The 72,089-nt window shown below is 38.1% G+C and overlaps 1 protein-coding gene across 2 annotated transcripts; it reads right to left on the reverse strand.

Annotated features, from left to right (window-relative positions):
• Window positions 1-1,263: 1,263 nt before the first annotated feature.
• DNAJC5B (DnaJ heat shock protein family (Hsp40) member C5 beta) lies at window positions 1,264-51,861 on the reverse strand. 2 transcript variants are annotated; one of them, XM_081266651.1, is made up of 5 exons: window positions 51,740-51,861; window positions 42,826-42,953; window positions 14,025-14,238; window positions 12,329-12,500; window positions 1,264-2,557 (listed from the first exon to the last, which is right to left on the reverse strand). In XM_081266651.1, exons 2-5 carry the CDS (start codon window positions 42,942-42,944, stop codon window positions 2,463-2,465), a joined length of 600 nt encoding a protein of 199 aa, XP_081122777.1. In that variant the 5' UTR covers window positions 42,945-42,953; window positions 51,740-51,861; the 3' UTR covers window positions 1,264-2,462. The 2 variants fall into 2 exon arrangements, with proteins under 2 accessions (XP_081122777.1, XP_081122776.1); XM_081266650.1 differs by having other exon boundaries at window positions 51,622-51,755.
• Between the last annotated feature and the right edge of the window lie 20,228 nt (window positions 51,862-72,089).

Below are 72,089 nucleotides of genomic sequence, written 5' to 3' on the forward strand. Positions count from 1 at the left end.
AACCCTCTCTGTTAATCAAAGTATCAGGCAGTGCAGTTTCGGGGAGCCCAATTCCAATCTAGACCATGTTGAATGCGTCTTAGCCTACATACCATTTGAAATGTAGAAATAGATGTAGTTCCCAAAAAGTATATTCATTTTGATAAGAATAAATGCATATGCCTTTTTTATTATATCCTAATGTATAATGGCAGGAAAATCAATGGATGACTTTGAAACCTTAAATAAAATCTCCTACTCTGGTAGCATGGTGCCCAGGATTAGGTAGGAGCCACTGAAGTGGTGTCTTTGTCTGACTCTGTGTGGCCATTGCTGAGGCTCATGGTCAGCATATCTTTTCTATCCTTGACTCTTCTCTGATAAGATGCTTGTAGATTCAGAATGACTACAGGTGATTCCAGATGGCAGCTCCTGCTAATTCCCAAAAAATGCTTAAGCAGGCCCACCTCAGATGAAGAACCTATCCTACTTTCTCTGTGGCAGAGAGGAGTTCTGTGGAATTCACTTCCTCCTTCACAAGTGTTCATGTGCTTGTATTTGCCACACATCATTGTAACAAGAAACTGGCCTTCTATGGAGAATATTGGCTGGAACCTTCTGGAATTTGATTCCATAATCTGATTTTGATTCTGGTTCATGCCCTGTTCTCTTCTTAACAACACTTGGATCAGCTTCCTGGGCAAGCTGAAAGTGAAAGTTAAAAAATTCCATGTGAGCATGAAAAAGGAAGTCTGGAAGGAAATGAGAAGGTGAGCTTTGTAACTGGCTATTCAAAAATAAAGTCTGATCTTTACTTAGAAGAAGAAAGGAAGGAAATGTAGTGACTCAAATTATCTACAATTTGGGCTATTTTGCCTATTGTTTCCTCCAAACACAAAGTAGCATTTGTTGAATTCCAAGCACTTGCTGGTTATTGGGGCTAATAATACTGAGTATTTTTATAGGTCTTATTGTGTGAGAGAGTTTGTATACATTATGTTTGTCTGTATCAACATATTCAAATCATGTAAAATTTTATGTTTGTTAAATTGCTGCCTGACTTTTTAGAAGTTCTTTCACATCACTACTTTATCTGGTCTCATAGCAATTCAGAAAGTGTCCAGTACAGATATGAAATCAGAGTCATAAAGAAATTAATCATCTTATTCTCACCTTACTTGGTCCCAGGGCTAAGGAGTGTTAGGTTACAATCAAGTTTCTTAACTTTAAAATCAATACTCTTTCTATTTAATTCTGTACGAAAAAAAAATCCATAACTTAAGAGTTTGAGCAGAGTTTTAATGATTTCAGAACTATCAGAGCTATAACACTAATTTTCATTTACAACATATATTTAACAGCAATTGACCATAATTTGGTGCTGAGGGGAATATTAAACAATGAAAAAAGATAGCGTTTCATGCAATATTATATAAAAATATAACAAGATCTTGAAAATGTAATATTATATAAAGAACTAAGAGACTCAGAAAAAAGGTTTGTTGCTGAACTATTTTAAAATAGTACACAGTTTCTATCACATGATGAATGTAAGAATCAAACAAGAAAATACAGAGACAACTTCTGAGTTCAAATTGCCCCACACGCACAAAGCTAAGCATTTTCTGCACAGTATAATTAATTCCACCAAAAAAGAGGAAGATAATATCTTTTAATTGATTAAACTATAAATTTAGAATTTTACCCCATTACCCTCATGTGTTTCTTTTCCTTAGTATAACTAATCTGAGCCAGTTATACAAAAATTATTTTACTGAAAAATGGTCAACACACTGGTACCGGTTCAGATTCAGAAAGATTTTCTGGATTATTTATAAGATTCAAACAGATTGAATTTTTTGTTTTGTTTTTAAAGTCAACCTAAAAGTACACACAAAATCTGTTTCTTCCTGGTTTTACTTGTTGGTTTTCAATAAATGTTCATTTTTAACCTTCCAAAAAATGTACTCTAAAACAATGTGATTTGTCTTTTAGAATTTAATCATCTTTTCCTGACTCTTGAAATATTTCTCTAGCCATGTCAAATATTAACAAAGAGCTCCACATACAAAAAAATTCCCCTTAATTCTTCTGTCTTTTGCTGATATTGTGGCAGATATGAACATTGCATTTGATTAAGTAGATGGAATCTACTTAATCCTACTTTTGTCTGTGCATATGATGTCTAGCTCAGTTAAGGGACAGGCTCATATAGACTGTCTAATACCACTGTCTTACTGCATTTAAGGAGCATAAAGTGAGTCTTCAGGTCTTTATTCATCAAAATTGAATGTGTTTCATTAGGAATTCTACTCAAAGAGAAAGTCTGCCTACTGAGAAAACTATGTAGCAACCATTTTCCCTTAGCCTAAAAACAAAATACAAGTGTCTAAAAGTTCACAGCATTTCATGTCTCAACCTCCCTAATCATGTGGAGACATGGCTGAACCAAGAGGAGGTGTTTTGGACCCTCAGGCTCAACATCAAGAGTCTGTGCAATAACTTCGAGGTCCTTCTCTGATCAGTTGTGTTTTCTCATTTGCATTTGTAGGCTGGAGAACAACAGGAAAGTCCACATCTAAAAGTAAACAGAGAAAAGCAACAAATACTCTTTATCAAATTATAGTTCCTTTAATGGGGGGCAAGAGGTAGGTATTTTTCTTGAAATGATGAGCAAACCAATTGAATTCATGAAATATTATTACTATTAAAATGCCTACCCCTTTAAGCACTACAAAAGGGAAGAGACACTGTGTATTCCTTGCTCAAGTTCTGTTAATTTCAAAATTATAAAACTGAAGCTGTAAGCCCAACTTTCCCTTGAGAGAGAGGCTTGCTGAACCTACTGAACTTGAACTTAAGTTTTCTCTACCTTGTGAAGATGGATCCTGGGCCACCAATATGGTTGTGCAGGTTGGACACTCCAAAGCATGGTGGGCACCTTCATAAAGACTACAATGTGTATCTATATGAAAAGTCTAGTTTATGTGGCACATGACCCCTAAAAAAATTTATAGTGCATAATTTCATGCAGGTTCCCCTCTGAGATAGGAGTCGAAACCCAGAGCTTGCTTAGGTGGAGAGTTTAATAGGAAGTTCTCCGCATAAAGGAAGTGCCCCAAATGGTTATGTCTTCTGTAAATCACGATACCCTTAAATCTGCAGGGAGACTTGTTAGACTTGAGTTTTGGCATTGAGTTGAAGGAACTTCTCTTAAAATGTTTAATGGCAGGCCAAGGAGTACTCAGGTTGACAGATCAAGTTTTCATCACCTGTGTGTTCTAAGCAAGATGACAATTTCATTTAAAGTGGTCCAGTGCAAGATTACTCCCAGGCACCTAGCAGAAGTGAATGACTTCACATTCAACATAGTTCTAAAGAATCCCTATAACATTGCAAGAAATGTGATTTCATAGTAAAAACAAAGAGATAAGATAGAAGGGAAGATTACATTACACATAGAAACAATGCACATTGACAATTTTTCTTTATATTGTATATTAAAATTATACATAATAGTGTCTTTCATTGTTATATATTCATATATACATAAAATGTAACACTATGATTTGATCAGTTTCATTCCCTAGCACCTCTTTTCCTCCCTCCCCTGGTCCCCCCCCTTCCTCTACTCTACCATTCTTCTGAAGAGAATATTAATGTAGTACAATACAGATCCTAAGGAGATTATCTGGGAAAACATGAAAGATGGCAAAAGAGATGAATAGGGTGATAAAATCTAACATATCTAATGCAACTTCCAAAGGGAGGAAAAAAGAGGAAAGGCAGTATTTGAGGATTTTATGACTGAGAATTTTCTAGAATTGATGAGACACCAATTCCACAGATTCAACAGAAATTAAAGAGAAGCCCATATTTAGAACATCTTAGTTTTAATGAAGATCATCAGAGACAGTGGCTTTAAAATCACTCTCAATAGGAAGTATGATACTATGCAATTACATCTTCAGTATGTCAAAAGAAGAACTCTGTCAACTTCACTTTGATGATTAACTCTCTAAGTTCTTTTTTTTATTAAAGCATGAAATAAATGTATATCCAGACAACTTAAAAACAGAAAATTTGCCACCAGAAGACCAAATTTAAACATATAACAAGTAGAAAGGAAGTGTTATCTGATGGAAGATTTCTGCTGTAAAAAGGAACGATTAGCAAAAAACCACACACACACACACACACACACACACACACACACACTAGGGTAATACTCCAGCATACTGGCACAAGCACTGATTTACTTAATAAGACTCCTAAAGCTCAAGAAATAAAACTAAATATCAATAAGTGCGATGACTTCAAATTAAAAAGCTTTTTTAGGGCTGGGGTTGTGGATCAGCAGTAGAGCGTTTGCCTGGCATGTGTGAGGCCCTGGGTTCAAATCTCAGCACCACATATAAATAAATAAAATAAAGGTCCATCAACAACTTAAAAAAATTCTTAAAAAAAAAAAGCTTTTGCACCACCCAAGAAACAATGAAGAATGTGAAGAGAGAGCCTATAGAATGAGAGATTATTACCAGCCATTTTTCCTACAGGAGATTAATATCCAGAATATAAGAAGAAAACAAACAAATAAAACCTAAAAAAACAACCCCCAAATAACCCATGGACAAATGAACTAAATAGACATTTCTCAAAAAAGCAAATACAAATGGCCAACAAATATATGAAAAAGTGTTCAACACTCTTAGCAATCAAGGAGATGCAAAAATCCAGACTACACTAAAATTTCATCTTACTCAAGTCACAATGGCAATCACCAATAAATGCTGATGAGGATGTGGGGGAAAAGGTACACTCATTCATTGTTGGTGGGAATTCAAATTAGGACAACAACTTTGGAAAAGAGTGTAGACATTCCTCAAAAATTAGGAGTGGAACCACCATATGACCCAGCTATCCTACTCCTCTGTATTTATCCAAAAGATCTAAAATCATCACACTACAGTGCCATGTACATATCAATGTTTATAGTAGCACAATTCACAATAGCCAAGTTATGGAATCAGCTTAGGTGCCGGTCAATAGAGAAATAGATAAAGAAAGTGGTATATAGAGACAACAGAATTCTATTAAGCTGTAAAGAAGAATGGCATTATGTCATTTGCTGGTAAATGGATGGAACTGGAGAATATCATGCCAAATGAAATAAGCCAGACTGACAAAGTTAAGGGTCAAATGTCTTTTCTGATATGTGGAAGCTTAAAGAAAATAGGAATTTTAAATGGGGATCTTATGAAACTAGAAGGGAGATCAGTAGTGTAGAAGCAGGAGACCTAAGAGGAGGGGAGAGAAAGAGAAAGAACTAGGGAATTAAGTTGACAAAATTATTTCATGTGCATGTATGAGTATATCACAATGCATTCCAATTTTATACATAATGATTATAATGCATAAATTTAAAAAATAAATGGGGTAAGACTAACTGAATCATACATTTTTAGATCCAAGGTCAATACTGTAAGATCTACCTCTTCCTCTACTTCAGGAGAGGGAGGAGGAGAGGGAAAGGAAATGTACTGGGAATTGAAATGGAGAAGCTATGCTATATCAAAATGAACCCTGAAATTATGTAAAACTATAATGCACTAATACATAAATAAAAAAGATAATAGTAAATATGTGAGTATAACCAAAGTATTATTGCTAGATTATAAGATTAAAGGTAACAGGAACCAAGTCTTTCTTTTTCCTAGCCTCTAACATATTGTCAAGAAAATGTTAAGTTCTCAAATAAATATTTGCTGTTGAAAGTTTATCAATAAACCAGGCTGGTAAATTACTCAACTTTGGCAGCCAAAAATTAAGAAAGCTTAGGTCCGCTTTGCTTTATAATCTTCCTGTGTTCCTAGGATCTCACTGGTACCATTTTGATGAGCTGATTCACTGTCCTACTGCTCTGGCCTGGGGCCTTGATGCTTGTTTGACATTTTCATATAAAAAAGCACAAATTTATGGACTATTTGCAAGCATTATTTTTCATGCATCATTTTCGAAATTGTTCTTCTTGATTGTGGGAAGGAAGCTGAGTGGAGGAAGGTGGCAAAAAGAGGAAGGGTGAATTTATTTCTTCCTTGATACCCTTTTCCTGAGCAGTCAGATGTGCTGAATACTGAACAGCAAGTATAATAAATGAATCAATATCTTGGCCAAGAGCAAGAGCCATATGGCTTCTTCTTCACAGTGGTTGTGAATTTATTTGGGTTTGATCCAGGTGAGTGGCAAGAACAGTTAAGCAAACAACATATTTTTCTGTGCACTGAATCATACATTTTTAGATCCAAGGTCAATACTGTAAGATCTACTTCTCCTTTAGATACTTTATTCCCTCTCCTTAAAAAAGAAAAGAAAAGAAAGAGGAAAAATCATGGCTCCACAAGAATTTTGGGGGATTTAGCTGGAAGTTTTGGTTAGGTTTCATTTCATTGGCTTCAGCTTAGAAGAAACAAACTCAATTTAGCTCCTGTATTTTTTATTTGCTTTTCCAGGATGTTCAGAAATGACTGGTGTACTTTAGGCTTTTGTTTTGATACCTTGTTACATTGTCACACATACATTCATGGCTCTTGTTTGGAGATGGTCTCGAAAATCCTCTTAGCTAGTGGGGTTCTGATTTCACTGATTTCAGAAACCTGAAGACTATAGAGGCTAAATGAAATTGTTTTAAATATGCCAATCAAAATTTCACAATGTGAAGCTTCTAATTTGGGATCCTGAAAAGTAAGGGAAATAACCTAGTATCTACTACTTTTTACCTTTCAGGTTTTAACTTTTCAAAGATGAAAAAATAAAAAGAAGAAGTGTTCTCCTTTACCCTGCCAAAGACACACTCTCTCTTCCATTTGACTTTGATTAATGCATAGGAGCAATATAATCTTCCTGTGCTCCTAGGATCTCACTGGGAGTATATTTTTTATTTTGATAAGGAGATGTAATCATTTATAGGTTCTCTAGTTGATTATTGGAGATGCACTGTTTGAACTTTGTTTCCTTTATTTCTTAAAGGTAGAAGCTGGGTTATATCCTTTGACATAGTTGAAAGAAATAAAATAATCAAGATACATCCCCCCTTTTACCAAATTTCACCCTATACCACCTCTCCTGAACAGAGATTTTTACCATGTTACACTATATTAAGAGTATCCTCGCCTTTAGCCAGGGTCAAGGAGTAGATATGATTGAAATATGCACACAGGAAAAAAGCCTTAGAAAACAGTCTAATTTTATAATTATCTCAAGGTAGGTGAAAAACATTTCTAATGTGTTTTATAAGTCAACAGATAAAAAGGATTTGATATTTCAAATTTGGACTTTTATAAATTAAAAATATATTTATAAGATCCTATAACATCTTCTTAAAAGTAAAATTTGAGGTGATTGGCCAATGAATTGAAATCAGAAATGTGTTTTTCTAATAAACCCCTACTTTTTCTTCTTTATGGGTAGTCTAGTAAGGCTCAGAAGAAAGTTGCCAGTGATTACTGTTAGTTTGTTCTAGAGAAAGGATTATCTCATATTAGTTCTATTACATTTATGTCTTGGCATTTCTGGATAAGAGACAATAGAAGAAATGCTACTTCATTAAAATCAGTTTTCATGTATTAAAAATAAATTTCCAGTTGTAATATTCATATCATGGTCAAATATCCAAGCACAGTATAACTTGAAGTATGACATTTAGTCTGACAATTAATATAAATCCCTAGATCTACCCATTCCTCCCCACCCTACTATATCTCACCTCAATTTGTTTCCCCTTCCACTTTCCAGGAAAATGGAAATTTAGCACTGGCTAGATAATTTCCAAAACCCAGTGCAATGAAAATATATTTTATTTGAAAATTAAGAATTTCAAAACAACAACAATGGAGCAGTAAATTCAGTGCTCAGAATCCTTGCCAATGTAATAAGGCAAGAAAAAGAAACAAAAGGCATCCCATCTAGAATGAAGTGGCCCCCATGGATTGCTCCCAATTCTAGAACCCTAGGATTTTATCATTATCTAGAACACAAGGATTAAAAATCCTATAAGTGAGACAAGGTTTGCCACTTTTTATTTAATTTAATTAAAGTAAAATTATGAAAGCCCAATGTCACACCCATTGCCTTCCAATCTCCCCCTATTTTCTTCTGATGCTTTTACATTTAAGTTTTGCAACTAATCTTGATGCATATTTATACATTGCTTCTCATTAATTATGAGAACAGAACTTTGATATTTGAGTAAATGGTAACCCTCTTTGGTTACTAACTTTAAGTGGGATCCCTTCTTTCACAGAACAGATTAGACATTAGTTTATTTATCAGAAGACCACAGTTCAGAAAGCACAATCTGCTTTTGAGGTCTGCTTTTTCATCCTTACCAGCCTTAATTTGCATTAATTTCACCTGTGAAGTACAAGTCTCTGAGTTAGTGAAGTATAAATCTGAAATTAATGCAACAAACTGCAAATGAAGAATAGATTCTCATAATAAAATGTTAGACTGGAGAGAATTGAGGGATTTACTGCAGAGTTGATGGTACTTAACGCTTCAGGGCCCTCACCTTCAGAGACCCTTCCAAGAGTCTGTGTTTATAGATCAGAAAAAGGAAGATATTTATAGACTATAGTTAGCCAAAAATTGCCTCTTTCTATGCTGACTTTCCCTTCTCTCTGACAAATGAAAACAGAGAGCTTTTGGGGGATTTGCTTAAGGGAGAATAGAGCTGGAGATAGGTTTCATTTGAGTTTAATGGATTATATTTTTTTGTGGTTTGCAGCAACTCCATCTACTATTAATTATTGCTAGCCATGTGGGTGTAGGAATGCCTTTAGGAATGCTCCTACAGCTCATTATGTCAATTCACTTACTGAGAGGACATGGAGACCTAAGACAAAGGTCACGTCATATAATATGAATGTGTCTAGTGGGCTCTGGCCTGGGGAGTATTAGATGCTAAAAACAAGGTTTGAAATGTACAGAGGTGGTCTATGGGAATTTCTTCCAAATCTTACATCTTTTATATAAAATAAGCTAAATAGTTTCCCCAAATTTGACAAACCCTAAACAACACTATCAATAATGAGTTGCAGAGTTGACAGAACACGTTCTAATTCACCAATAATAAAAAAGAAAAAAAATTGGGCCAAACACACTAGAGAAGAGGCAGAATTAGTTTTATATATTTTTTTCCTATAGAAAATTGTGTTACAAAAAAATGAAGAGACAAGAATATGCATCCATACAGCATTAGAGGGAAATATCAGGGCTGTGCTAGGCTGTTAACTACACGACTGCTGCTTTTATAGATTTTGTAATATATGTGGTATTTTTCAGAGCTCTACAACTTTCTCATTTCAAATGAATATTCACTAATTTTGTGTTCTTTTTCTTAAAGAGGGCTGAAAAAATTACATTTCAGGTCCCACAAAACCCAGATCATCCCTGCATAAGAGTTTTTAAGTATTTAGAAATAAAAAAAAAAAGTTTTCCTTTTGGTTAAGGATTCTTAATGATACAGTCAAACAAGACTCCAGAATCTGACCTCTGAAACAGAATTGGTACCTCTATGGTGTCAGAGAAACTGAGAACAGTGACAGGCACACAGATTCATCGCCAAGCCCTCAGCAGGGAGGAAATCTGGGTGGAATCTGGCACCTAGTCTGGATTTCTGTTTCCGAAAAGAAATCTTCCACAAAGATCTACTGAAATGACCTGGTGGAGCTTTTATCTAATTTAAAAGAGCAAAGACTCTGAAGCTTTTCAGAGAAGTGTGAAATACTGAATTTGGGGTATCTAGGTTTAGTTCATCTAGTTTGGGTTTTCCCAAATATAAAGGAAAAGTTAAGACAAGGTCGAGACTGTGGATGATGATGAAGATGATACTCTCCTGTCTTTCTGTCCCTCCCTGTCCTCTGTCAGTGAGTGGATATTGGGCTGGAACAAGAGATGTTTTGGAGAGATCCTATATGGTCAATGCAGCCAGTGACCCCTTATGTGATCTTTAAAAAAAAAATTTTTTTTTAGTTGTAGATGGACACAATATTTTTATTTATTTATTTTTATATGGTGCTGAGAATGGAACCCAGTGCCTCACACATGCACTCTACCACTGAGCTACAGCCACAGCCCCAACCCCTGCACACATGATTTTATAACAGTTTATCTCCCTTTAAAACAGCAGAAAAGATTAAAAAAAATTTTTTTTTAGTTGTAGATGGACACAATATTTTTATTTATTTATTTTTATATGGTGCTGAGAATGGAACCCAGTGCCTCACACATGCACTCTACCACTGAGCTACAGCCACAGCCCCAACCCCTGCACACATGATTTTATAACAGTTTATCTCCCTTTAAAACAGCAGAAAAGATTAAAAAAAATTTTTTTTTAGTTGTAGATGGACACAATATTTTTATTTATTTATTTTTATATGGTGCTGAGAATGGAACCCAGTGCCTCACACATGCACTCTACCACTGAGCTACAGCCACAGCCCCAACCCCTGCACACATGATTTTATAACAGTTTATCTCCCTTTAAAACAGCAGAAAAGATTAAAAAAATTTTTTTTTAGTTGTAGATGGACACAATATTTTTATTTATTTATTTTTATATGGTGCTGAGAATGGAACCCAGTGCCTCACACATGCACTCTACCACTGAGCTACAGCCACAGCCCCAACCCCTGCACACATGATTTTATAACAGTTTATCTCCCTTTATTTATTTTTTTTGTATTTTTTTTTTTTGGTATTTTTAGCCCCCTAACTCATTTTCTTTTTTTTTTTTTTTTTTGGCATTATATTTTTTTTTATTTTTTTATTTTTTTTTTATTGGTTGTTCACAACATTATATCTCCCTTTAAAACAGCAGAAAAGATTAATGTGCTGGCATCATCATTCATAAGCAAGTTGAGCCACTGTCATCATCCCTTCTCTAAAAAGAAGGAGTTTCCATGCAAATATCACCACTTAATCCATCAATCCACTCACTAGTAATCCTGCTTGACTGATCATTTTGTATGCCCTGAGAAAAGATAAATTTGCCCTTTTGTATCCCAAATACAGCAAAAAAATTAGTAATCATATTTTATTCATGAGCCTACAATTTAGCTCCAAGAACAATAATAAAAATGATCAGAAAACCTCCTCTATTTGTTGGACTAACAATCCCCATAGCAAGAGATACAGGTTGCAGAAAAACTCTTTCTGTCCTCTCCAAGCTCCCAATTCTGAAAGAGTCTGGGGCTTAGTACAATTAATATGACTTTTCTTTTGAGCTAAAATAATGGGTAATACTGCATAATAGCATTACATTATATAGAAATTAAAGGCATGTAGAAGCCTTTAAATAGTTTCTAGTGCTTGACATCCTGGAATTTGTTTCAGTGTGACCAGAGCCAGAGTATGGTCTGAACCAGACAAGTGCACCGTCCTGAAATTCCAGCAGTTCTGAAAACAATGAGCCACTGTATGAATTATCAAGTAAATTTTTAGTTAACTGTCCAGGGTTCTTTTAGGATTCAGTGATAAAGTCTGTAATCCGGAAAAACGATGCATTCCACAGGAGAAAACAACAGTGGATTGTGGCTGTGAGAGGTAGCAGGAAAATGCAATTTGATGCTGGCTTGCTTAAACAAAGATATTTCCCAAAGACTATCAAATATTCTTGGTGTGAATTCTCTGGGATCTTATCTTTCCTTGCATTTTTTTTTTCTTTTTCATTACTGGGCAGAATGAATTTGAAAAATCAATTTATCATGGTGATGAATACACATAGACATATGGAGCTGGTTTGGTAAAGCAAATAGCCCTATTTTTTGACGCTGCTTTGAAGCTAAACCTCAAGGTATGTAATTTATAAAGAAGTTATATTTCAGAGGAAGAGAAGTCTGCTTCAGTTCCAGTCCAACTTCCTCTTTATCTATCCAAAGGAAGAAAAAATTAAGGACTGATGGCATTTTTGATGTTCATTCCTTTCTGTTTCATTAGAGACGTTAAAGGAACAAGATGCAAGGCTTTTTCTGGGAAAAGTTTCTCCCTTGGATCTCATGTCCTGGACACTCTCACCCAAACCTTCCTGAACCCAGAGTGCACTATTTTGTAATGAGATCATGAATTGTACTTGCTTCGCATTGTTTTCAGCATATTTCAAGATATTACCAGCTTTTCTCTATGCTTGGTAAAGCCAAATGACCCTTCCTTTTCCCTAAAAGACCAACCCAAAGCTGTAGTCTATGGGATTTCCCTCATGTGGCCATTGGATCTCTCAGTTTAGTAGGACCTGGTGCTTGGTCTGGTCTATGAAGGGACACTCACTACCTCCACTCTCATTTTACTCCACCTTTTTCCATGTCAATCTTGATCTGTTCCTCGAGGTCTTCTGGTGACACATAAAAGTCCTCTTCTGACATTGATGATTTGGGCCGGCAGCGCCCACAACAACAGTTGCAGCAGCAGCACAGGCAGCAACAGAAATAGCAGCCAGTCAAAAGGCCAATGATGATGAATAGGGCCTAGGGGACACAGAAACCAAGCACAATAGGGGTGAGACCTGGTGGAGACGAGGACAATCCCAGAACCCAAGACGGCACCCTCAAGAGACCTGAAGATATCACAGCAGATACCACAATGGCATGTCCACCCTCATCCTCACCTCCTGAAGAAAACCTATTTTGGTAATATCTTTAAAAAGCTGGTAATATCTTTAAATATGCTGATAACAATGCAAAAAATCTTTTCCTCATAAAGTTTTGCCTAATAAGTTCGACCCAGAGGAAATGCCGTGTGCATCAGTAGAGCCAGAGTGCTTTCACTAAACTCATCCTTATCACAGGGCAGCGACACCTGGGTTAAAGTGTCCCCCCAGATTCAAGTGCATCTAAAGCCAATTAGCATTCCTCAACCGAGCCCACTCCTGCCAGCTAGCTCCTTTCTTTCATTCCAGAGTACTAGCCTGATGCTTTCGAGTGGGATCTGTATTTCCCCTTCCTAATTCAGTGAAAGAAAATAGCAATCAGGATATTACCCAGCATGAAACCAGGCTTTTTGGAGATTTGGTTTTTAAAAGTTATTATTTATTACAATTTATATGTATGTGAGCTGTCCACAGACTATACCAATGGAGTATATGGGTAGTCTATATGTAAATAGAATTTTTTTCTTTTTAGTGCTGTGGATGGAACCCAGGATCCCTTTGCCACTGAGCTGCATTGCCAGACCTTTTTATTTGTTATTTAGAGACAGGGTCTCTCTGAGTTGCTGAGGCTGACTTCAAACTTGCAATCCTCCTGCTTTAGCCTCCTGAGTCACTGGGATTACAGGAGTGTGCCACTTGGCTATAAATAAATATACTTTTATCAGAAGATAAGGATAATAAAATTCATAAACAAACATGAATTGTCACCAAACATACATATATTAGGGATTCCTAGGAGATCAAACAAAATTTACTACATAAAAGTTAATTCCGACTTCACTAAGTCCTTAAAAAATTGACTTTTGCTTGGCCAGATGTCCATTTCTCTCCCACTTCCTGTTCTCCACTACTTCCTTCCTTCTTCACTACCTCATAGCAGGCTCCATGTGAGCCTGTGACACAATCACTCCTCATCCTCTCCAGTACTTTGTTTGCTGATGTAGCCCATGCTATAGATAGTAAAGTGCATGGCTAAATTTGTCCTATCATAATTTATTAAACAGTTGTCACACTAATAAATTATTTTTTGTTTTGAGCAATGAGTCAGTTCTTAGTCACTATAGGGGGGACGGGAGGCCAGTCAGAATTAACCTGAAGCTCCAAATTCAAATATAATTAATGTCTAGCAGTATTTTAAGTCAGAACAGATTTTATAATTAACTGATGAACTAAAGCAAACAGGATCCCCAGATAATAGCTCTCGGTAGAAGAGATGTGTCATTTTATTTACAAGAGTTTCATGGTAGTAAGCTTAGTCTTTCTTTGAGATGAAGTCTAAAAGAGGGAAGAATACTGGGTTCTTCCAGCAAGTTGTTTTTGAAGGAAAAAAAATCTGATTTACCTTTGCCCACCAGCTTGACAGCATGAAATAGGTATTGACGTTTTCATCTCCAAATTGTTCTGCCACGTAGAGTCCCAGTGATCCATACTTATCATATATGTTTCTCTTGGATATGTCTGTAAGTATGGTGTGGGCATTGTTGATTTCTTTAAACTTCTCAGCAGAAGCTGGATCATCTGGATTCTTGTCTGGATGGTGTCTCAGGGCCAATTTTCTTTTAAAGTAAAAAAAAAAATGTGAGCACTGTTATTTGAAAAACATTCCAAAGACATTTTGGAAAGGTGGGGTTCATTTGTACATCTTTTATTTGTGTAAATCCTGTGAAATGTCAGTTTCACAATAGTGGTGATTTACCAAGAAATGAGTTTTCATTAAATGGTATCTCTGCTTCCTGATATGTAAAAACAATCATATATTATTTCTCTCCACACATCCTCGAGGGAGTTCTCAATAGTGACACAACTGTTAAGTCACAACTTGCTATGGACAAGTGTGTGAAGTTGATCTTTACCTGGAAGCTGCTCCATAGCCCACCCCAACACATAGAGGCCCTTAAGGGTTCTAGCAGCAGGTTCTAGTTTACACTCACATTCCATTTAGAACCAGAGGAGTTTTCCAGAATGACAGAACCTCATGTCACATATTCTAAAAGTTAAATTCAAGTATAAAAGTAGAAGACCCTGAATTAACACTCCCTTGAACACTTTTGATGACCCCTTCTCAGATCACTGATAAGTCTTAACTCATTTTTGACTTTCTAAACAAACACTATGGCTTCCTTTGTTTTCCAGTGTATATTTAACCCCTTTCCAATTATGTCTTCCCACTACAAACACTCTGTAGACATTTGCTGTGGGTATAGGGCCCTCTTTCCCCTGTGGATCCTAAAGTAGATCCTGGGAAGTGTGGGACATCCTCTGTGTTCAGAGTGGATTGGGGATGTTCTTTACCCTTCTCTTTATACTTAGGTGTAAGAGTGGATGTGAGAAGTCAGCTGTGCCAGACTCCTACTGGTGGCCATTTCTCTCACTTGCCCCTGGAAATGATTTAAATAATGCTTAAAATAACATTCAAAATTTAGTCTGAACTATTTTTTTTCACTAAAAACTCAATTTTATGACTCCTGGTTAGAAATTCCCCATGACTTTTCTTCCTACTGTGCCCACCATAGGTATTTGTAGTTATAATAAACTTCTACTTATTGTATTATTTTAGGTAGAATGTTTCATTTTAATGCAGAGATAAAAGTCCAGAAGTAGAGCATAAAAGTAAGTATAGCTTGAAAGCCAATCTATATGGTACACTGAACAAGTCACCTGTTTTAGGGATTAAAGTTAGGGGTTACTGGTTAAGAAGTAGGTAAGTACACTCATACATTGCTGGTGGACTGCAAATTGGTGCAATCACTCTGGAAAGCAGTATGGAGATTCCTTAGAAAACTTGGAATGGAACCACCATTTGACCCAGCTATCCCACTCCTTGGTTTATACCCAAAGGACTTAAAATCAGCATACTATAGTAACGCAGCCAAATCAATGTTTATAGCAGCTCAGTTCACAATAGCTAAGCAATCTAGATGCCCTTCAACAGATGAGTGGATAGAGAAAATGTGGTATATATACAATGAATTATTACTCAGCCATAAAGAAGAATGAAATTATGGCATTTTTTGGTAAACGTATGGAACTAGAAACTGTCATGCCAAATGAAATAAGCCAGTTTCAAAAAACCAAAAGCTGAATGTTCTCTCTGATATGTTGATGCTAACACACAATAGGGGTTGGGGGTGAGGGAAGAAAAGAAGTTATTGGATTAGACAAAGGGAACGAAAGTAAGAGAGGAGGTGATGAGAATAGGAAAGACCATAGAATGAATCAGACATAACTTTCCTATGTTCATATATGAATACATAACCAGTGTAATTATACATCATGTTCAACCACAAAAATGAGAGCCTAATTAGAATAAGTTATACTCAATGTATGTATAATATGTCAAAATACATGCTACTCTCATGTATATCTAAAAAGAACAAATGAAAAAAAGAAGTAGGTAAATACTTAGGCAGTGCAGCATTAAATTGCTTAAAATGTACAAAAATACTTAAAAGTATAAATCATGATGTCTAATACATTCTAACTCTGAACTTTTTTTATTTCTTTTTTTTTATTTCTTACATACATGAAGAAATAAAAATGAAGTAGTGGCATGCATTACAATCATAATTATTCATTCACAACACCATTTTTCGTAACTCTGTATATAAAGTGTGTTCACTCCAAATTATGTCATTTTACAGAGGATATTTTGGCACTGGGAGGCTGAATATTGCTCAATGGCTACACAGCTAATAATTAGAACTAGGCTTTGAACACAAGCAATCCAACTCTGACCACAAGCTCTTTACCACCACTATGATTCTCTGATGTTGATATTTTTTTAATTTCAAAAGTAAGGAACACAGAATGCATAGTAGATCATTGTAAGTATTTTGGCTTTAGTCTGGTGACATGGGAGAGGACTTTGTAGTTTTTCAAGAAGAGCAATAGTTTTTGAAGGATCACTTAGTATGGTAGAAGGCAAAGATGAATGTGAAGAAACTGTTTTTGGAGACGCGTTATAGTGATCTAGGCAAAAGGTTCGTGATGGTTTGAAGCAGTGTGGTAGTAGAGGACATGGTGAGAAGTGCTGGATTTGGGATATATTTGAGGAATAGCTGATAAATTGAATGTGGGGCAGGAAAGAAAAAGATGAATGATGATGGCAGCAAAGTTTTGAGCACAGCAATTGGAAATCACTAATTTTTTTTAAGAGAGAGAGAGAGAATTTTTTAAATATTTATTTTTTAGTTTTTGGTGGACACAACATCTTTATTTTATTTTTTATGTGGTGCTGAGGATCAAATCCAGCACCCGGCGCATGCCAGGCGAGCGCACTACCTCTTGAACCACATCCCCAACCCCTGGAAATCACTATTTAATGATTTTTTAAATTTTTATTTATTTTTATTTTTTTGTGGATAGTAAGTTTTCTAACATCCGTGAGTTCCATTTTGGACACCTTGAAATGCCTATTAGACTTCTAAGTGGCGATGAAGATAGAGAATTCTTGCCAAGATGTACATTTGGGTTCTAAATGTAGCTGACATTTAGAACCATGAAACTGTTAGAGAATCCAAGAAAGTGTTTCCAAGAAGTCCAAGGATTAAGTTTTGGGAAAGGATAACCAGAAAAAGAAACTAAGAAAGAAGGACAAATGGCTCACAAGGAAAAATCTGAAGAGTATGAGGTTTGGGGCTCCAAGTGAAGACAGTAATCATCTGTGTCAAACGCTGCCAGCAGGTCATATAAGATGAGGGTTAAGAATTGACTGGGAGATTTAGTTATTTGGAAACATCCTGGGCGACCTACACACACACACACACACACACACACACACACACACACACACACTCTTGTATAGTGTCTTTATATAGGGAAAATTACAGTAGAAAAATAAGCAGAAGTCAGAAAATTGAATAAAAAAATAAAATAAAATAAAGAAAATTGAATAACCCAAAATGAACAGTGTTCATAGCTGCACCGTTCAAGATTATAGGTGATGATTTAACTTTTGCTTATTATAAAATCTACACATATTAATTAATGTTTTTTTTCCTAAACATTTTTAGAGCTCTCTAGTTCCTTTAAATGACCCACTACTATATTAAGGGTAAGGGATGAAAGAAAAAAAAATCCTCAAACTAGAATAGTGATCATCATCAAAAGGCCTCAAATAGATTCTTCAAGCTCATTTATTTTAAGGAGTATAGTATTCCTGGAATTCTCAATCTGTTCCCTGGAATACTAACAGGATCCTTTCCCTAATAGTTCTAAAGATATTATGTTTAGGCCAATCAGAAATAAAAAGCTGTTAATTCTGCCTTGAAGAGGGGGGGCAAAAATCCCTGGAAAATGCCCCTTTACATCCATTTCCTTGTTCCCAGATGCAGACTGATACACACTGCCCAAGACAGAGAAGCCTGGCTTTCTGTCATTTTTTAAGCTGTTTGGATCTTTGTCAAGCTCACAAGGGCAGATGCATCAATCCATTCATCACACTCCCCTAACAATGGAGTTGGCAGGCGTGGAGGGCTGGAACACCTCCACTTGTAACAAATCCAATTCTTGGTGGTCAGCAGCCTTTTGACTCCTCTTGGCAGATGTTCCTGGCTGGGAGGAATCCTTGGGAAAGATGGTGAGCAGAGACAGCCAAAATTACACAACTGCTCGAGGAGGCATTTGCTTAGTGTCCCACCCTCTTAGTAATTGTCTGTAGAGCAAAAAAAAAAAAAAAAAAAAAAAAAAAATGTCAGGAATTTAGGGTTTAAGGAAGTGTTTGGAGTACATTTAAATAGAATAGTCACCTGTTCTTTTTAAAGGTCTTTCTTTTCATTTCTAATTTTACACTTAAAAGCGATCTAATATTCAGTCAGAATGTGAGCCTTTAAATGTAAATCTCCTGATGCTTTTAGTCACCTGTTAATCTGGAATGGCTATAACTAACACCATTAGAAATAGCTTCCAATACCCAATCAGGTTAACCTCAAAATGCAATGACAGCTGTCAACTAAAATGCATGGTGAATTCAATGAGTGGCAGATAGATAAACATGGGGTTTACAATTGTAATTACCTAAGGCCCCCAAGATCATCTACCCATTTTTGAGGCAGTTGAATAGTGAATTGTGATGCTTTGTCCTGTTGTCTTCCTTGTCCCACTAACACTCTCTACAAGTTTCTGTGTTATCTGGGGCCAGACTCTGATCACGACACCCAGTTCTTGGACAAATCTGTCTCCTTGGGGTTAAGATGTCAGAGAACTTCCTGTTCAGGAAGATTAGCCTCTGAGCCTCAGGGAACCCAACCATGGCATACCTATGTCTGTTGCTGCCTTTCCCCACTCGACTTGCAGTTTGGTTTTTTTTTTTTTTTTTCCAATTGTTTTTTGCTCTTTACTATTTCAGAGATTTCCCCACTGATGACTCTCTGCTAAACTCTCAGCCATGAAGCTGATTGCCCCTCTACTCTCTCAGAAGAAATTCACCTAAGAGGACAAAGGAAAAGAGGGAGGGTGAAGAATTGATTTCTTCCTATATCCTAGAAATTTTAGAAACACACTCATAGTGGAGCCAGTGCCCTCTGCAAAGAATATAGGCCCAGATTATACTGGAGAGAACAGAATCTGAGCTCATACTGGATTTTTCTAGAAAAGAATTGGCAGTGATGAGAAGGAGACTGATGGTAGAAAGAAAAGTGAACTTCCATAAACCAGAGTTTGGAGGTGAAAACACCTTAGATTAGTAATCCCTCAGTGCATGGTAAGTGTTGTGATAATGGAACCAGAACATTCAATAGGATGTCATGATGGTGGAGATTCAGTGGAATTCCCGTTCCTTCTTGGATTCGGGCAACACCCAAATGAAAATGGAAGAAACCAATGTATGAGTTCCCAAGCACACCTCCCTGACATCTGATGTTGATAGACATTAAACATATATATATGTATGTACATACATATATATAAAATACACACACAAAGTGTTATTTAATATATATACACACATACACAACACATATATAAAATATAATATGTACTTAATATATATATACACACACACACATACACAACATATATATGTGTGTGTGTATGTGTGTATATGTATTCATATTGTGATTTATAATGAGATTTATATATATGTCATTTGGACATCCTGTAATTAAGTGTGTTTTAGTTTTTTACAAATTTTAGTTTGGATTTTAAAATTTACTTATTCCATTTAGAAATACATATTCTATATAAGTCCTTTGTCAGTTATATGTATTTCAAATATCATCTCCCATCTGGGTCTTTGTTATCATTGTAACTTTCTGATCTTGGTTTTGAGGAACATCAGTTCATAATTTTAATTTTGTTGAATTAATAATCCCTGAACCAGAAAGATATCATTCTATAAACTCTAAAATATTTATAGTTTTGCCTTTCAAATGGAAGTCAAAGGCTCATTTTTAGCTGATTTATTTAATGTAGTGAAAGTTGGCATCCAATCTCACTTACTTATATAGATAGCCAAGTATTATTGTACCATTTATTAAATACATAAAATACTGTCTCTGGATTTCTAGGATCTCTCTTCTGCTCTATTGGTCTCTAATTATTTCTGGGCCAATAGCAGCCTTTTTTGTTTGTTTGTTTTGGGTACCAGGGATTGAACCCAGGAGTGGTTAACCACTGAACCATATCTCCAGACCTGAGTTTATGTTTTATTTTGAGACAGGGTCTCACTAACTTACTTAAGAGCCTTGCAAAATTGCTGAGGCTGTCTTTGAACTTGCAATCCTCCTGCCTCAGCCTTCTCAACCACTGGGATGTTCCAACAGGTGTGTTCCAACCCAATAGCAGTCTTACATATGAAGCTTTAAAATATGAAAATATTTAAAATGCTTTAAAATATGTCTTAGTATTTTAAAAAGGAAGTTCTTCAATATTTTTCTTCAAGAGTTCTAGATTTATCTGAATCCTCTATATTTCCACATGAATTTTATAATCAGCTTGCCTGTTTACACACACATACACACACACACATTCACAAAATTTATTGAGATTTTCATTACAATTGCATGGACTCTGAAGATTAATTGAAGATTTGTATAATATGTTCACCTGTTTAGATCTTAATTGACTCTCAAACTTTTACAGTTTTTATCATTTAGATCCTGCATGCTTCATTGGATTTATTCATAGGAACTTAATTATTTTTATGGTTTTGAAACTTTAAATTTGTCCTAATTTTTCATTGCAGATATAAAGAATTTTTATACATTTTTTAATCCTGCAAACTTTCTAAGCTCTTTTCTTAATTTTATTAAATTATAGTTTTGTTTGGATTTTCTGCATGCTCAGTCATAAAATCTGTAAATAATGATTGGTTATTTAAATCAATATTCAAATAATGATTTTTCCTTTTCAATTATTTTATCATTCACATTTTTGCTTATCTTACTGGCCTGGCTAAGACTTCAGTATAATATTAAATGAGAGCAGCTTAGGTTGCTATCCTTTTCTTGTTTTTTTACTAAATTCCTGAAAGTGAATAGGTGCTGAATCTTATCAAACATTTTTCTCTCTGTGCAGTTGAGAAGATATGTTGTTCCTCTTTTAATCTGTTATTATGATTAGTTGAGTTTTTAATGTTTAGTGAATCTTATATTCCTGGGATAAATTCGATTTAGTCATTATGCATTTTTTAATTTATTGCTGGATTCAGTTTTCTACTGTGTGCATTGAGCTCTATATTTCCCTGTAAGTGGTACTTTAAGTGAATTTCACATCTTAATATATAGCATTGTTTGAGATGTTTTCTAATTTCATTTTCAATTTATTTTACCCCTGAGTTATTTTAAATTATATCTCCTATTCTTCATAAACACAGGAATTTTCTAGTTACTTTAAAATTTTAAAGTTACTTTATAAATTTTTTGCTCTCTAGTTTAATTGCCCTGTCAGTCGAGAACAAAATGACATTTTGTATGACTGGAATTCTTTAAATTTTGAGAATTGCCTAATGACTCATTATTTTTATGAATGTTCCACGTATACTTAAAAAGAATACATATTCTGTATCTGCTGGGTGCTTTGTTTTTATATTAATAACATTCAATATTGATTTTTTAATTGCTTTGTTTTCATCTTCTATATCCTCAGCCATTTTATTGAATTCTCTCACCATGGCTAAAATTTGCATAATTCTCCCTAAAGTTGTGTATTTAAGGCTTTGTGTTTTTAGAAGCATACAAATTAATAACCATTATATGTTTTTGGACAAATGTATTTTGCCTTGTGAGATGGTTGTGAGCTTTTGGGGCCTAGGGGCGGAGTGTTATGGTTTGGATGTGAGTTGTCCCCCCAAAACTCACGTGTGAGACAACGCAAGAAGATGCAGATAAGAAATGATTGGCTTATGAAAGCCTTAACCCAATCAGTGAAAAATCACCTGATGGGATTAACTGAATGGTAACTGAAGACAGGTGGGATATGGCTGGAGGAAGTGGTTCATTTGGGGCTGGGCTATGGAGTATATATTTGTATCTGGCAAGTAGAGACTTCTCGGTTTCCTGGTAAATTATGTGAGCTGCCTCCCTCTGCCACACTCTTCCACCATGATGTCCTGTCTCACGTTGAGCTCTGAAGAATGGAGCCTTCTATGGACTAAGTCCTCTGAAACCATGAGCCCCTAAATAAACCGTTGTTCCTCTACAGTTGTCCTGTTTGAATCCTTTAGTGACAGTAACAAAAAATCTGATTAAAAAATTTAGTACTATATTATGGGTCCTTCCAAAGTTTACAAAGTCCTTGACTTATTAAAACTATGTTAATGCATTTTTTTCTTCCTTTAAGATAACATAAACACTAATGCTGTTAGCCCCCTCTCAAGTTAGGTGCTATCGTTAACATGTAGGTCTTTAAATCTTTAAACGCTGAAGAATAATTATTTTGTACAGTTAGCATTTAACAATATTATATAATTAGTATTAGTGTACATTTTCTCAAATTATTATTATTATTAGTTCTTTCCTGCATGTCTGACCATCCATCTGGGACCATATTCCTGATAATTAATTCTCACATTTTTAGGCTTAAGTCATCTTTCTTATTTAAACTTCAATGCTGAAGGGTATTTTTCCTGCATATAAGGTTGTAAGTTATCAGTTGTTTTCTTTCCATCATATTGAAGATTTCAGTTCATTGTCTTCTGGCTCCCATTATCTCTGTTGAAAAGTCATCTAAAGTCTAATTGTTGCTCTTTGATAGTAGTCTGTATTTTTTTCTTTGGTTGTCATAAAGGCTGAACCTCTCTTGCTTTCAGTGATTTTTTCTGTGATGTGCCTGGGGATAGAGTTCTTTTATTCTACTTGGGTTTCATTGAGTATATGCAGAATGAAATCTTTCATGATCTCTTTTTAGACTCTGATTATGTCTATAAAAACACCCTTTTGAGGAATCATCTATGTATTTTCTATTTGTTTTCTGACCTTTTGTAATTATTTCTGGCCATTTAATTCTGACCTATTTTCCAGTCAGTGCTCTAACCTAGTAAACCCAACCTTTGAATTCTTAAGTTTGTTTGATGCATTTTTTTAGTCCCAGAAAATGTTTCTTTTTCAAGTCTGAAATATCCATTTGCAAAGTTTTCAGTCTTCTAGGAAAATTCTCAGTCTTGTGTTTTACCATTTTGATCATAGAAAATTATTTTAAAAATCTGTATCTGATAATTCTGATACCTGAAATTCCCATGTTTCTATAACTTAATTTTTTTAAATTCTTGACTACATTGTCTTAACTCATGTGTCTGACTGTGTGACAGATCTTGTATTTTAAAAACTTTTAAAGAAACAACTTGAAGACTAAGGTGTAATCTTAGAAAGCATTTTTATTTCCTATTTACAGAAGCCTGGGAGACTTTCCAAAACTGGGGTCATCTTAATCCAATATTAGGAATCAAGATTTTCTCAGCTACCCAGATGACTCAAAGTTCTTTACAGTTCACATATGACTGCTATTTCTATCATCTATGTCTCTGTAACAAGTTACAGTAATTTAAACTTTGGTGACTTGAAACAACAAGCATTTTATTTATTTACCCACAATATTGTAATTAGCTAGAACTTGGTGGATCCAATTTTTCTGTCCTTGGTGTTGACTGCGGAAGGTCTGTTGCAGTTGAAGGATCTACCTCCAAGATAGCTGCACTTACATACTGGAATTTGGCCCTGGCTGTAACTCAGGAATTAGCTAGGACTGTTGGCTGGAGCCCTATATTTCTCTCCACGTAGCTTCTCCTCATGGCTAGATGAGGATTCTCATAACATGATGGTCACAGGGTAGTCATATTTCTTAAGTGATGGCTAGATTAAACCAGATTGCAAAAGCAGAGACTAGAAAGCCTTTTGGAAATTAGGTACAGCTCACTTTTAGGTACAGAGAGCCAAGTCCAGATTCAAGAAGACTGCAAAGACATATAGGGTTTGTTGAAAACTGCCCATGTAATTGTCAACCACAGATGGTTTGCTTCCAGTTTACCCTTTGTCCTGAGTTGCAGCACTTTAGAGTCTCAATAAAATTGTGGGCTCCCTATCCTTGTTAGGCCTCTGTCTAAGATTTTCCCTCTTTTCCCTGTCGAGCTATTTGAAGTCGTACTCAGACTCTCAGCTTCTCTTCTCCCAGATCATGGGAGAGCAATAATTCTTTGCTCTCTAATGCTTTTAAGGTACACATTTTCTTTCAGTTTTTCTAGTTTCTCACCAGGAGGGAGAACTGGTACAAATGACCTAGTCAGTGAGGACCAGGAAACTTCTTATTAGAAACTCCTGATTATCATTTATGTCTCTGTTTTCTTCTTTCAATTGTTTATTAATCCCTCCAAAGTCTTTCTACCAACCACTGTTATATAAAGGAGCCAAAGATGGCCTCTGTGTATTGGCCTCACGTTACTTCTTCACTGCAGCTGAGACCCATTAGCGCAAAAGCCTGCCACAGCCAAAGTCAAATTTTTACACATCCAATTATTATAAAAATAGCCCAAACAAGCAGATTTTTTTTTTAGCCACTTAAAGCCTCTCTGTTTTACATACTCTGTGAGCTCTCAGGACACATCTGCTGACCATTGATGAGATAGAGCTTTATGATTTTAAGACCCAAAGCTTCCATGGCCTCTTGGAGTTCTCAGACCTAGAGACTCTTGTGTGCTGAGTTGTATCGCCTGCACCCATAAGCCCTTTCTGACTTCCTCTCTCCTTGGAGTTGCCTTGCCCTCCCTTCCCCTCAGGGTGGTGACCCCCTAGCTATAAGCCCTGGGATGACTTTAGGCAGTGAAGACAATGCGCTTGTCAGATAACTTGGTCCAACTGCCACCCAGTAAAGGTTGTGTGTTACTGACTCTCATGATGATATCTTTTCCCTTGGTCAGTTCCCAAATCCTTCAAGCCCCATACAACTGCTTCATGCATTTGTACCCAGGATAGTCTCTCCCCCCACAAGAAGCTTCAAAACAGTGTGTTGTTGAGAGGAACCTGAAAAATGAGTGCTGGGGCTCAGGAAAGCAGAATCCACTGTGCCAGATTAGTGTAGAGTCCACCAGAGGGACACAATAGAAAGGTCAAGGCATCATTTGGCTTCAAATTGCAAATAGTGGTGCCAAAGACACCCCTACTGTGTGATTATTTCTGAAACACCTGCTACCATAATGTATGATTCAAGGGTTTTGACCACAAAAACCCCATGAGGGCATGCTGAAGGCCTCATTGCACAGTCCTATGATGTCCTCACATTTGCAGATGGAATATCTGAGCAGATCACCCCACTATTGTTAAAGCATTGCTAGTTTTCTGGGATCCAGAGTCGCATTTGTGATTCAAGCCAGATGGCATGAGATAATTACAGGAATCATAGATGATGATATGTTTCAGAGAACTGATCTTTTCCCTCAAGCCAAACAGCATCGAGAGTCCAGTGCTGACCTCTAGTGGCAGGTGGAATTGGTGATAGCACTCACTATACGTGATCCAGCAGTGTGTCCCCAGTTTTTACTAGTGTGTGCATGGACTCGACTTCATCATACTTGAATTTTTAAAATATGAGTTAAAAATACAATAATACTTAAGCTTTCAGAAGTTTAGATACCAATTGTCAGAGCTTTGTTTTGGCTTTCTGACCACTACAATTCTTTTCTATGGCTGATTAAGAGCCAGCTCTCCCCAACAAGGTGGAACACCCTGGGATATTTGTGCAAACATAACTGGATAAGATGTGTCCAAAATTATAATTATTTTTCTACACCAGTTACAAAAGTGCTATTTAGGGAATGGGGTTTTGAAATTCTGCCACTAGGATCTGTAACCAGGCCTCAGCTTGACCAGAATCTGAAAGCTGAACACAGTTCAGTATCTTTGTATTTGGCTAAAGCTCCTCATTGAAGTTTCTGGGGCTCTACTTTTTTATGTTTCTTGAGGGGAAATTTGCATGCTTGATTTTTGTTTCTTTTCTTTTTTCTTTCCCAGTCAGCAATCTCTTTTGAACTCTGAATGTCAAGAGACAACAAGACTTGGATGTAGGAGAAATGGCTATACGGACTTCCTTGGCTTGATACCTTGTCTCCTACTTCCAACAGCAGCTCCCACACTGGTTCTAGTCAAAGCTCTGAATGGGCACAAGCTCTCTGTCTCCTGATGGCTCTTGGCTCAAGCTCCAGTGATGGTGAATTGCAGCAAAGCTCCAAGTAGGTCCTGGTAATGTCCAGAGGCAGTCCTGACTGGCAGTTCTCACAGGGCCCTCAGCATTTCTGGTCTTCTAAGTTTCTCAGTACAAAAACATATAAGCATTATCCTCGGACACATCTTCTGTTCACGGTTTCACTTAAACCTGTGTTTCCTTCCTCCAGCTAAACCTTCTTTTTGAACCTAACAGGACCTATTCTTCTAGACTGGCGATCTTCATGATTTAATTCCCCTAACTTTAAAGTCTGAACCTCATGGTCATGCACTTGAATGCTACTCAAACCATCTTCCTCAACTCCTTAAATATTCTGATTCCCTGTCGCACCCGCAAGGAGATGATTCTTACCATCTCCTAATTCCACTCCCATTTAGGGTCTGCTCAGCATTGTTGTATGGACTGTACAACTGTGAAAATGGAGTCAGTAAATATACACGATTTCCCAACTCACCCAGTCTTCCATATAACTTGGCAGCCTTTTTGCCTAATATCAGTAAATTCCCTTTCATGGATTCTAAGTTTTAGATGTTCAAACCTCTACCATTTCTTGATTCTTCCTCCTCATTCCCTTGCCCTCTTTCAACAAGCAACCTCTCTTCCTATTTCAAAAAGATAAAAAGTTATGAGAAGGAAACTTCATCACAATCTTCTACCTCTATACTTCTGCTTTTATACTAGTGCTTTTATCCTTATTCTCTTTGAGGACAAGAATTTCCCTTCCTTAAGAATGATCTTGCCAATGCTAACTATTTGCTCAACTTCTTGGATCCTGACCCATCATGGACCCCTACCCCCCAGCTCCAGTGTCTTCAATATGTCTCTAGAAGCTCATTCTCCTCAGTAAGCAAATATACTCAAGTCATGTTTTTAAAAGTAATGTTTTTTGCTTCACTTCTCCTTCAAACTACTGGTCTATTAACTTTCTCCACCTTCCTTTCACCATAACACTTCTTCAAATCATACTTGCTGTCTTAATATCCATTCACTCTTCAGCCCAATGTAACCTGTTCTCTATTTTCAGTTCTCTCCTGAATTTACTCCCCCCTTTCCATAACATTCTAACTGAAAAATCCAATGGCCTATTTTTAGCCCTCTTGTGCTTGACTTTTCTGGAAGGTTCTATGACCTCTCCTCCTTTGTCTTCCTGGATATCTACTCATTCTTCCCTTGTCTTGGTTGAGAAGTTAGAAAAGGAATTATAGGCAGAAGATATATGTGGGCTCTTGAGGCCCAGGTTGGCAGAAGCAGTGTGTCTTATACTAAATGGTCAGTATTCCATGAGTGACTACTTAGACATCAAGTGAGTACAGGAAAGACCATCAAAAAACCAGGGATCCAGGAGCAGGAGCTTGAGAACTGAGTGAAAACATCAGAGACAGACTTTAATTCATCCTCTGTCAACCAGAGGAGGGCCACCTCTCATAAAAGGATCAAAACCAGACTAGACCATCCTTTTGTAGCTATAGTCTTCTATGCCTATTGTTTCTCCTCAACCAGTTAAATCAGTAGTTTTCAACATCAAACATTAAGAATCATCTGGGTATTCCTCCCAGGGAAGGGAAGGGAGGGGGCTGCAGAATGATCTCGCAGCCTGTATGTTTAGATATGATGGTGGAATGTGATGGACATTATTATCCAAAGTATATGTATGAAGACACGAATTGGTGTGAATATACTTTGTATACAGAGATATGAAAAATTGTGCTGTATATGTGTAATAAGAATTGTAATGCATTCTGCTATCATATATAAATTAAAAATTAACTTAAAAAAGAGAATCATCTGTGAAGGTTTTATGTGGTTTTTTTTTTGTGTGTGTGGTTTTTTTTTTTTGTTGTTGTTGTTGTTGTTATGTTTCACATCATGGCACTGTTCTTGGAGATTCTGATTTTTCAAGTCTGGGCATCTGCATGTTTGCAAAAGCTACTCAATTGATTCAGCTATGCACCATAAGCTAAAAACAATTTACTTTGTGGCTTTGTTGTTATTTCATTTGAAATTTGGCTTGTTTTATTTTTATGCATAATTTATCTCTTATCTTTTTCATTATAAAATAGCCTTCTTTGTCTCTAGTAATTTTTGTCTTAAAACTTTTGTCTTGAGACTAGTATAAGCTACTCCAGTTCTTTTGGTTACTGTTTGCAGTTAACATCTGTTTCCATCCTTTTACATTCAACTTACTGGCTTGGGAGTAAGTTTTTTTAATAGATGGTATGTACTTGAATCATGATTTCTAATCAATACATTTGCCAATCTGTGTCTTTTTGTTGAAGAGTTAATTCATTTACATTGAAAGTAATTACTGATAATAAAAGGCTTCCACCATTTTGCTATTTGTTTTCTTATATCTTTTACCTGTGTTCCTAAATTCCTCTGTGATGGCATTTTTGTGTTATTTTAATTTCTTTATCATTACTTTACCATCTATTTTTTGAAGGATTTTCTTCTGGTTGCTCCTGTGATACAACTAACATCTTCATGTATAATAATCTAGTTCATATCGATATAATTTCCTGTCAAAAGTGCACAGTTTATGTAAACTGGGAGTTTTCAACAAAATTATCCTTCCAAAAATAATGAAAAATCAAGACGTTTCTAGATAAATAGAAACTGAGTCATTAGCAGAATGATCTCGCAGCCTATATGTCTATATTATTATTCACTCCTCTCATTATGCTGTTATTTTTAAAAATTACATTCTTATACCTGTGCACCCATCAACATAGATTTATTATCTATTGCTTTATATGGTTGTATTTTAAATTAGGAAAAAAGAGGAGATATGAAATAAACATAAATTCTTTTATATTTATCTATGAAGTTAATTTCCCTGGTTTTCTCTGCTTCTTTACATGGATTTAAGTTACTATCTTATATCCTTTCATTTCAGTCTGAAAGTCTCCTGTTAGCAATTCTTACAGGGCGTTCCTACTTATGAGTCAGTTTCTATCTATATTGAAATGTCCTGCTCTTTCCTTATATTTTTGAAAGGTAATTTTCTGAAAATTCCTAGTTTATATATACTATCTTTCAATGTTTTGAATATGTCATCCTACTGTCCTCCAGTGGGAAATCAGCTGTTAATCTTATTGAAGATCCTTTATTTATAATAGTCACTTCTCTCTTGCTGATTTCAAGATAGTCTTTGACTTCAATCAATTCTCTGCAGATTGTTCTGTGATTTTGGACAGCTACTTAACCTACCTTTTTTAAACCCTCAGTCTCTTCAAGTGTAAAGTGAAAATAACAATACTACTTCCAGTACAAAGATGTGAGAAAAATTAGAATAAAGTATACAGGTCACTAAGCTCAGTGCCTGGCACACATGATACATGTTGGTTATTTTTTATATTCTTGCAACTAATGACTAATTGTGATTCTTGGGTTTGTCCTATTTTTCCTTTGGTTATCCTCAATATACATTAGAATTAATTGTGCTAAAATTACAACTGCTTTTACTTTCTCTAACCTTCTCTAACAGCTATGTTTGCTACATATTCTCATAGAATCATGCTCTTTTCTTCAGATAACTTACCTTCCTGGTAGTTATACATTAATTTTTGTGATCATTTGATTAACTTATGACTCTTCCACTTGACCCCAGGTTGTGAGATCAATGACCATTATTTATTTGTCATTTTATCTCGAGCAACTAAAAGAGTATCTGGAACAGGAATGAGAGATATAATGAAATATTCACTTTCACTTAAGTGGCCTTTGCTCCATCATCTGTTAGGCTCCAGTACATCTATACTGTTCGTTACAGCCTCCCTTGTTTTATAATATATATAAATTATAAAATTATATATATTTAAATATATATAATATATATTTTATAAATTACATATATTTCCTACCATTATAGAGCTTACTATATTAAAGAGTGGCATTTACCAAGGTACATGTTCAATGACAAGAAAAACAAGAGAAGCTGTTTTAGGTGGAAAAGATAATGTGCGTAGGGTTCATATTAATGAATACAGTGAAAAAATATATGTGTATAAATATGTATATGTATAAATAAGTATCAATACTAAATATGTATTGATTGAATCAGTGAAAAAGAAAAAGTTACTGATCATTGTGATTCCTGTTCCCAGAAACGATAGGTTGATGCTACATGAAGAACTAAGAGGATCAAGAGGATTTGATGCAGCCCATCTGGAAGAGGACTCTGACATGGCCTCACATATTCTTCTTTTTAGTGGAAGGTTTTAGAACTCAGGAAGCAAATTAGTGGTTGATAGAGATTAATTTCAATTAATCTTGTGAGCTTGAATCACCACTCTGCCTTGTAAATATTTACAACTCTTCTATTAGCTATGCATTCCCCTGACATTGACATTTTATTCACAGGCAGCTTCTGTTTTTACCTGTAATTGCTAATAAAGATGGGTAAAAGCACCACAGATTGGGGTTGCCACAGAAATGACACTCTTTCCTGCTCATTGTGACAACAGTATTTGCCTCCCTTTGCTCTACTGTGAGGCAACTCACCTCTTTAAATTTGGAAGATAATTTCCAGAAAGTTCCATGTAATATTAAATCAAATAGAAGAATGAACTGAATCCCCTGTTGCCTCATGAACCAAGATATTTGGAAATTTGTCATTAAGGAGATATTAAACTCATCCGAAGACACAGAGACTTGCTTTCAGATGTACAACACTGGTATCCATCAAATTCATGGTTCTCTGAGGAGCTAAAGAAGACCTAGGTCTTTGTGTGATTTCTTACCCATAGGACAGCATTTTGTTAGGCTCTTGTAACCAAGCATGCCAGGAAAACCAATCAACCTCGCTTTTGGACATCTTAATTCTGATTTTTAAAAATGTACATATTGGTATACATAAAAACTAACCTTTATGTTACATATGAGATTTTTAATACTTAAGACTCACATTCTTTAAATTGACCCTATTTTCTACAGTGCTTTCTTTTCCTTATCCTCTGTATTTCTCCCTTGAAGGTTTCAGAATCATTTAAGAATGCATTGTGTCCCAAATTGAAGCTATTGTTTTTCATTGCCCATGTACCAAGAGTGGTCCACAGTGAATGACTCCCCCATTCAGCAGGGTGACTAAACAAATCATTTGAGACAAGATACTGATGTGCTGAGAATACAGTCAAGGAGAAAACAGACATAATCAATATCTATTTGCTGATCAATTCATTCTTGCTTTAGGCAACACTAGTATAACACTAGGGATGGAAATGCAATGGGAGACAAGGCACAGTGTTTGTCCTCAAGGAATTAAAACAGTGGGAGAAACAAAAAATGGAAAAAGGGAATTACAATCTGTGAGGGCTTGGTGGGCCTGACAGTGGAACAGGGAACACAAAGAAAGTGCTCTGTCTTCTAAGAAAGATAGTCTGCCGTGGTCCCTGCAGATCATCCAGACCCCAATCCATCAAATGCCTTACTGTAATCATTTGGGGGCGCTCTCTCTCTCTCTCAATCATTTGGGGGGTCTCTCTCTCTCTCTCTCTCTCTCTCTCTCTCTCTCTCTCTCTCTCTCATCTCTGGCTCTAACTTTTTGCTTAAGTGCCCCTTACAATAATTTTGAGGAACCATACCCTTCAACATTTTAATTTAGTATCTACAAATTTTTATAAGATTAAACAAATGCAAAGGATGTGATATTCACCATACTAAAAATTTTGGCATGTCATAATTAAAAAACTGTAATGTTTTTATTCACTTATTGCAGTTCTGGGGCTCAAATGTAGGGCCTTGCCAATGCCTAGCAAGCACTGTACTTTGGAGCTACATCCCCAGTCCATGTAACACTCTTTTAAATGTATTCAGTGGAATTTAATCATCACAGAATCTAATTATCTACCCACCCCCTCACACATTCCTTGGAGAGTCACCCTGTACCTATGCCCTAGCTGAGTTTGAAGAGCACTGTTGTATAGAGCTATTTATCTAGCTTTTTTTTTCTTTTTTCTTTTTTTCCTACTAGGGCTCTTTTCTTAGCACCCAGGTGTCAGAGCTTAGCTTCGCACTTGACATATATCATCTCATTTAATCCTCAGTAGCCATCTTAGGTCAGTATTGTTATCTACATTCAGTAGCATATTATTTAGTCTCCAGGTGTTGAAGAGCTTTTTCTTTTTATTTTATCATTGATTTCTAACTTCATTTCATTATGATCTGATCGAATGCAGGGTAGTAGCTCTACTTTTTTATATTTGCTAAGAGATGATTTGTGGCATAATATATGGTCTGTTTTAGAGAAGGATCTATTTGCTGCTGAGAAGAAAGTGTATTCACTTGTTGAAGGATGAAATATTCTATATGTCAGCTAAGTCTAAGTTATTGATTGTATTATTGAATTCTATAGTTTCTTTGTTTAACTTTTGTTTGGAAGATCTATCCAGTGGTGAAAGAGGTGTGTTAAAGTCACCCAGAATTATTGTGTTGTGGTCTATTTGACTCTTGAACTTGAGAAAAGTTTGTTTGATGAACATAGATGCTTCATTGTTTTGGGGGCATATATATTTATAATTGTTATGTCTTGCTAATGAATGGTTCCCTTAAGTAGTATGAAATATCCTTCCTTATCCCTTTTGATTAACTTTGGTTTGAAGTCTTACTTTATTTGATAAAAGGATAGAAACCTCTGCTTGCTTTCATGGTCCATGGGACTGGTATGATTTTTCCCAACCTTTCACCTTCAGTCTGGAATGTCTTTTCCTATGGAGGCAGCATATTGTTGGGTCTTTTTAAAAATCCAATCTGACAGTCTATGTCTTTTGGTTGGTGAGTTTAGGCCATTCACATTTAGGGTTATTAATGAGACTTGATTTGTATTCCCAGCCATTTTTGTTTATTTTTGGTATTGAACTTGACTTGGTTTCTCCCTTGATTACTTTTTTCCTTTAGGGTAATACTTCCCTTTGCTGATTTTCATTGTTGTTTTTCAATTTCTCTTCATGGGATATTTTGCAGAGGATGTTCTGTAGTGCAGGCTTTCTAGTTGTAAATTCTTTTAACTTTTGCTTATCATGGAATGTTTTTATTTCATCATCTAATCTAAAACTTAATTTTGCTGGATATAAGATTCTTGGTTGGCATCCATTTTCTTTCAGAACTTGGTATGTATTGTTCCACGATCTCCTGGCTTTGAGGGTCTGGGTTGAAAAATCTGCTGATACACAAATGGTCTCCCCCTATATGTGATCTGATTCCTCTCTCGCGGCCTTTAAGATTCTATCCTTATTCTGTATGCTAGGCATTTTCATTATAATGTGCCTTGGTGTAGATCTGTTGTAATTTTGTACATTTTGTGTCCTGTAAGCCTCTTGTATTTGATTTTCCAATTCATTCTTCATTTGGGGGAAATTTACTGATATTATCGAAGAGATTGTGCATTTCTTTGGTTTGAAATTCTGTGCCTTCCTCTACCCAAATAACTCTTATATTTGGTCTTTTGATGCTATCCCATAATTCTTGGATGTTCTGCTCATGGTTCCTTACCATATTCATTATGTGGTCAACTTTATTTTCCTGATTGTATACTTTGTCTTCATTATCTGACATTCTGTCTTGCAAGTGATATAGTGATGCTTTCTATTGAGTTTTTTATTTGGTTTATTATTTCCTTCATTTCAAGTATTTCTGATTTTTTTTTCAGAATCTCTATCTCCTTCTTGAAGTAATCTTTTGCTACCTATATTTGCTCCCTTATCTTTGTTGGTGTGATCAATGGATGCCTGTATATGCTCCCTTATCTGTTTATTGGTGTCATCATGGTTGCCTGTATTTCTCTCTTATCTCTTTGTTGGAGTAACCAATTTATGCCTCTATTTGCTCATTTAGGTCATTCTCTAATTCACAGATAATTTTAGTTATGGATGTTCTGAACTCCTTCTATGACATTTCATCAACTGTGCTGTCCATGGGTTCTGTTATTGTAGTATAGTCTGTTTGTTTGGGGCACTTTCCTCCCTTGTTTTTTTCATGTTGTCTATGTGATTTCCTTTCTTGCAGTGTGGATCTGAGGTATTACAGTTTCTACCCTATAATCCTGCAGTATCTGTGCAGATTATATGTACCTCACTTTGGTGTTAGGCTTCCAGACTGTGCTGGTGTCCCAGGATGGATGCTACTGCAACTGTAGGAGGTGGCCGCAATAGCAGGAGGTAATTAGAGATAGCAGTGGAGGTGCCTCAAGATGGACGCAACGTCTTTCAGAGATGGAGCTGAAAGGGTGGGCCTTACACTGGCTTGGTTATGCCTGCTCCAAGATGCAGCTGCTTCTAGGCCCTGTCTGTTGTCCCAAGTACAGGTTACTGCATGGGGGAGGCTATGGGGATAGTTGCAGTGTCTCAAGATGGAAGAGGGTTAGACCTGAGATCACAGGTGTTAGTGCTGGTGGGTGGTGGGGTGGACCCAAGCTTACCCTGGGCCCTGGCTCCTACACAGGTCAGCGGGGAGGTCTGGGCCAGGCCTGAGCTCTGGTGGGGCTCTGCCAGTGGCTGGATGGAACCGGGCCTACCTCGGGCCTGAGCTCCCATGCAGGTCCACAAGGCAGGTCTGGATGTTCTCTACATTTTTACTTATGAAGAAAATGAGGCCATGAGCAGGGGTTTGACACCAGGTCTTTCTGACTTTGTACTCTGCACTTTTTTGTTTGGTACCAGGGATTGAACCCAGGGGGAATTAACCACTGAGCCACATCCCAGCCCCTTTTATATTTTGAGACAGGGTCTCACTAAGTTGCTTAGGGCCTTGCTAAGTTGCCCAGGCTGGCCTCAAACTTGTGATTCTCCTGCCTCAGCCTCCAGAGTTGCTGGAATTACAGGCATGTGCCACCATGCCAGCATACTCTGTACTTTTAACTGCTAATTTATACTTAGAATACACTGCGGTTGAAAAATTTAGTGTTAAAGTCTATGTAGCACACCTTAAAAAGAATATGAATCTTCCAGCACACTCCCAACACTTCCTACCCTCCTACTCTGCTTTGCTTATCTATTATTAAACTTTCTCATTTTCCTGACCCAGAACATAGACCTATATTTTAGGAAGTCAGTCTATTTTTTTTCACTGCTATTTTCTCAGTACCTAGAACAGTGTTCAACATATTGCTGATGCTCAATAAATATTAGTTGGATTATGAAAAAAACTTACTGTGTATAAAGCTATTGATATTGTCAGAGATTAGGCATACTAGGGATTGCTATGTGTTTCAACCAACCTTCCTGGATTCCACTACAATCAATAGCAGTATGAGGTGTGATCAATAATCTACTGATTTGGATTAAAGGATCTTTGTATGCCAGCCAGTATCTAAAAAAAAAAAAAAAAAGTATTGTAATCACACACCCAAAGTGCTTGCCGAGCAGCTATAAAATGATAATTTCTGTTTATCTCATTCCAATTACTGAGGATAAAACATGGACTGGTATAGTCTTATTGGAGGACTACAGAAGGACTACATTCTTGAGTCATCATAACCTATCATATCATTCACTGTTAGAGTTAGGGCAAAGTCAGGGCATGTGCTAACAGCAGCCTTCCAGAAAGGAGTCCAATCTATTGCTAGGGTGGCCACAGATGGCTAAGTCTAAACACAGTGGAACAGCCTGAGCCTGTCTGAGCATGGAGTGGGAACTATAGAATGCTCTAGAAAAGAATGCATCATAGGAAACAAGGAACCATATGTGATGAGCTCTACCTATCTTTACCTGTCAGAGAGAATTGAGATTCTGAGTACAACATCATTTCCACTAGTCTCTGACTCATCCCTAAGCATGTGCTGATTTTAGTGAAAAAGAAAGCCAAGAGAAAAAAAAAATGAGAGGAGCTTTTCTACTAATGTCTAGCCCTTACTGGGGGGTCTAATAGAGGGTATCACAAAGGTCATTCTCTAAGCCTGGCCCTGCACCTCCCAGGGGTACAGCCCAGAAAGCCTTGATGACTCCCTTGAGAATAAAAATAAAAACAGTAGATGAGGCTTGTGAACCTGAAGGAATAGTCAGAGGGCTTGGAGACAATGGTTAGCAAGGACCACCTGCTATGCCTACCTCAGAGGGTAGATGGGGAAGAGCAGCAAGTAACTGTGCCCAGTGGAATAGTGTTGTGCAGCTGAGCATAGCAGCAGTCTAGAGCCCAAGGTTGGATGTATCGGTGACCATGGACATATCCACTGAACACATGGCAAATAAGTATCATTGACAGAGTGGAAACTTGGCTTGGCAAACTGCTGCTACGTGAAAATGAACAAGTTCCTAGACCCCAGAAGAATTTTTCAGAGCAGACCCCTAAAAGGACTTGGGTACTGGAAACTTTTCAGGTAACCCAAGTTCTTGAGTCACTTGAAAGGGGGCGGAGCCTGAATATTGGGTTTATTTATAGAGCAATCTTGGCCTCTCTCATTTCAACAGGCTACTATCTCCCAGCTGTCTAACTGTGTCACTATTCAATATTGTTTCTCTCTCCTCCTCCATCAACTTCCTTCCTCCACCAGATTCCTAACTTAAAATTTTTGTTGACTCGGAGAGACCATTTAAACTAGGTGGGAAGACAACGCATGCCAGTGTTTAAGGCAAATGAGTGAAAGATAATCTTAACCATTCTAGGTGTGTCATAATTTTAAAAGATTCACTCAAATGGGTCTCCCGATAGCATGGTAGGGGGACATAATGACTTCAGCTCTGGAAGATTGAGGAAAATATTTGCTCATCTTGTACAAGCTGTGGTAGGAATTAGTTGGTCTGGCCAAATTTGAATTTAAATGAGCCTGACTTAGAGTTTAAGCTCTTTAGGATGATTATGCTCTACAGTGCTACAGGCAGGTTTATTCATTTGTGAAGATCCCAGATGAGACTCCTACCAAGAGTTTCACTCTGTGATATATCACTTTCTTTTGTGGACTGCAAATTTACCTTATGCTAGATAAATGTGTTTTTTTTTTTTAACAGTAGTATCAAATGGCAGGATAATTTTAGACTCTGAGGATGAGGGGATATTTGTTCAATTGCAATAGTGAGTGGTATTTTCATTGTGTTGTTCCACGGGGGCTCTACATATCTTGAAAAAAAAAGTGATCTCATTTCTTTTTACAGAATCTCAATGAGATAAGAACTTTAGTTCCTGATAGATTGACATAGCAAAAGCCTTCCTCCTGTCACTTTTCCCTGCTGTTCTTTGAGGTAGCAGGGGACTCCAATATATCAGCTGCTTTATGAAGAAGCATGGTCAAGTTTCAGAAAATGTAGGAAAAAGATGCTTTATAGACTCCATGATAAAGATTCATAAATAGATACAGAAGAGACTGAGACAGGTCTTTGAAGCTGCTATTTATGATCATTATCTAAAGAAATAAAGAACTAGAGATGCTGATAATATCTTTCCCAACTTTATACTCTTAGAGAACACTGACCCTTTTCCTTTTCACAGATTTAGACCCCACACCCTTGCTCAGTGGCAGGGGAGGGGGGTTGTGATTCCAGACTTCTGATTAGAAATAGAGCTAGTCAGACATGGGTGAGCATAGGATTCCTCTGAGTCTTGGGATCTTGTGCCAGGATTGGGATTGGGACATACAAAAACTAGAAAGTGAACAGAAGTTGAAATCTTTCCTCACTCTTCCTCTACTTACCTTTCTGGGGCAGAGGGATTTCCCTCTCTAAGAAGCTCAAAACCGGTTTAAAAAGACAGCCTTGAAGGGAAACAGACTAAATATCTAACAACATGAAACTGATTAAATCATGGGACAGCCATGTCATGGACTATTACATTGGCAGTATGAAAGAATGAAGAAACTTTCCACATATTGACCATTCTAAAATGTGTTGCATAATATATAAGATAGGAGGCATAATACACCACCATTTGTATAAGAAAAGAAATATATGTTTAGACCACTTACATTGAATATACTTATATGATGTCTTAAGGCTGCCATTATTTTTGTTTTCTGTTTCTCATTTCTCTGTTTTTCCTTCCTTGTCTTCCTGTGGGTTGTTTAGGATTTAATTTTGACTTATTTGTACTATTTCGAAGTATTAGTTTGTATAGCTCTGTGAATTGAGTATGTGTGTGTGTGTGTGTGTGTGTGTGTGTGTGAGAGAGAGAGAGAGAGAGAGAGAGAGAGAGAGAGAGAGAGAGAGAGAGAAGCGTATCATGGTCTATTGGATTTGTTTTCACATTTGTACTTCCAGTTAGATCTTTTTATCTTTCCACTTCTAAATATCATTCTCTTGAGTATCAGATGGTGGTATAATTTTTGCACCAATCATCATGTATACTTAAGAAAACTCATGAAAATGATAGTCTTTTGTATTTACCCATATTTCTGCATTGCTCTTTCTTTCTAATAATGTAAGCTTATCATTTCCATTCTTTCAAATAACTTCATTAAGCCATTCTGTAAGAGTAGATTTGCTTGTGACATATTCAGATTTCCTTTACCTGAGAATTTATTTATCCTTGATTCCTGCAATATAGTTTCCCCAGACACTGAAGTTGTACTTGACAGTTCTTTTCTTTTAGAAAAAAAAAAATCGCCAGGGTCCTCAGTTGCTTCAGATAAAAAATATGCTGTGATTCAAGTTGGTGTTACCCAATAGGTAACGTGTTGTTTCTCCCTGGATGCTTCCCAGATTTTTTTTTTGTTTTTAGTTTTCAGAAGTTTTAAATTATATTGGATTTGAAATGGATTTCTTTGGGTTTATCCTATTAGAATTCACTCAACTTCTTGAATCTGCAAGTTTATATCATTTGTCAAATTGTGGAAATTGTCAGCCACCAATTCTTTGAGTATTCTTTCAGTTCCATTCTGTTTCTCCTCTCCATTGAGGAAGTCAATTTTATAAATGTTGAATCTTTGTTATTGTCCTGCCAGTTCCTGAGACTGTCTCCCATTTATTTTCTCTCTGTTGTTCCGACTGGGTAAATTTTATTGGTCTTTCCTCAACCTCACTGATTCTGTCCTCTGTCATCTCCATTTTACCATTAAGCTCATCCAGTTAGAGTTATTATTTCTGCTATTTCTTATATCTATAAATCCAGTTGGATCTTTTAAAAATAACTTCTATTTGTTTATCAAAATTTCCTATATTTTTACTTATTTTAAGATAATTTGCAATTGCTTATTGAATCTTTTTTATGATGATTGACTTGAAATACTTGTTAGACAATTCCATTATCTGACTCAGGTCAGCATGGCAGTCAGATGATTGTTTTTCTCATTTGAGTTGTGATTTTCTTGGTTCTTTAGAATATGGGTAATTTTGATTGCATCTGGATATTTTATATTATTTAGGAGACTCTGGATTTTATTTAAATTGTTTATTTTAACAGGTAGTCACCCTGGTTGAGTTGCGTATATAGGACCTAGTCCACTTTTGTGGATGGTTCCAAGGACAACCTAATTTTCAGAGCCTTTAGGTCCCACTGTGGTCTCTATTGTCTGTTTCCTGCCTCTGAGGCTGCCACAGCCCTTGTTGATAGTAGTTGAGGAGCCGAAAGGAATTTCACCTAGTTGGGTGCTTTAAGGTGAAGGGAGACCCAGCCTGCAGGGATTAAAAAGCACTTCCTGGGCTGGATTCCTGTTGCAATGGGTTCCCCCTTTCTAATGTTCTCTGTCAAGTGGGGTCTGTATGTGGGACTCTCAGGCTGATGAGAAAGAAAAGTACTCCCCCTGGCCCATTATTGTTAGGGGGACTTCAGGTGGCATTTCTTGCTGTATCTGCAAGGATTGTCTGGTGGTTTGGGCAGGAGGACTGAATCCCTTCTGTTGCTAGATTGGATGTTGGGAAAAAGTGGACCTGGGTTACCTCCTGATGGGTGAGGATGGAGGAATCATAAGATGCTTTGCTGCTGTTGTCTCCCTTTGCTCCTGAGGTCCCTAACCAATCTGCCTCCCTCTTTCTGCCTTTCAGACTTCCCTTTTGATTGTTTATTGTGTTATTTTCAAGGACTTTAGTGATGCTTAGCAGGGAAGGACAAGTCTATGCAGTCTTGCCTAGACTGGAAATTCTCCATTTATGCTCCTCTGAGCATAAGATCTCTAAGGGTCCACAAGGAAGTGATAATACTCTCCCCCCCCCACCACCCCCAGGAAGTGACCTAGGGGATAAGAGGTAAATGGGAGACCTTTTTTTTGTGTGTACCTATATGTACGTTCTCATTTTAATCAAGTGAATATATTACTTATTCAAAAATAAAAATAAAATGTAAAAGAAGCAGCCTCCTAACTCAACATTGTTTTCAAGAGGACAACTAAAAATTATATCAGAAGGCATGCAGCACATGGATTCAACAGTTGGTAACTGTATTAAATTTCATTGACTTTTAATTTCACTATGCTGTCACTACTTTGATCCAGATCTCTGAATATAAGAATAATATTCTCAGTGGATTTGCTGCTTGCTCATACATTTTGAATAACTTGCAGAATACAAATTTGCAATTTGGATAGAAGTAGATGCTTTCAGCAGCATACTAGTACCCTAATCAGCTGAAAAAATAATATTTGTATGACATTAAAACAAAATTAATAGGAAGACACTGGTTACATGAAAATACTTCTTTGTGTTGTAATTATTAAACTTGTAAACAAGTCAGCATAATTAATGCCTTAATTAGGATATGACCTGAAATTTTAGCTTCCAAAATTAATAAAGGCAATTAAAAGGCACATTTGTAAAGTAAAATGAGTTTTAAGAATTACAAGGTAGTTGGACAAAACTTTTTTATCCTCATTTGGGGGACATTTTTGAGGATATTGAACCTACAATGCAATTGCTCTGATACTCATCCATAAGCCCTAGCACAATAGCACAGCCTGAATCCTTAAGAGTCAAATTTAGTGACCTTCAGACAAGAACGTGCCCCAATAGGGGCTGAGCATTCCCAGAACGCTCCTCCTAGATAGTTCTAGTGAAAAATGAAACAGCAAAGACTTCTCTGAATCAGAAGACTGATATTTACAGACTCTACCACTTTCACAAAACTATTTAGGTACAAATAATAGTTTTCACTGCTATCATTTATTCTTTAATACAAGCTTCTTGAAGGCATTTCAGGTTGCATAGTTCACCATGTGGTGAAGCACCATACAAGGCCAAAGAATTTTCCATTAGTAGATAACAAAGGAAAATTTAATAAATATTGGTGGGCTGTCGATTTGAAAAAAAAAAAAACAACCTTATTTAATAAGGACTCCTACCTTATTCCTTATGCCAAAATAAACTCCAGATGGATCAAAACTGTAGTGTAAGAGCAAAATCATAAATGCACTAGAATAAAATAGGAATAAATATTGTAATTGAGAGAGGCTTTTTAACGTGACAGGAAAAAACAAAAACCATAAAGGAAATGACTAACAAATTTGACTATTCAAAAATATTTAAACTTCCATAACATTAAAAAATCAAATTTTAAAATTTAAAAAAATTAAAATTAAAATTTTAAAATTAAAAATCCAATTCAAGACCAAATCAAAAAGTAACTTCCTATAAAGGTCTACTTTATTTCCAAATAAAGAAATAATTGGAAACATGCATCATGATTGGTGCAAAAGGATATAAAATATAGGGTAAAATTAAAATAATTTACAGCTTCAATAATAGCTCATAAAATGATTATATGAACTAGAGAATAACTATAGGCTGCAGGAGAAGAGGGTGAAGGAAAGAAAGAGGAACTGTGGGGCTGAAATAGGGCAAATATATTCCGTGCATGTATGATCATGTCAAAATGAACCCCATTATAATGTATAACCATACTGCACTAATACAGCTTTAACAATCATAATATGTAATGACTTCATGATATTTTCACTGAAGGACCTATAAAAAGATAGTTGGAAAATATAGATGAATTCAATTTAATTTTTAAGCATCCTATCTTGACAGAAAAAAAGACAAATAAAAATATCAATAATTATTATTTTTATGATAGAATTATGAATAAATGTCACTGTTTTCATTTTTGGTAATTTGCAAATTTTTCACAATAAGCAAATTGATTTTGTACTCATTTTTTTTATTCCTTGGAGCTTTAAATAAAAGGATATTTCTATTTTCCTAGAAGTATCTAACATAGAATTAGATTAGATATGAAAAATCAAAACTGAGGTCTTGAATAGTATAGCTTATAATATAGTAATTTTAACAAACTCCGTTTTATTAAAAAAGAAAGAAAGAAAGAAAGCCCTCCACCAGATTCAGCAATGCTATATCACATGGGTTAATCGCAGCTATTGGTTGTAGTTGGTCCTCCTCTTTCTCTCAGTTGTAGGATGAGAATTCTGGCTGCCCTTTCCTAAGGCCTGGTTATCACCAGATAATTCCTCCTTGAAATCATTGTCATGCCTGTCTATTTCTGTCTATGTTGCAGAGCAGGCACCATGGGGTCCAAAATTCAGATTACCTGGTCTTGGCAAGAAGCTTATGTCTTAATTGGAGCCACTTGCTAGTCACAAAATTGCTATCACTAGTGGCACAGGAAATGTCACCATTGAACTTCCTCTGTACCTGTAGGTTTTCTTAATTTCTTCATTTGATGCTCCCTTAGGCAAACCAAGAATTTCATATAGAGCTTCTCCAGTTGTCGACAAAGTTCGCTGTCTTTGGTTAGGTATGTTACATGCCATATTCTCAAGCTGCAAAAGCAGAGGGAAAAAATAGTCATAAAGGTCATGCACACTGGATTTCTCTCTCTGAAAGGGAAGACAGTTCATTCTTAACCTTTTGTGAAATGACAATCTGAAGTATGTTTGTGTGCTACCTGCAAAAGGAGGGGAGAAAAGTGTTAAGAGAGCCAAAAAAAAAAAAAAAAAAAAAAAAAAAAGTCAGGTATCAAAGGATACAGACAGCCACACAAATAAAATACAGCTTTGTCTACGTGGTTATATAGAAGCAAAATGTTATGTTACCTAAACATCTAGCTAATTTAGAAGTGTTGAGAATCAGTCTTCACAGATTTTGCAGATGTAGGAATTTTGTTTTGCTTTGTTTGGGTAGAATTTTCATAACTTCTTTTTCCTCCCCCTCCCTCCCTCTCTCTCTCTCTCTCTCTCTCTCTCTCTCTCTCTCTCTCTCTCTCTCTCGATATATTTTCCAAACTTAGCCAGGAATGGAAAGAATCTTTCTTTTTATTCCAACTTGATTGGTCTAGCCATTGATCAAGAGTTTGAAAAATAAAAACAAAACTTTTTAAGTACCAGGAAGAAATTCCTGTCCTCCTCTAGGACCTATGTTAAAAATTCTCTGCAGCTGGAGCTGTGGAATCCCAGAGGTCTACACCTCTACCCTACAACACTCCTTGGTTCTGTACCTGAGATGACTCCTTTTCCTTTGGTCTATCCAGAAAGGGTTGGGCTATCAATTCCCAAGGAGTCATTTGCCTGTGCATCATGGCTCTGGGGGACTCAGGAAGCAAGCAGATCTGGTCAGGGGGGATTTGGCATTTCTGTATTCTCTACATGGGGCTCGGGGTATGGCTCAGTGGTAGACTGCTTACCTAGCATGTGCAAGGCCCTGGCTTCAACTCCCATCACCAAAAACAAAAACACAGAATGTATTCACAAGTTAAATTCTCTGAGCATTAATATATTCACCTGTAATAATGTAAAGATGTTAAAGTTCCCCACATAACAATATCTTAAGGGTATATAACTAATGCATGTAATGTATCCAGGACATAGCAATCTCATGGAAATTTACTTTCATTAAAGGCAACACATAGTGCACTGTAGTCAACCCTCTAGGGTAGAAGATTGGCCTTGCCATTTTTTGCTCCATGTGCTTCCTCATCTGTAAATTGGAGATGAAAATGTACCGTAAACTCATGGAGTATTGCAACAATTAAATGAGTTAACATATATGTGTACACAACAGTGTATGTATCAGCAGTAAGCATAAAAGTTAAAGGGTACAAACAACTCAGTGTTCATCCCCACAAGTGAACAAATGAACAAAATGTCATGTATTCATAGAATGGAATAATTATTGAGACGTGAAAATAAAGTGGAACTCTAACGCATACTACAACATAAACAGACCTTGAAAATATTATTCTAAATGAAGGAAGTCAGTCACAAAATGATAAATATAGTTTCATTCCATTCATCTGAGGTACCCAGAACAGGCAAATTCATAGAGACAAACAGTAGAATAGAAGACGCTAGGGGCTGGGAAGAGTGGGAAATGGGAAGTTGTTGCTTATTAGGTGCCAGGGCTTCTGTTTGGAATGATGAAAATTTCTGGAAATAATTGGTGGTGATGGTTAGATAATAAGGGGAATGTACTCAATGTCATTGAATTACACACTTAAAATGGTTATCAGGGTACATTTTGTTATGTATATTTGTTATGATTTGGATGTGAGGTGTCCCCAAAAACTCATGTGTGAGACAATGTAAGAAGGTTTAGAGGAGAAATGATTGGGTATGAGAGCCATAAGCCAATCAGCAAAGTTAATAATCAACTGATGGGATTAATTGAGTGGTGATTGAAGTCAGGTGGGGTGTGGCTGGAGGAGGTAGGGCATTGGGTTCATGGCTCTGGGGTATATATTCATATTTGGCAAGTGGAGGTCTAACTCTTTCTGCTTTCTGATCACAAGTGAGCTGCTTCCCTCTGCCACACTCTTCTGCCTTGATGCTTGACCTCACCTTGAGCCCCGAGGAATGGAGTCTGCTGTCTATGGATTCAGACCTCTGAAACTCTGAGCCTCTAAATAAACTTTTCCTCCTCCACAATTGTTCTGTTCAAATCTCTTAGTCACACCAGGAAAAAAATCTGACTGAAGTAATATTTTATCATAAGAGCAAAACTGAAACAACTACAAACGAAAACTACCAAAGACTGCAAGCTCATCTGACCCAAGTTCTTTGAAAATCATTGTCCATCTCTTGGCTTTGGGCTTGTGCAGCAACTGCTATAAGAGAGAATGGATGTGAATGAATCAATATACCAGGGCTAAGGAGATGGTGTCAAGGCTTTGGAGATGTTCATGGGCAACACAAGGAATCCCTGATTGACAATGGTGCATCAGAAGAGCTGGGCATGCACATCCCAATGGTGGATAAGCGTGGTTAGAGCAAACCTCCCAGCCCTGCTCCCACTAGGTTATAAACATCAACACGGGCAAGGGTAGAGGCCACAGGATATCACCTGGTGGGCCAGGTGGTCTTAGAGTCCTCGGAAATCCCCAAATGGTATAACAAGGGCTGGTGGTCCTAAGGAATTCAATTAAAGAGAACAATATCCAGAACTTCAGAATGTGTTTGTGAGCCTTCAGCTTCCTTCAAGTTTAAGAAAAGGAAGGCACTTGTGAAGGGAGTCAGGCACCAGGCAAAACCTCTGCAGCCCTGAAGGCTCTGAGGACAGAACTAGCCAGCCATGGCTGCAACTGTGCAAGGTCAAGGGCTTGCCATGTGACATGGCACATTGTCCACTCCCATAAAAGCCAGGAAACCTTGGTTCACATAAGGGCAGAGGAGAAGGAACCCTGATTCTACCCCCCACACTATAAAACCAAACAGACACACCAACTGACTGGCAGCCACTCGGTAAATGGCTGCATTTATTTCACCTCTGCTCTGCCTGATTTTTCTCACCCATTCTCATCTGAATTTTCCTGGGGAGTAAGCAATTCAAATTGGGTCTACGTCATCCTAACCCCATAGCTCAGCCCTATCTTGGAACTATAGCCTTGTTCACTCACTATTCACAACTGAAGGAAAAATTGCCTGAATAACTGATACCTGTCTACTTCCTTCCCAGTCACCTCTCCTCTGCCCTCACCCCCTCCCCCCACACACACACTCAAGATACTAATAGTTTTCTGCCCCACATATCCATCTAATGTTTCCCAGTAAGGCAGGTAGCCAACAGGTTTCTCTACAAGTCATACCACATGCCATGATTTAATAGGATTTGGAATATAAGGGCTTCTGTGTGGCCCTTACATTGTGGTGGACAAGCACAGGACCACAGTCAGCCTGCTAGCTCCTTTGCTGGATGGCAAGATCCCCAAAGTCATTATTTGGCCATACTAAGAGTGCACCAACAAATCCCACTTCTGGGCTTAAGTACAAAGAAATGAAATCAGTATGTCAAAGAAATATCTGCACTCTCATATTCATTGCAGCACTATCTACAACACAAAGGTATGGAATCAACCTAAGTGTATATCAATGGATGATTGGAATAAGAAGATGTGCTGTATAAATACACAATGGGTTTAATCAGTTTTGGACTTTTTTTTTTTTTGTACTAGAGATTGAACTCCATGGTGCTTAACCACTGAGCCACATCCCTAACTCTTTTAATATTTTATTTAGAGACAGGATCTTGCCAAGTTGCTTAGGGTCCTGCTACGTTGCTGTGGTTGGCTTTGAACTTGTGATCCTCCTGTTCCAACCTCCCAAGCTGTTGAGATTACAGCATGTGCACCACACCAGGCTCCATTCAGTCTTACAAAAGAAATAATCTTGTCATTTGCAAAAGCATGGATGAGCCTTGGAGGACATTATATTAAATCAAATAAGCCAGACACAGAATAACAATCACCATGTGATTTTATTGACACGTGGGTTCAAAAAAAGGTTATACTCAGAAGCAGAGTAGAATAATAGTTATGCTGGAGTGGAGGTGGGGGATCAGAGAGATGTTGGATAGAGGATATAAATTTTTAGTTAGACCGGAAGGATAAGTTTAAGAAATATATTGTATAACATGGTGACTAGAGTTGATAATCATGTATTATAGTCTTAAAAATTGCTAAGAGCAGATTTTAAGTGAGAGAGAACTTCACAAAAAAGGCGAAGTCTGAACTTCTAATAATACTATGATTCGTCTCTGTAGAACCTGGTGTATCTTTTTCTATTTTGGTCCTTACATCCAGGTATAATTTTGGACCCATATGGACTTGGACCCAGTGACTTTTTTGTTCATTTATTTGCACAAACCACAATGGAAGAGGACACTTGGGTTCGGAGACTGAAAGAGGAGAGAGAATCTAGCTGAGAGAGAGGATGAGAGGAGTCTAGACCAGACAATGGCCACTGGCCCCTGTCCGGGCCAAGAACATGCTTTTAAGCTCCTCTGGGGAGAGAGGCTAAAGACCAAAGAGATGTTTTCATGTTAAGGGATAAAGGGAACAAAGGTTTGGAACTTTGAACCCTCATCACAGGGAAAGTCAGCACCCAGGCAGGTTCAGGCCAGCACTTTCCTACCCAGGAAGCAGAGGCAGAGCATGTGACAGTCAGGGGACACTGATGCTCCTCCCCAAGGCCTGCTAAGAAGGGGTAATCTCAGATGGCCCACAGTCACTTCTGAAAACGTTTGTAACATTCCTGGGGATACTCAGAAATGTCTGGGATCATTGGAAGTTTCGGAATCCCAATGTAAGAAAGACTTAGTACCCACAAGGGGCAGAAAGGGTGAGGGTAGGAGGAAGTGAGAAACTTAAAGTTGGATAGATTAAGAAAATCATTAAGAAAATAATGATCTATATGTGTACGTCAAAATACACTCTACTGTCATGTATATCTAAAAGGAACAAATAGATTTTTTTTAATGATCCAAATAAAAAAATGGGGACTGATGCTCATAGAGATGATGGGGGTGAAGGGTGGACACCCAAGCCCCTCTCTGCAAGTCTCCCTTAGCCTTGGCACATCTTCAGGGGAATTTTGCAGGAAGTAGAGCCCTGTGGTTGCACAGGTGAGATCTATCAGCAGAATAGCATGAAAAGCAATGAGCCCTCATTTATCCCCATAGCTCATGGGCCTGGGAACAGTGGCATTATGCCCAGTCACATGTCCCTCTTCACGACCGTACTCTGAGGTCCTTAAGGACTATAAATCTATTTTTGTATTGATCTTCATAATCCCAGTGGCAGATGGTCTTAACGTTAGTATACTACATGAAAAGGAAGGTAAACAGGGAACTAGAGCTATCTTACAAGTCATTCTAAAGAGATAAACGTCTCACAGGCCTGCACAATGGCTGGAAGCTGAAAACTGCCTCATGCTGTTATTCAAAAGAGTGATTAGAATGGGAACGTGGAGAGAAAAGCAAATGCAGAAGCAAATGCTGGCTGGGCCATTAAAGCACAACTGAGGGGAAGAGACCAAGGATTCAGGTCCCAATTGAGTCTTAACCATTCCAATGATGATTTACCTTTCCCTGAGGTCTGCCCTTGCCCTTTTCCTTATAAGAATGATAAATTAATACCTAGATTTTATGCATCATCCTGGAACACAGTTAGAGGGAGTCTGGCCTTCAGCAAGGCCTGCTCTCTGGGTCTGCTCAAGTCAGCTGAGGCCCAAAGAGTCTTACTGTTTCCATCACAATAAGTTCATGATATGTTGATTACTCCCACCTTATGCAGGATTTTTTTTTTTTTTTCAGTGCTAGGAATCAAACCCAGGGCCTTATGCATGCCAGACAAGCATTCTATCACTGAGCCACATTCCCAGTTCTATGAAGGCTCTTAGAAGAAAACTACCTGGTAGCCCCCAAGAGATAACAAGGATTTGCCCCTATGTGTTGCTCTTCTATTTTATAACTGAGGAAATTGAGTCCAACTGAAGAAAAAAAATTATTTGCTCAGATTAACACAGGGAACTCTTGAATTCAGATCTGCCTAATTCTAAAGCCTAAATTCTTGCTAGTGTGCCATACTGAATACTACTCAATATTTGAAGATGCTTTACAATTCACTCATCATTTCCCACAGCCAGTAATTTCATTTGATCCTCATAAGAAATCTGAATGGTGATGACACTAAACCAAAGCAGCCTTGCACTGTTTCTCTCTCCAGGTCAAAGGGGGCCCTTTGCCCCCTGCTGCTGTGTCTAGGGTGAGGGGGCATATGAAGGTCCAATGGGATCTCAGGGCTACAAGTGCAAGTTTCCCCCCTCAGTGGGGCCACTGAACTTACATATAGACAAAGAGAGTTCCCAAAGGAGAGTTAAGAAAGAGGATAGTTAAGAATTCATGGGTTACACAAAAAATTTGAAACTTCTGCTAAGAGTACAATTTTTAAGTCACATAGGGATGAAGATTTCCTGGCCACTGTGTCAAAACTGCCTGAAGCATCTCTAAAGAGCCTTGTGACAACTCTCAGGACTATGAAAACCACAGTGCCCATAGCCCTGAGGCCTTCTAGCCTATGCTAAACTTGTTCCTGTTACAAAAATAATACACTCTTCCCTCTCCATTCCAGGACTTCTAATTTTTACTTATTTTCCCTTTTGACTAGGGAGTGATGGGAAGAGATATATTACATTTGACATTAGGTATCACTTTTACTAGGTTCACCAATATCTGTGAGCAAAACTGTCAGCCAGTAGCATTCATAGTCTTCAAGAAGACACTGAGATTCCTAGAGAGTAGAATTGCTTTCCAATTGTGATTAAGGCAGTCCTCCTCCCCCTCCCCCACCCAGGAGCCTGAAAAAGTTCTCTGGAACCATGGTGAGCACCAGCATATAGCTGCTTACCATTTGAAAGTCTGCCTCCTTCAAAATTATCCCAAGTAGGGAACATGGGAGATAGTCTCAGTTGGGGGCTATTCCTAAGCCTTTCTAGAAAATCATCCTGGAAGCATCCTGGGGCTCATGCTTCCCTACCCCAGGCCCATGTTTCTACACACTCTTTCCAATGGGGGGAGAAAGGCAGATTCTACATCTTAGTTTCATACACAGAAACTCACAAAATGGTAGGGTAACAAGCTATTTCTCTGGTTTATATATATTTTTCAAATCATCACTTCACTTAAAAATCTAATTACACACTGGGTGTGGTGGCACAGGCCTGAAATCCCAGTGGCTTGGAAGGCTGAGACAGGAAGATCACAAGTTCAAGGCCAGCCTCAGCAATTTAGTGAGGCCCTAAGCAATTCAGTGAGACCCTGTCTCAAAATTAAAAATACTAAGGGCTGAAGATGTGGCTCAGTGGTTAAACACCCCTGGGTTCAATCCTTTGTAACTCTCCTCAATTCTAATCACATTATAATTTATTCCTGCTAAGTGAAATCCAGTAGCTGTTGGTTGCTTTGTGGTGTGAATTGATCAATACTAACAATGGGTGGTATGGAGCACTTACTGTATTTACTGTCTACTCTGCCCTATTCCCCAAGGGTTTCTTTTTAGACAGATAATATCTCTTAATTAAGGTTCTTTCAAAAAGTCCATTTGCATTATATTGAAACTTAAGAAAAAGATAGTTGATCAATAGTTGGCTGACTGTATAGACTGCAACAGAAAGGAAAAGACTGCAAAGCTGCTTTGTGCATCAAGTAGCAACGACATACTTTTTCTATCTCCTTGTTGAGCTAGAAGCCAGACTTCTCATATATTATTGATTTACATGACATCTGGCTTCAGATTCAATAGAATAATATGTTCAAATGCTTAAAGTATGAAAACAAAGATCTTACGCCTCAGATGCTCACTACAGAGTAGTAGTCAAAACATCTTGTAAAAATGCTTCCCAAATAAGCTTATATAAATCATGAAACCATAACATTATTTAATTCCTTATAGAAAATATCCTTGATCCATTCTATTTCTATAGTCTTTGGAATTCTAATATTCTTATGTAAAATTCAAGTCTTTATTATTTATTCATGGTCTTTCATCTACAAGCCATCCAATGGGGAAAATGTTGTCATGCAAAGTCATTAAGTAATTTAATTTTAATCATCCAGTACATGATACTTTATCTTCTGAGCTTAGATTACTCTTTAGCTGAATTATAATGCCATTAATATCACAATTTCTTAAAGCATTAGCCACTATATAGTCACTACTGAGCTCTATGCTGCTCCCCTGTTTCTATGCAATTTTATGTTGAAATAAAAATTTCCCTTCAAAGCAAAAGAAGTTTCACCTATGTCTGTTATGTGAATTTTGAAAAATTAAAAAAAAAATCAAGCTATGCATTTCTTGCCAGGGTCCCTTCATAACAGAGAACATGAATGTGGGCAGGGGCTATTAACTCATTAAACACAGCAAACACACTTCCAACTGTTGTCACTGGGGAAACCAACATGCGTTACCATTTCATTGCTACTTCTCCAATTCCTTTATAGAAATCTGTTTAGTGGAGCAAAATCCCCATAATCCAGATAATTTGTCTTAAAGCCAAAAACATCCAAAAGGTTAATCCTGTGTTAAAAGTAATCACTCTCCCCAACATGATTACGTATATGCAATTTGGAAAAAAAAAATTTTTTTTTTTTTTAGATCTAGTATGTATATAAACAGTCCTGAAGATGAGGCAATTTGGAATTGTTACAAATAACCCACTGTACCTGTTCCTATGACTCCAATTCAGTTCTCCAACAGGAACAACTTGCTGTTTTCAACTAGTCTGAAAGTAGGCGTGCAGAGAAATAAAAGAAGGCAACCACGAAAAGAGCTGTTCCATACCTGTTCTACTGTTCAGAGCAAACAGCTGCTCCTTTCCATCATTCCCAAGCAGGAGTCCAGTAGGTCAGTGGAGTCAGGTTACTTTTCGGCAGCTACTCTATCAGCCAATTGGTTATCCCTCTGGAAACCATAACAAAGAGAGAATAAAACATGCATGACGGTACAGTTTGGTATTACAAGGCATCTAGAGATACCAAAATATATACTACACCCACTCTTCATTCTTTGTCAGCCAGTGCCTGTCTCTAAAAGGACTTTCCATTAGGAAAACAAGCTAATCTCTTGACCCATAGAGTTAGGTCTTTGAAATTTTCTTTACTTATTTATTCATTGATTTATTCGGTTTTGATCTAAGGCCAGGACTAGTCAGTTCATTTATAATTGCTGGAAAGACCATGCAACATTCATAAGGGGGACATGTAAATTGTTCTCTGTATAAATCCAAGTATTTTCTTATCAGTACATTGTACCCTAAGCTTCTTCAGAAGGCATGGAATCACAGTAGTTGAATCACTTGTTAAAATGATGGCCAAACTGTCTTGTAAAAAGTCATATGAGAAAACAGTTCCTATTATTTCAATTAAGATCTTACTGACTGAAAGTCTTAAATAAGACGGATGCTACTTCTGAATGTGGCTCCTGAGTCTGTAGGTGGAGTTCCTATGTGGCTTAGTAGACAGATAGCAAGGCCTAAGGCTGTTTTATGTGAACACTGCACAACACTTTTGCCTCTGGAGGGCATTGGTTTTTCAGATACCAAGGGATATAGGAACTTTTCTTGAAAATCCTGATTTCCAGCAGCCTAGGAAGCAGTCCATCCTCAGAAATGAGGACGGGTAGACTAATGAGACTTAAATACTCAAATTCCGACATCAATTCAGCTTAAGGACTGTGTATTTTAATGAAATGAAAATAGCTGCTGTATTGATAAAGTGAGATTACAGACAGCTTTTATTAAAATTACAATTTATGAGCCAGGGAAGGTGGCACATGACTGCAATCCCAGCTTCTCAGGAGGCCAAGGCAGGAGTTTCTCAAGTTTGAGACCAGCCTCAATGACTTAGAGAGAACCTATCTCAAAGTAAAATTAAAAAATATATATATATATATATATATATATATATATATATATATATATATAGATAGATGATAGATATATGGCTGGAGATGTAGCTCAGTGTCTGCCTAGCACATATAAGGCCCTGGGTTCAATCCCCAGTATCAGAAAAAAGTATTACAATTTGTGTTTTTCAAATTCAGTTTAAAATCATATACTTTAAAAAAATTATTAATTTTGTACAATTAATTCACTCTCCTTAAACCACTGATTTTTAAAAGTATTGTATAAACCATTAGCTTTTTAAAAATTAAGTATTGTAAAACTCTTGAGTAAAATGAAACTATAGCTATTGCAAAAATAAATCACAGTTTCTAATTCACCTGTTCATTCAACAATTAGTCATCTATTGGAGCCAGACACTGGACTGAACTCTAGATATATACTGATAAACAAACACAAACACAGATGCTGAGTTTGTGGGTCACGGAGATAACAGCCTTCCAATAAAGACAGAGAGCAATCAGTCACTCAAGGAAGTTTAAAAGTAAACTTTGGAGTGAAGCTACAAAATATATGTATCATGAACAGAGGAAGATCAGACAAAGCTTCTCAGAACAAAAACAACCAAGATCTCAATATAGCTAGGGAAGGAGATTGATGATAGAAGGAAATATATTCCAGACAGATAAAAGAAAGCCCTTGGTACTTAAACTAGAGAAATAAAAGGGACATTGACATGTGCTGTTATACATGGGATGTTATAATGTACCCATATATAGATGGTTTCTAATACACCATCAAACAATACAGCAGATATCAGTAGAATTATATTCCATTTAGCAAGGTGAGATGTTTTAGAAAGCGTGAATTTCAAATGATGTTAGTAAAAGCAAGTGATTCAAGGAAAGCCCATAAACCACTCCTTGATATCATATGCACTACATGTAAAAGTGTTGTGAGATGAACCATTCACATTTTGAAAAGGAGAACTCAAAGGATCTTCCATGATGGAACTCAAGGGGCCCTTCTCTGAGGTGGAAAATTGGCATGAGAACCATAGTGGTGGTGAGAGGGAATTAAATGCTAAACTTCCTTTTTTGTTTCATTGATGGGCTCTTGACCGTTCCCTTAGGGACACTTAAGAACTTTTATATACTTCCCTCAATTTTCACATATGGTTAGGGTATTGTAAGAAATGACTAGTACCTCAGCCCAGAATCTGCAATGGTATCAGATGAATTATTTGAATATTCAACACAAACAACCATACAAGAGCATTAGGGTACAGAGTTTTGAATTTACATTTCATACCTCAACAAGCTCAAATACTACTCACTTTGAAGATGGGATGTGCCATGATACATAGCTCCAGCAAATAAAATCCTAATTCAAAGACTGTCCAACATAATGAATAAAGGCATTTTTTGTTACCTATGTTACAATTTTGATTACCTCTTACATCTATGCCTCTTATATTATTACAGTTATTAAATGAAACTCATGCTATCACTTTATAAATTTCAAAGGAATATATAAATTGATCAAGATTCATTGTGTTGAGTAAATTTAGAAAAGAAAAATACAGATGAATGCTTTATGTAAATTGAAAAAACTGTTAGTTATCACTCCAGCAGTATCTTAGATATAACTGTAGAATAATTTTGGTGATTCTTCTGTAAAATTTAGAGCTTATGTATTTCAGGAGAACAAATCAGTTAATTCCTATTATGTTTTATGATTTTCCAAAGTTAAAAATAATGTCTCTTTTAAGGAGAAGTTACAAAGCAGATAAAGTTTTTTAAATCTGTTTTTATTGGTGCATTATTATTATACATGACAGTAGGATTCATTATGCCACATTCATAGATGCAAGTGACATAACAATCTCATTCTCTAGTACCTTCTCTTTTTCCCCCTCCTCCCTCCCCCTATTTTCTTGCTCTACCAATCTCCTTTCTATTATTATTTTTCCACTAGTGCATTATAATTATAGATGGGATTCATTGTGGTCTATTTGTATGGACATAGGATAATTTGGTCAGTTTAATTTCCTAGGACTTCCCATGCCCTCTCTTCCTCTCTCTGTCTTGAACCCTTCCTTCTTTATTGGTCTTCCTTCTATTTTCATGAGACGGGGATGAAATTTAACATACTCACGTCTATAAATACGTAGAAAGAATAGAACCATAAAGGAATAAGTGGAAAAAAGTAGACTGGAAGTCTCTCTAGAATCATTTAGAAAGATGTAAAAATTTTGATGTGTGAAGCCCACCCAGATTGGGGCTAGGCTTAGGCATTTTTTAAAAGACTCCTTGGGAGGTTTTAAAGGGCTTCCTGGGTTGAGAGCTGCTGTTCAACCCACAGCAGAGAGATCTGATGCAGAGAGTTCTTCGGTTAAGTAATGTGGAAACACCTGCCGACCATGCATCTCTCTGGAGGAATTTTCCATTCCTGGGTTTCCTAAGAAAACACTTACTGAAGATAATGGCATCTGTGTGATTAGACACAAAATAAAATTTGTTTTTACATAGTTTAACTCAAGGAGCAGTATCCAAAAACAATAGTCCTGTCTCAGGTTTTCAACAAATCCTGTGCCTAACTGTAATAAAATACATTTTTTATCTTAAAATACACTTTTTATCTGCCAGACCTTTTATCAAATGTCTACTATGATGTGCCAAGCATTATAATAGGAATGTTTATATGCAGATTGTTTTCTAGGGCACTTGTTAAGAAGTTACTCTCTCCTTGCTTCTCTAAATCAGAACTAAGTACCCTGGCTTCAAGGATTTGAATATGTGATCTGGGTAGATTTCATCCCAACTCTATAATTCATCAACGGGTTGAATGAATTATACAACAAATGGAAAGTGTTCCGCTATTATCATGTACTGCAAGGCACTGTACTGGGCGTTGTGGAGGATCCAGAGGTGGTGGTGACGATGACAGTGATGGTGATGGTGGTGGTAATGTCGATGAAGATGATAGTAACTATCACTTTAACTAGATTATTTCATTTAAGCCCTACAAAAGTATAAAGTGGTAACATGAATCAATTTCTTTTAACCCCGAGTTGTCTCAAAATGATATTACAATGTTATTGACTTCATAATACTATTGACAAAGAGTCTCCTTGACGGAAGATTGGTCAGATTTTCCTTTAGACTTCAATCCCCCTGTTTCTCTCTGTATCTGGCCTGTGCTACCCAATTGTAGCAAGAACTGTGTTGTAAGTTTAGAGAGAATCTCCCTCCTACCTCAATATCTGACAACCCTCAGTATCTCATCCAGTTCCTCATCTCCCACCCTTGGTATCCAATCACCCTGACCTGCCTTGAACAAGCATTTTATAAGGTTCATTTAACCAGAATCTTCCCTATTCCTGGTGTTTACACTGGTTTTAAACTGTTTATACTGGTTCATACTGGATTCAGAATGGATTCTAGTGCTATGCTGGAGTTCTCTTTTCTCCTATTGCAATAGTTCCTGAATAAAACCTACTTATTCTACTAAAATGGGTGCTTTTGTATCCTCATTTATAAAGGAGGAATGTAAAATGGGAGAGATTAAAGGAAACACCAGGGTTGCCAGCCAGTGAACAATGAACTCAGACTTTGAAACCAAGATGGCTGATTCTGTACCTAAAACTCATTTCAGAGTTGTGCTCCAAGAGCTTATAATTCCAAGGGATTTCTCCCAGATGTACTTCCTTGCTTATCAATCTGTGACTGAGATAGGTGGTATATGTTAAAGCTCTAAGTTGGAGTACTATCTTTAAAGAAGGAATGACCAATAAATGTGTTCTCTAACGAGGTCCAATTTGCAGCTCTTGTGTCAAGGACAATATCCATTTGGTTAAGTAAAGCTCTGAGAGATGTGTTACTGAAAAAATATTGACTGAGTCTTGTCCCCTGCTAGGAAACATACTATGTATTTTACATGTGTGAAATTTAAACACCTTGTTACTTAAGGTCAACAATTGCTGTAATAAACCAAGGAGACTTCAGATCCAACAGATGTGTTTGATAAAAATGTCTGTAAACAGAACCTTGATCTGCGATTTTGCCAATAGCTTCTACTCTGTTCACATTAGCTTAAAGATGTCTCTTAGACATCTTAAAGATGTCTTTTAGTTGACTATCATTAGTCAACTAAAAAAAGAAGACAAAAATAAGGAAGGTCGCTGTTTGGGGCAAAAAGTCTCTTTTAATAGGGTTTGCATTACAAACAGATGGTTCTGCAAATTGTCATCTGAGTGTGGCCAAGCAGCCTACAAAAGCAAGAGTATACAAAAACCAAAACATGGTGGGTTTCAATCCTATTTGGTGGTAGTTTAATAGGACAGTCCTGAAGATACATCGTCACATCTTAAATCTAATGGAGTCTCCTTCAAATGGATGCTTGCTCTGCCCAGGTAACAGACATGTGTAAAAGAGAAGGAAATGCTAAGTTTCCCTCTTGAGATTGACACTGCACTTATATCATACCTAAGTCTTCTACAAGACATATATATTATTTGACATGACACTCATTCTCATTTAACAAAGAAACAACCCATCAGGTTATCTTGTGACTTCTCCCAAGCATGATCATCAAGATTGAGGCACTAAAAGCTGAAACTGGAATCCTTGTGCTCTGCTACCAAATTGTCCTTCCATAACCATGTTAAATTTAAAAAAAAAGGCTAAATGAAGTGGGAGAATTGTAAATGACAAAGGAATCCCTCCGTATTGGTGACCAGAAGCTGTTCCAAGACCCCACAAATGATCACCAGTCTGGGAAGCAAGTTCTCTGCCTTCTGGTCTCTGCATCAAGTAGATCATGGCCTTCCACAAATCTCTAGTGTCTACAGTGGATCTTTGCAGACATATGTTAAGATAATGGCAGTGATCTTGTACTCTTTTATACTTTCTCCCTTGTTCTGTCCAAGTTTTCTCTTTCAAGTGAACAGTCAGTGCTCATGAAATTGTAAACAATCCATTAGTATACCTTTTGATCTGCAAGGCTGTCTGTATTGCAGGGTGTTATGGTTTGAATGTGAGGTGTCCCCAGAAAGTTCACATGTGAGACAATGCAAGAAAGTTTGGAGGAGAAATGATTGGGTTATAGTCTTAGCCTAGTCAGTGAGTAATTGAAGTGGTAGGGTGTGGCGGAGGGGAATTGGGGTGTGGCTTTGCATGGGAATTGGGGCGTGGCTTTGCATGAATATTTGTATCTGGAGAGTGGAGTGTCTCTCTCTCTCTCTCTCTCTCTCTCTCTCTCTTTCTCTCTCTCCTTCCTGATGTGAGCTACCTCCCTCTGCCACACTCTCCAGCTGTGATGTTGTGCCTCACCTTGAGCCCTGAGGATTGGAGCCGGCCTTCTATGGTCTAAGACCTCTGAAACCATGAGCCCTCAAACTTTTCCTCCTTACAGTTGTTATGGTCAGATTCTTTAGTAATACACAGAGTAAGAGGTCTTTGTCACTAACAACATGCCTTTATTAAGATCGCTCTCTGAATGTTAGTGGAAGGAGCCCAAAACTGTATGGGTGAAGCTAAGCTGCATCTCCAGGGAATGAGAATGGAAAAGTCCCTTTCAGAACAAGTAGGGTCACCTCGTGCAGATTCTTCTACACACACACACACACACACACACATGCACACACACACACACACACACACTCACACACACACGCACACACACACACACACACACACACAAGTTCTTGGGTTCCAGATGTGCAAGATCAGATGGGCTCTGATGCTGGTGGCATCTCATGGTGCTGCCCACCTCAGGCAGGGTTCCTCCCCTACATAGACTCTTCTCAGAGGCCTTAGGGCCCCCCATGAGGTAAGCACAGCCATCACTCCAATAGGGCCCTCCACACCCTGTCAAGTCTCCCATGCCCCTTGAACAGCTCTACTCCTGCTCCTTCCAAAATCTTCTCGAGGCCTTATGAAGTTTCCAGAAACCCTGCATGCTCTGCAGTCAGTGGGAAGCTCTACCAAGACCACAGACACAGACTGGCCACCTGGCCCCATCACTGAAGCCCCACTGCTCTGTCATTACAGAGGGACCTCTGTGATCCCTCAAACTTCTTCTGAGGCCTCTCTTCTTTAGTCTCTTCCATTCTCTTAAGTTCCTTTCCAGACACTAAAAAGCTAATGGAGTCAGTTTAAAGGATTGGTCCTAGAAATAAGAAACCAGATTCCTGAACAAGGTAGCTCCTACCTGGGACACAATCCAATCCCCCCTAAAAAATGACTAGAACAGGACAATCTCGGGAGTGGGTGGGGTGGTGACAAGCACTTCCCCACAGATCTCTCAGCCCTGGGACCCTTGGCATGGTTATCCAGCAAGTAGCCCCTAAAGCCTTCTTTGTAACTTTCTTAGATACCTAAGCAAAATATTCAAATGAAGAGATATTCAATTCAGCACTTGTTTAAATATACATCATTGGTTCCCAAGATTTCAGCCCTACAGCAAGGCAGATCCACTATTCAATATCAATATTCAATATGATGGTGTTGCCCTCTGGTGTTCAAAAAGGGAGGAACTGTAAGCAGGAGTTTTCAACTTCAAAATACTCCTCACCTCAAATCACCCTTGAATTTTTGTATCCCCAATGCCTCTCCCTAGCCACCTGAGGTTACAGGAATTGCTGAGAAAAACACTCACAGAACCAGCCAGAGGGGCATACCACGTCCACAGAGGATGCAGACCTTTTGTTATATTCTTCTGAAACTGGAATTTTGCGATGCATTGAAGTCAGTTGGAGGATTTGAATTAAAACTTTACAAAAATCTGATTTTGATCATTATCCTATACATTTAGCAAAATACCAAACCGTACCCCATAAATATGTACATTTATGTGTCGATTAAAAGTGAAGTAATTTAAAAAGTTTTCAAAGAAAAATAGTTATTATAAATATTTATAAAATAAACATAGATATTAAAAACTCGTTTTTGAAGTTTCTGTCCGAAAGGAGAAACTAAGCAGCTGATGAACTTCTAAGACCTTGGATCTAACTGCTCACGAGCTGGGTTAAGACAGAAGAACCCTGAGAGATCCAGGTAGCAAATGGCAGCAAAAGACCAAGAATCCACCAGAGATATCAGCTGATTCACAAACCATGAATAAATGCCTGCGGATGCTACTGAGGTGCCAAGGCAAAAAGAGATGTTTCCTCCCTCTTTGGGGATACCATGAAGAGGTCCCCAAATGACAGTTCCCAGCCAAAATTTCCTTGGCCAGCATGATGATCAGCTACATGTAAAGTGACCAGTTTGTATATAATTCACATCAAATTTGAAATCTGAGTATGCATCCAGGAAAATCTGTGTCCAGGATCTCCATTACTGAAGCAGCGTCAGTCTGCTCCTCCAGCCCTGCTACACACTCTGTCTTCACTTTGGATGTTCCTGTGACTCACAGGCTCTCATCCTCTCCAGGGCCAGCCCCAGGTCTGACAACTTACCCATCTTCTCCCAAGATAATCCTGTCTTGCTGCTGTAACCATCCTCATATCCCAATCATCAACCTGGGGACCTTTGGTGCCCCTGTAGCCCTCCAGGTCATTACCCTTTCCGCTGTATAACCCCTTACCCTACTCAGATCCCTGGATGTCTCCCACCTTTTAATTCTTACACTCCAGCCTCACCCTGCCCAAATGCTCTGGTTTGGATATATGGTCTCCCCCCAAACTTCTGTGTTAATGCAGAGAATCATTTTACCTCTAATATTTTCATCTTCCCTGTGGCCTTTTCCCTTGTCTGAGAATCCCAGCCAAGCATGAAGTGTGTGATCTGTTCATGGATGCCAGTGAGACCTTTGTGCCAGGGAAAGCATCAAGTCTCTGGACACCTTTCAAATTCTTTATACACCTTTAAAGTGTGCTGCCTTCTCAACAAAGCCTCCGCTACTGGCCAAGCACCTGAAGTTCATATACTCCTTATGTTTTAAGAGGAAAAGTGGAGTGGTCTTGAAAACACAAGTTTTATCTTCCTTTCTTTTGAAAACTGTTATCTATCACCAGGGGTTGAGTTTCCTTGTGTACCTGTTTGGTAGAGTATTCTCAAGTGTCCTTGGCTGGAAATCAGACAATCCACCTTCCATTCCTGTGATTCACAGGTTCACAGCTCAGGAAGCAATAGAAGCCATGAGTTGGAAAGCCAGACCAAGGTCTGAATTGGAAGCATCAGCCCACAGAACCCAAAAGCATGCGTGCAGTCCTGCAAAGGTGCCATGTTGAAGAATCCACTGGGTGGATCCAATGCTGCAAGTGGACTGATGAGTGATTTTCTGTAAACACATGGTATGAGCCAAAGCCACTTCCACTGGAAATGAAGGCCCCAAGTGAGTCACTGCAATTCCAGACAGATAGGAATCTCAGCTCTTTCCTGGTCCTTTTACTGAAGCATGCAAACCAGAGGGAATCTGCTTCTGGCAATAAAAGAACTTCTATATCCCCATTCAGCTTCCAATACCTTTCTTTGTGCTGCACCTTCATTGTTGGTCATATAAATGGACATTAGAAACATATGCTCACCTCCCGTGGGGATGGTGCCACCTGGGTGCCTTCCCACAAACACTGCCTTGGAGATGGCTCCCTCTTTGACCTGCTTCACTCTGTTGAACTGTGTCTGTGGGTTATGCCTGAAGCTCTTCCTGGAGAGCTAAGTCAACTGGAGATGGGTGACTTAGCTTTTAACTGTGTGAACTTGAATAAGGAACTCATCTTCCTGAGTCTCAGATTCTTCCTTTTGCTGTTGCCAAAGTGAGTAACACTGGAAGGACCACTTATGTTGTCATGATAAAGGGGACTCCAGGAGCAGCCAGAATATACCACAGGAACCAAAGGACAGAGGAGTCCTCTTTATACAAAATAAGCTTAGGAGCTTATGGTGAAGTTTACCACCAGACAATGATTCCTTAGAACACTAATGGAAATGGAAAATGAGGAGAAGCCGCATGTTAGACAGTGAATGAGGAGAAAACCAAATAAAGGGAAAACCCTGACCCATTCCACTAGTGAGTCAGCAGACAGTGCACACCTATAGAACTACTGATTCATGCACATTTTATGCTGTTTTTATGGGCATATTTTGAGGAGGGATGGAACAGAACTGGACTGGCCCCTGGGGATGTTTAAGACAATCTAGGACAAGCGTGGTGACTCTGAAGACAGCAGTTTAAAAAGGGACGGCTCACAGTCTTTTGTTGACCCTGTCACACTCTCCCTCCCAAGGCAGAGTTGGGTAGTGGGAAGAACAGAGTTGTCGTGAACACTATTAATCACACAAAGCACATGTGTGCAGGTTTCAATAACTGTAGCAACTATTAATGTTCTGTGGACCCCCTCAAAGGAAAAAGGAAAGTGGAATCCTTCTAGGTAGCTCCAAGTTGCACTCAAGTCCAACCAGTTCAAACATGTGAAGATAAGAATGAGTCTCTTGTCCCAAAGCTGTCCCTGAAATTTGAGCCTTCAGTTCTCTTCCAACCCAGGTAAAAGACGCAGGGACTTGGAAGGAAACACTGCACCAAGAATGGAAGGTGCTGACCACATCGACTAAGAGTACCCAGCTGAGGCACTTAGGCCTGGGTTGGAACCCTGGTTCTGCCATTTACTAACAGTAGTGCCTTAGACAAGTTACTTAACTTTCTGAACATCAGTTTCCTTATCTCTCAACTGTGAAAAAAAAACTTGTTAAATAAATAGCTGGTGAGCAAATGGGAATAGACTTTTTCTTTTTCATATGGGGTCTTTGTGGCTATTAAGTGAGATAATTATCCGGTAGGTATGATGGTTAATTTTATGTGTCCATTTGATTGGGCTGCAGGGTGCCCAGATATTTAGTCAAACATTATTCTGAGTGTGTCTGTGAGTGTGTTTTGGATGAGACTAACATTTGAATCAGTAGACTAGGTAAAGCAGATGGCCCTCCTTAATGAGAGTGGCCCTCATCCAATCAGTTGAAGCCCTGAGTGGTACTGACTGACGGACCAACCCTTGAGTAAGAGAAGGAAGGGACTGTCCTTTCTTTCTGCCTGACTGCCTCTGGGACAATGTTTTGTTTTATTTTGTTTTGTTTTTATTTTTGTTTTTGTTTTGTTGTTGTTTTATTTCCACCTCTGCTCTCAGTCTCTAACTGAAATATCCACTCTCCCTGGATCTTTGGCTTCTCAGTATGGATTCTAAGACTGGTCAGCTTCCATAACCATGTGAGTCAATTCCTTATTATACAAATATAATCTGTTTAGCTCTGTTTCTCTGAAGGGCCCAGACTAATGCAGTAGGTGTTTAAAGGAAAAAAAAAAAGATTTTATGATCACTATTTTACTTATCTGCAAATTAAGCAAAAAGTAGTCCCTGTATGTAAAGTTGTTATAAAATTGCAATGTTGAAGAAGCAGGGGAAAATGCCTATAATGTGCTGTTCTTACTTGATCTTGAATTTGATCTTCTAAAACCAGAATTTATAAGTGTGTGTATGTGTGTGTGTGTGAGTGTGTGTGTGTGTGTGTGTGTGTGTGAGAGAGAGAGAGAGAGAGAGAGATATTCTGGGAAAGACATCTTTAGATTTTCATTTGTAACTACTCTCTATTTGTATAGCTCTCTAAAGTTTAAGAATTGTATTATTTGTATTACAGTTTTACCATTCCTTAACTATGATGAAATCACAGAAATGCAGACCTGACTGCTGAAGAGAGTGAAAAAAGACCTCAATGGCTGCCTCTGTCTGCACCTCACAGAGGTGGTGAAGGACTCTTAAAAGCATGGACCCAGGAGGAAACCAACAGTGAGATTCCAGACACAGGAAGAAGAGCTATGAACAACCTCAAGAGATTAGTAAAGAAATAACATGCCACAAAAGGGAAGACCATTGAAGGAGAAGGAGGAGGAGGAGGAGCGGGAGGAAGAGGAGGAGGAGGGGGAGGGGGAGGGGGAGGAGGGGGAGGGGGAGGAGGGGGAGGGGGAGGGGAGGAGGAAGAGGAGGAGGAGGAGGAGACATTCCATATGTGGGGAGGAGGGCATCCACTTACCAGCCAGGGAAGAGGGGCAGTGGTGGCAGGAGAGGGACAGATATGTCCACCCTGACTGGTCATGCTAGAGATGTGCTGCTTCCTGACTGGATGAGGGTGACTTAAAATGATTTGTAAGGAAAGAAGAAATAAAGTCAGAAGAATCTTTAAGCTTGATTCCTTTAAATTTATAAGGAGAAATAAAGCAGAGAAGGCTCCTATTGGTATTTATCTCTTCTTGTATAGGCCATGACTTTGAAAGAGAAAGGAAAATGTAGGAAAAGGGTTCAATTTGGCGGGGGGGGGGGGGGGGAGGCTGACTTTGGCTTCCAGATGATAGACACTAGCAAGGAATACCACTGTCTCCAAAGGCCTTCAGACGGCCTGGCTGGCAGAAGGCACCTCCTCATGAAGATTTCAACAGCAATCTGAGTTGGGGAGGAGGAGAGGATCTATTACAATTTGTACTATGTAAGGGCAGAATGTTCTAGTTTGGAGCTGGAATACCCCCCAAATTCTCATGTGTTAAAGGCTTGGTCCCCAATGCAACCATGTTCAGAGGTGGGTTTTGGGAAGTGATTGGATTGATGAGGCTCTAAACTCATCAATAGATTAGTCTATTGTTAGGTTTCTAATTGAATGGACTACTGGGAGGTGGTGGAAGCTCTAGGAAGTGGGACCTACTTAAAGGAAGGTCACTGGGGGTGTGCCCTGAGAGGATATTTCTTGCCCCTGGCCCCTCCTCTCTTTCTTTGTCTCTCAGCTTCCCAGGTGCCATGAGGTAAAGAGCTTTGCTCCACTACACCTGCCCTATGACGTTCTGCCTTACCATAGTCCCAGAATCAATGGAGCCAAGTGACCATGAAAGTGAAACCTCTTAAACCATGAGCCCAAGTAAATATTTCCTCCTTTAAGTTTTTTCCTCAGGTGTATTGTCACAAAACAGAAAGCTGACTCACACAGGAAGAAAAAAAAAAGTTCCATTCACAATTTATACTACAAAAGGCCAATATTAAATACATGCTCAACATGTCTGTTTTAGTTAGCTTTTTTGCTGCTGTGACTAAAGGATCTGACCAAAAACAAATGTAAAGGAGAAAAAGTTTATCTGAGGGCTCACAGTTTCAGAGGTCTTAGTCCATAGAAGGCCAGCTCCATTCTTCAGGGCTCAAGATGAGGCAAGACATTGTGGGGGAAGAATGTGGCAGAGGGAAGCAGCTCACATGTTGATCAAAAAGTGAAGAGAGAGTTCTACTCTCCAAATAAAAAATATATACCCCAACACCACGCCTCCAAGTCCCACTTCCTCCAGCCACATCCTACCACTTCAGTTATTAATCCCTACTAGGGGATTAATTCACTGATTGGGTTACAACTCTCATAACCCAATCATTTCTCCTCTTAACCTTCTCTCATTGTCTTACATGTGAGCTTTCGGAGGACATCTCACATCCAAACCATAATAATTTCTTAGGAAAAAATAGCATGAAGACTATCAGGAACCATGATCCTGGGCACAATTGCTTATTTATTAAGGTTTATTGAATAGGTAGGTGCTCTAGAGACTATATAGCATGTGGGTAAGCTCTAGGTCCATATCAACCAAAAGTTCTAAAAAGCCCTATTGTCTAAGGAGATCCTGATCAGCTTCGTTGAAAATCTCATCTCTGAGAAGGAAAGAAATGCTGTTGCATTGAGCTTAATTCTGAATCACAAAGAGATACTCACTGATTAGCAGTGGAGCTGTGACACTTTGGGATTTATAAGTAAACCCTTCATGTAGTTGAATAAGTACCAGAATTTGGAAAGTGTATTTCACAGATTTAGAGAAAAGATCGGTTTCTTGCTCAAGGAATATGATCTGATCAGAAAAATTGATGCTAATATCACAAGGAGGAAGAAGAAGGATGCACTAAACTCAGGTGGCTGCAGAGGGAGTTCTCTGACTTCTGATTTGAAAAGAGATATGTGAAGAAAAAAAACGGAAAGAGAATACGATCCACAGTGAGACTGGTGAATAATTTGAAAGAGAAAGACCCTCAGGAGCTGAGGACTGAAGACAAGGATAAGGACACATAAGAGCACTTATAACCCATATTTTACTTAAATGTTCATTTGTAGAGGGCTTGTGAAAGGAATGTAGGGTATACCACTGCAGACATCAAGAAGAACAAAGCAGATCTGTATGAGGTGATATAAAAATAGTATAGCAGAAAACATTTTCAAGGTTAAAAAAAATGTGAGCAAGGTATTATTGGGCCCAAACATAGAAACACATCTAAATGAGAGGACATCAGGTTATGGGGACCTTCTTAAAGACAAGCACCAAAAGCATTCTCAGGAAAAAAGAACTATGTTCACTGAGAAACAACTGGAAGATTTGAATGTCTTGTTCAATAAGAAGCCAGACCCCAGTCTTTGAAAGAAATAGCTTCAAAAATGAACATGGCATCCATTAGTACTGCAGGTTTGGTTCAAGAACAACAGAGCAAAACTCAAAGCACAAGGCAAACCTATTTAGCAAAGCAAGAAGCCCAACATCAATTACCTGTGGGAGGCATTAAGACAAGTTCTTCCCAGACAAGTGTGGACAGAGCACCCAGAGCCCTGGTGGTGCCTATCCTGTGACCCTCGTATATACAGATTATTTAGCACCCTCATTCCAACTCAACATATGCCCCAATCTTAAAACCTCATAGACCATTCTGTTGGCTACAAAATAGTCCATTTTTGACTGTTGCCCAGATCCTAATATATACCACTTCTATCCTGTTCTCCGAGTTTCAATTCAAGTTCTTTTACCTCTTCATCTCTACAAAATAGTAAAGCTGGACACAAAAGTGCACATATTTTTACAATTTATAATGATTCCCATAAAAGGGAATGCATTCCAGCAATGAGAAACAAACTATAGATATATAAAACAACATGGATGGATTCTTTTCTTTTTTGGGGGGTGTGGGGTACCAGGGATTGAACTCAGGGGTACTCTACCACTGAGCCACATTCCCAGCCCTATTTTGTATTTTATTTAGAGACAGGGTCTCACTGAGTTGCTTAGTGTCTAATCTATGATGGTAAAACAGCTAGTGATTACCCATGTGGTAAATAATCGAACAGAAACAGACACATGACAAATGTATTGGGGTGATGGAAATATTTCATGTCTTAATTAGGGTGGCAGTTACTGGGATGTAGAAATCTGGATGTATATGTAACTATACATCCAAAATATGTGCATTTTATTTTACATAAATTATACCTCAATAAATATAATTACATGTTGGAATTTGTTCTCAAAAGCAAGACATAGAAGAGTCTGTACATTAATCTCATGTAAAAAGAAAATGAATTTCTATGTATGCATATGTATATAAATGTGTGCAACACAGAGAGAGCACGTACTCAGACACACTTGTGTATATATAGAAAATTTCTGGAGCATATATAAAACTTGTAAATTTCCATGAAGAAAAGGACTAGGATCTGGGATTGGAGGGAGAATTGTTTTTTATAGCATAACATTTAATACTGCTTAAATTGTGTTTTTTAATATGTGCACATAGAACTTTTCAATTAAAACACGGTCATCTTTTCACAAACTGTGTTTGGGAAAGGATCTGAAGGACTTGAGTGTGTCCAATGCTTTAGGTGACCATGCATGGCAGCAAGGAGCCTCCCATCTCAACAGCTGATGCTTCCCCTACCCGCTGTGATCAGTCTGCCCCTTTCCAGGGTACTCTTCACATCACTCCCTTTGTTCTCCTTCAAAAACACAGGTTTGCCTAAGTCAATAAACCCTTGTTGCCTCCTGTTTCCTACAAGATAAAATCCAGTCTTCTTAGCAGGGTATTAGCAGGAAGAGAGGCTGTGCCATACACAGGATCATTTCTGAGCCATTTCTTGGCCTCACCAGAATTCTGGAAGTCTTTGCTCACTCACCTCCATTTAATTCATACCTGATCGATCGACCAGGCCTAATCAATCCTCCTTTTGAAAACCCTCTGAAGTCTATTGCCTTTCTGTCTTCTCGCTGTCACTATCCTAGACCAAGTCGATCTTCTCTTTGGTTTACCCTGCAAGCCTCCTAACTGGCAGCCCTGTCTCCAGTCTTTCTCCACTCCCATCTGCATTCCTTTAAAATGAAAATATTACCCCATAATTGCCTTGCTTATAACCTATCAAACCTGCCCTTGAACTTGAGCAAAGCCTCTTTAGCAGGGGTAGCCCCCTGGACTTGGCCCCTGCCTTTTTCTTCAAGGTCATGACTTACCAAATCCTTCCTCTTGATTTGGACTCAATTTCCATTAACTGCTGTTCACTGTTCAGTTCTTGGACACATCATTCTCTTTCCTCTGGGTCTTTCACATGATAGTCCTTCTCTTCAAAGATTCTTCTACTCCCTTTGCCCTGGTCTTCCAACCTACCTGGTCTACTCCTTCAGCATGAAGAGTCATAAATAATAAGAATGTCATAAAATAATGGAGGTAGAAAGCAAAGAGAAGATGGTAGAAGCAAGAGCCTCTTTGAGGCAGGATTCCCATAGGAGGCTGCTTCTAATGTAATCTCAACCACCAGAAAAGATAAAATTGCTCAAGGTCAAATTAGAAGAAATATCAGAGAAATAGAGGAAGGGAATTGAGGGGGAGGGATAAGAGACAAGATAGGGAAGAATGCTGGAATAAATCTGACCTAACTTTCCTATGTTCATATGTGAATGTACCACAGTGAATCTCACCATTGTGTACATCCACAAGGCACTAATTGCATGAGGAAGAGAATGGAGATAAGGATTGGGCAGGCTGGAAAATGGAAATGAGCTGGATCCATCTGGTGCATAAGGGGTGGGGAGGAATGGGGGATTGGGTGGCCAATCAAAGCCAGAGAAGGCAAAGTGCCAAGGAAAGGAGTTAAGTCCTTGTTTATGCAACAGGAAAAATGGGAACTATTTTTAAACTGGGGAGTAACAGTCTCTGTATTTTAGGCATGACCAGTAGAGTGTAGAGAAATGCAGCTGGGGAGACAAACCATCTTAGGGCAAGATGATGAGGGCTGGACCAGGTGGGAGCAAGTGGAACCAGCTGGAAGTGCTAGATTCGAAAGAGATGAGCAGCCATGAGTCCATGGGCTCGACGTCCCAAAGCCGGGGGAAAGACAGACAGACACAGGAATCACAGAGTATTCCACATTCTTACCAGAGTAGCTGGCAGGATAGGTCATTGGTTGAGATGGGAACCACACAAAGAGAGCAAATTGAGGGAAGAAAATGAATTAGATCTGGGACATATTGATGCTAAGTATAAGCTCAAGAAGTTGGTGTGCATAATTCAGTTCAGACACGACCCATGCAGCACTTTGCACAGAAACCCCTGTCTAAGACCAGGTACAGTGGTGTATACTTGAATTCCCAGCAGCTTGGAAGACTGAAGCAGGAGGACTGCAATTGTTGAGGTTAGCCTCAACAATTTAGCAAGGCTCTAAGCAACTTAGTGAGACGGGATTAAATTAAAAAGGGACGGGGATGAAGCTCAGTGGTAAAGAGCCTCTGGGTTCAATCACCAGTACCCCTGCCCCCAACACACACACACACACACACACACACACACACACACACACACAAAGAATGCACTGGCTAGAGTCCATTTCATCCTTCCCAGTGCCCATATGTTTCTGTGACTCCTGCTTCCCACATCCCAGTGAAGCAATGTAAATGTTTACTGTGCATGGAAAGATATGTAAAAGCAAAGGGAGAGTGGACATAAGATTAGTTTGTGGAAGATCAATCCTACAGGGCCAAAATTTTCACTAGAAAATGCTTCTTTCCCCAAGCTTGGGTCAGTTATGTTCTGACTTCAAGTCCCTCCCACATCCCAGTGCTTCCCAGATGAGCAGCCAGAACACTCTGGACAACTCCTCTTCTTTGCTCTGAGCCCCTGGGGGTGCTTTGAAGTCCACAGTGTGCACATTTTTCACATAGTCATGAAGTTCCTTCTTTGCTTTGAACTCTTTGCAGGTGCACACCTGTTCTCCCTAACTAAATTTTTAACTTTTAAAGAGGATGATTTATGCCAAGCATTTCATTGTTACAGTGAAGTGGTACAGTTTCAGGTGCATAATACGTTTTCAAAAAGTGCAAAAGGGATCGAAACTGATATTGAATTATTTGGTGGTAGAAAAGAGAATGAACAATAACCACCTTGAAATGACAAGGTATGATAGGAGATGGAATACTGGTTAGAGGAGTGAGATAGTGTCAGTTCCTAAAGTAGAAAAGAACATATCCTAACATAAAAAGGTGTTGTCCTTCTATTAATAACAAACAACTTTGCATTTTAACTATACTTGGAAAGAGGATAATACTGGCATTTAAATTGCCATCCGGGGATGAGGGAGGCATAGAGCTCAGTGGAAGACTGCTTGCCTATTGTGCTGAAGGCCTTGGATCCCCAGCACTGCCAGAAATAATTAATGGATCAAATTGCCAACCAGTTATAAAGTTATTTCTTGGGACCGCCTTTAGTTTATAAACAATACTAGTAAAATAAAATACTGAACTTGTCATTTACAGTTAATTATGCTCAGTAGTGCTAAACCACCCCTGAATGGCAAAACCCAGGGAGAATTTTTCACTTCCTTTCGTTAGACTTTTATTACTGTGGCCGTTGCAATGGCCACTCAAAGGAAGCATTTTCCTGACTCAGTTCATGACCCAGAAGAGGTGGGGCAACCCAAGCACTAGGGGGGACAGGGTGATCGAGGAAGGTACCTGTGGGACAGGAAGAGGGGACACAGGAAGTTGTGTTTGTGTTGAGAGTTGATGAGGGCCACAGGGCCTCCAATCCCAGGATTTGATTTCCCTGGCTGTCCTTGTACTGTTCTATAAATGTCACTATATAGTATAGGCTCCCAACTAGGATCCCCTTCTTCCTCTCCAGGGCACTATGATGGTGAGACCCACAACTTTTCGCTGTCAGTAGGGGGCAAGTGGGAATAGGAGAAGCCAGGCTTCAAAAGTCAGGGGCGGGTGCTAGGGATGTGGCTCAAGCAGTAGTGTGCTCCCCTGGCATGTGGGAGGCGCTGGGTTCGATCCTCAGCACCACATAAAAATAAAATAAAGATGTTGTGTCCACCAAAAAACTAAAAAATAAAATTAAAAAATTCTCTCTCTCTCTTTAAAAAAAAAAAAAGTCAGTGGGGCCTACTCTCAGGAGCAGTGAGAAGGATGCTCAGGAGGGGGTAAGACAGGGCTTGCATCATAATTATGCTGAGGGCTGGACCCCCTATTCATTTCAGAGCATACCTTTCCTTTTTAAGATTCCCACAAGGTACAGGGTAAACAGCAGGAGCGCTCCTTCAGGGCCCTCGCAACACCCATTGGCTCTGGGTCACATTCCTTTCCAGACTTCACAAGGCTCCAGGTTACAAAGGCCTGGTTGCACAATTCTTAGAGGAGAGGGCATGGGGGTTGGGCTAGAATGAAGGGGAGGGCCCTGTGTGTGTCCGAGTCGAAGGTGTGGCCAGATGCCAAGGCAGCCAGGTGGGGGCAGTAAGAGAATCTAATGTCTCAGTATCTCTGCAGAGGTGACATTCTTTTACTGCCCCCCTACCCCTTCCAAAGCCCTCAAATAAGACTTGTCAAGCTGCATCTTCTTGGTTAATCGGAGGGAAAACATTTCAAAACTTTCCTTGGCATACCTGTGTTTCAGTTTACTGAAAAGAGGAGACACTTGAAAACCACAATCAAGAAGCTGACACTAAAGCTCCTTTTAGACCTGTTTTTCACAATTGGCTTGTTCTTGCCATTTTATGCTGTAGCAATGTATTACACAACATTCAAAATGAATATGGTAGCTGTTCCTGTTTAAACCCTATGCCATGATAGACTACTTTGGTAATCTTTTTTTTTTTCTCCTGGTTGGTAATCATTTCATAATTTTCTTTTACTAAAGACAATCTGTATGAAAACCGAGAAATATATGGATGATCTTTTTCGGAAGCACAGTTTTTAGTTGTCTCTAGAGAAATCTAACAGCCTTGGAAATATTCATTAGATCTTTCTAAGGCTAATGATAGAGCTGACAACTATAAAAATTAAGACTAAATTTATCTTGAGCAATTCAGGATTTCTTTTCATTTTCTTTCAGAATTTGGGTCTTTGGACAGATATTAATCTATTTGCAATGAATTCAATTGGAAAAACTCTGAATCCTTGTGACCAAGAGTGCTGAAGTTGAAACTTGCAGATTAATTGTAGATGTCAGACACACACACTTCTACATAAAAC

Source organism: Spermophilus citellus (assembly GCF_964194105.1).
Source record: "Spermophilus citellus genome assembly, chromosome: 14".
Lineage (NCBI taxonomy): Eukaryota > Metazoa > Chordata > Mammalia > Rodentia > Sciuridae > Spermophilus > Spermophilus citellus.

Bases quoted from the DNA above. Each gene is read 5' to 3' on its own strand.
- DNAJC5B (XM_081266651.1), bottom strand. From the start codon at position 42,944: ATGGCATGTAACATACCTAACCAAAGACAGCGAACTTTGTCGACAACT. The intron at 14,239-42,825 runs GTACAGAGGAAG...TTACTTTAAAAG, and splicing joins GAAATTAAGAAAACCTACAG to AAAATTGGCCCTGAGACACC. The intron at 2,558-12,328 runs GTGGAGTAAAAT...GTTTACTTTTAG, and splicing joins CAAGATTGACATGGAAAAAG to ATGTGGACTTTCCTGTTGTT.